This window comes from Neopelma chrysocephalum, unplaced genomic scaffold, assembly GCF_003984885.1.
Source record: "Neopelma chrysocephalum unplaced genomic scaffold, ASM398488v2 Primary Assembly neopelma1_22b, whole genome shotgun sequence".
NCBI lineage: Eukaryota > Metazoa > Chordata > Aves > Passeriformes > Pipridae > Neopelma > Neopelma chrysocephalum.
In genome coordinates, this window is record NW_020897690.1 from 3,809,500 (window position 1) to 3,881,588 (window position 72,089).

Genomic DNA, 72,089 nt, shown 5'->3' on the forward strand with positions numbered 1-72,089 from the left:
ATCACTATCTTATTGCAACATCAGAAGGCTCAAGATGTGATTCATCATGTCAACATCCCAAAAATAAATTAATCCCTTTGCTTTGCTTAGCAGAAGACGTAGATTTATTACATTTATTTATGAGCAAGTAACAATTAGGGCCATGCTTGTCTTGAATATTCCTTTTGTCCAGTCTTCTGCCTCCGCCTGTACTGTTTTGCACTGATACTATTTGATACCCACCCTATGTAAGCATAAAACAATGTAAGGTGCAAGGCAGTGGAGAAGCAAGTACTGTATCTTAAGGCACATTGAATTCTATGGGATATTTGTTCTCATGAAGAACAGTCCTATTCATGAACTTCCATGAACTAAAAAAGAAAATAATCATAACATAACCCAGAAAAATAGATTATTAAATGTTCTCTGAGAAAGCATCAGCTACTTACAATAAGTGTGTCTGTATCAGTATATATGCATAAATGTATTTTGTCCAAATCACTTGCTATTGTAATCTAGGCAAGTAGCTCTTCAGATGCTTGCTCTTAGATATTACAAACAGCTTGAAACATACTGGAAATTTAACAGCTTCAAATGAACAGTGGCAATCGCTATTCAATGCCAATAAGAAGAAAATCAAAGTTTGACAGGTGGGGAAAAATATTGACAGTTGAAATCAGTTTAAATCCTGGGGTATTGAATAAGGACTTCTCACAACTATTATATTTCACTACTCTCTAAGCTCACCCATGTTGTTTTATGTCATAATGGCAATAAAAGTCAGGCATGCAGGCAGGAACTTTTTAATGGAAGGAAAAACTGTCTGGGTTGCAGGAACACTGTCAGGAGGAACAGCAGCTGAACATATTAGTCTTTTGTGTATCATGGGGTGTTATAACCACAGCAGGACTAAATTACTCTTCAGAAACAAACCTCCTTGACCATCATTACTGTGATCACCAACTTGAAGCTATGTACTTTTACTGAGGATGCGAATATAAACCCTTATAGTCCATCTGAGCAGAAAAAGCCCAAAGTCTATAGTAAATCTATGCAAATTAAAAAGGCAGTGAAAAGTGTTTAGTTGAAAAGTGTTTTCTTATGAGAAACGCATTTAATATTAAGAGTATGTTTTGTCTCCCCTTTTTCAAAAGGTTTTAACAGCCAATTATGTGCATTGTCATTCCAAATAGCACAGAGTTGTGGGTTCATGATAGGTCAAAAGCCCTAAAACAGAAGTATGGTTATATTCTGTCAGATTAGCATTTTGACCAAAAAAAACATCCTGCTACTTGACAAAAAAAGCCATACAAGCATTACATGTTCGAACAAAGCTGTCATAGCACAACACTACTGAGAAAAGCAACCAACAATAACACAATAGCTGCTTAAAAAACAACCAATAGTTGTAACATGATGTACATTCTCTCAAGAAACCTGATATTGCTATACGTAGTACAGGATCTTCACTGAAAAGGATGAGTAGGATTATGCAATTAGGAAATTAATCCTCCATAAGGTTCCAGGAAGGGGTTGAGGTTTCTCATATATTTTGTGAAGAAATAAACTCCTGATCATAATCACACACTAATTAAATTATAAGGTGTAAATTAAGCTTTACTGCAATAGATTAGGTATTTCCAATACAAGACCCAGGTCACAGCTGTCCTAAATCCAAGGCTGATGAAAAAACTAAAATCAACTACAACAGCAGTAGCACTTCCCTTCCAGTCCCTCAGAGAACCAGAATCTACTGGGTAGCTCAAAGGATAAATATCCACAATGCTACATCCAGTTGCAACAGGCCTGTGTTCCCAGTTAAGGTTTGCCCCATCCCGTTTGAGGGCAGCAGCAGACCCAATCCCTTCATTACACACACACTTCCAGTTTTAAGATTAGTGCTACAGAAGAGACAAACACCATTGTGTTGATCCTCGCAGGAAGGCAAAGGAGATTGGAATGGATACAAGGCCTAATGCAATTGCAAAAGACATCAACAGCTTATCCACTGCATTAAACTCTGTGTAAACAGCCAATGTACTAAAAGCTGTTTTAACTTTCCTCAAATTCTCTGCACAATTGATCCACAATCATTTGAGTGCTCACTGAAGCTTAGCAGCCTATTTTTTTCCATTGACTGCAAATAGCCTGTTTGGTTCCCTAACCCGTGTTACAGCCAACACTGTGCTCAGTGGAAAAGGCTGTTGGCAGTGTCTAGCTATTCTAGAAACTGTAATACAATCACACACAGTATGCTGGTTCTCGGTCTAATTCCTCTGGGAGTACCCTTGTTGTTTTCTTTCAACCTTTGGGGGAATATATAAATGAAGAGTTTAAACTGAGCCCATGTCACAGGTTCCCAAGCATCTATGAGACAGCAGGAGAGCTTGAAAACTTATCTGAAACAAGATTGCTGAACTCACTCCAATTAAATCTCCATGTACAAGTGCCAATATCACAAAAATCATCATCAAACTTGGAATTAATTGGCAAATCAGCTGGAAGACTTGATAAAGAAGACAACTACCTTCTCCTCCAAACAGTGGTAAGGCTAGACACAGAGGTGGGTCATTGTGGAGAAATATACAACTGCCATCACTCCCCGTGTCCATGCTTCATTAACTACTTTCAAATACTTTTTTAAATACTTCAGCCAAACACTTTTTCTTTAGAAGGCAGAAAAATGGTAGGTGCAAATGAGCAATTCATATTCTGAAGATGAGCATACCCAGATAGGGGAAAAAAATTTAAGTCCTTCCAGTCCATATTTAATTTCAATTAATTTGCAAGGAAAAAGCAGGGCTATGTAATCCTGTTAGTGGTGATAAGGTAAAGAAACAGTTAAGGTAAATATTAGATCTGTCTGAACTAAAGCATTTGTTTGAAATATTTAAATCAACTGTGTTCTAGAGAGAAAAACATAGCTTAAAAAAAACCTATTTCTGTAAACAATAGCAACAGTTTCAATATATATTTTAAAACCCCTTCCACTGACATTTCTTTCCCCATAACAGTAAGCAAGTAAGCAGCTGTGTAGCCTCTGCAGTAAGGTTGTTATTTGTTTAAAAAAAAAATATTCAGTAACCATTAATTCCTCTCAAATAAGAGGTTTCAGGAAACAGGGATGTGTGCCATTTTCTTTACAGATAAGCCTAAACAAAGCCTGGCCAGAACTCACTGCCATCAATGTTGATCTTGGAAATATTTGAACACAAACTACTTAAGGTATAATTTGGATGTTACTTCAAATAAATAAACATAGCACCCCTAGAATGGCACTAATAATGAGAAAATCAAAAAATCACAGTCTAAAAAATTAATTGATTTAGATGGGTCTTTGGCAGCTAGAAAGTGCATTGTTACCTTGTATCTTCCCTACCAACTGCAGTGATCTGCAGGATAATGGATCCAAGTGAAAGATGGTTCATTTATTTCTTGACTAGCTAATGCACAGTTGCCTTGAGCTCAAGTAAAATAGTTTTCAAAGGAAAAAAAGTGGAACATATGTTAGTTGTTCTTATATTATTTCTAACAGAACGGCAATATGAAATTCTGAGTTTAATTAAGCTTAAAAAAACAAACCTGTCTTTAAAACAATGTACCCATATTTCTCATGCTTCCTTCCTCCACCTCGCTTTTTTTGTAAGGCTAAGAAAATCCTATGCTTAGAAAAGACAGGAAATCTGTAAATTATTGCTAATCTGTAAGTAAGATTATTTACAACTGCTTTCCAAATATACTACATTTTCTCTCTTTCTGCTTTTTGCAAGGAAGATTTCCATTTCGTTTAACCCTAATGATACATGGGGCCTGCATTTGGCACTATACAGGCGCCAGATTGCATCCACAACACCCTCCTAGAACCACTGAGCAGAAAGATTTAGGTTCCCATCCAGCCCTTCAGCAATGAGCATGCATGTAAACTTCAGAAAATGAGTAGTGCCATTAACAGACAGCCTGTGTGCTTAGCCATGGGTGCACATGTTGTCAAATCAGATCACTAGTAAACTCCTTTTTTTATATGTGCATATAAGCACTCTCACAGGGCAAAGACCAAAAAAACCCCTCAAACCACTGCAGTAGTGAATATAAAAATGGCACTTACTATTTAGAGTACATAACTTTGGAAGACTTCAGCACCAAAGAAATTCAGGTACCTGTTCGCCTTCCTAAATTAACATATTTTTGTCATTCTGTTTTCCTACAGAAACAGAATTAAGTTCACTAACTCAAAACAGGGTTCATTCTTCTTGAATTTGCAGACACAAGGTACACCTAGTATTTCAACCTTGCTCTACTTGCATATGGCACACAATTATATACTACAATAAAAAATGACAGAACATGAGCAGGATACTCTACTGTGCTGCACACACTGCATAATTCATTGTTTCATGGTTCATTGACTGTAAAGCTGTTTTTGAGAATGTTTATTGTTATCTCTTTCTTCTCATCCATTCATTGGCTCATGTACTGATATCAGAGGACTTACAGGGAGGCTTTAAATATCAGAGGTAATCAGGTTGGTGTCTTTTTCTTCAGAGAAGCCCTGAAATCAGAGGTGGTGGGAAGTACTGCTTGACCAATGACTCCCAGGTTGCACTGCAGTGAGAGACTCAAAGAAATCTGCAGCAGAAGGCACAATGATAGTAGATCCTCCACAGACAGTTCCCTGACAACAAAAAGAGCTATTAAATGAATAGAAACCAAATTCAGCTTTAGAAGTCCTACAGTGAAAATGGTTAATAGGTGGGAGAATGTTTTGTGAAATAATCAACACAGGCTTGCTCTAGCCTTCTGCTCTCCCCAAAGCTCACCCTTTTAGCCACTGTCAAGGGAAAAATAGAAGAAAAAAAAGTCTTCTCAACGATAACCTGCTGAAAAAGACTTGGACTGTAGCCAAACAATTCACTCCGTGACCACCACCCTAATGTCTTTAAATTCACATCTTCTTATTTTCATTTTCTTATTACCAGAAATTATGACTTTTAAAATAAATGCTGTGCAGGAATACAAATTCTGCCTTTGGCTGCTACATTCTAAGACATTAGACTTGTGCCTTAATTATCATGGTACAAATTCATTAAAAGAGTAACTTTGCTCAAAGAATTTGTTATTACAATTTAACAGGTACTATAGGAAAAGCTGAATGAATAGGGAACACTAGCACAGGATACATCAGTATTGCCTAATAAAATATTGTGATGCATGAACAAGACACTACTAATAAGATCAGGAAGTATGGATACTAGATAAAGGGGTTTTGCCTTGAGCTATTTAATAAAATATAAAACCCATGCTAGACTCTTTAGTTCAAGTTTACATAAGCTGATGGGGAAAAAAAAGCAAACTGAACAGGAAAGGAATAAAATCAAAAAGCAGCAATGCAGTTTATGAAGGCCTGAAAGAAATGAGCAGAAAATAAGTATTTACAGGCTCTAAGTACTATAGGCTCTAAAATAAGTATTTATGGGCTCTAAGATCAGGTCAGATTCAGACTAAAATTCAGCCCAAAGCAAGGTCTGGCAGGCAAGTTCTGTACTCCACTGGTGAGAACAGTTGAGAGCCTCACCTACAGCTTTATAAATGGTAACTTCCACCCCTGAAGGAAGTCATACCATACTGTCAAACAAACTTCAGAGCTATCTGCTTGTCTGCTTATATATTCCTTTCACTCCAATGGTCCTCCTGTATTTGAACGATGCTTGAGGACTCTACACCCAGCAGAAATGCTGCCACCACAGTGAGTACTTTACAAGGGCTGCAGGACGTAACGATTTAAGATATGCAAGGCCATTAACTGATTATTTTACATTTAGCTCTAGTAGGCAACTGCAGCTACATGTTGAGTCACAGCAGTTACTTTCCAAGCAAATACTTCCTTAACTGAATGCCCCTATACTTTCAAAAGTAATAATCTCTGGTTTTAATAATCTTTTAAAAGAAAAAATTGTTTCTTCTTTCAAAAACTATTTCCAACTGTGAGAATGTGACACGAATTATAAATTCACTAGTACAACTGCAGCACACAAACCATCCCATATAAATTCTTACCATTCATGTTTGAAAAATCTTTATTACCAGCTTCTCTGTAGGTGCCTTCCAACTTACGACCTGCTCTCCTGTCTCCTAGTACTAAAACAAAATCACAAGACAGATATTTTGTGCTATGGAAAAACTTCACCTTGCTTGTAAGTCTATTGTCTTTGCAGTTGTAAGTTACTATGTAAGCCTTCTCTTTGCAGTTCAGTAAGGGCTCACTGCAGTAGAACAGTATTTTTCTAATTCCTTTTATCTTATAAAAAGTGTAATACTACCTTCCTGCGACAAAAACCTTAGTAGATCAATACAGATCAAGTTTTCAACAAAAAAGCCCACATCCTCTAAGCTATTATTTTGACTTTCATTTTTTAAATCCAGCTTTGATAATTTTGAATATATCTCCCACAAAAAAATTCTTTGACTGAGCGCTCATGAAAGCCTGTGGCAAATGTGCATGTTGAGACTTTGGAAATAACAAAGGATGTAAATAGCACATTCCCATCACCTCTACATCTGCAGCATCCTGGCACACCCAATTTGCCACTCAGAACGCCTTCATTTTTAATTCATTTTACTCTGACACAAAGCAAGTCAAGATAACAGAAACTCAACTGGTCAAGTTCACATAAGAAAAATACACGCATGTCTAAGCAGCCTCCATAGTGCTGGGCACGTAGAATATTTCTGTTTTAGAAGTTTCAAATAAACTCTCGTAACAGCGTCTCCTGTGGGGAGAGCTGCTGCTTCCACATTCTTCATTCTTCATTTTATACTTGGTTGCTAATACAATGCATTTGATCTCCCTTGAAGGATGATTTTCTAGTTTACAGAAGAGCTGATCTGAAATCTCACAAATAAGACTTACCTGGGATTTAAAAAAAAGCTGTACGACAACCAGGCTCTGCAATGCCATGGAACTTGCAACTTTCCTACTTAATCAGGCTCTGTAAACAACAGGGTCCAGTCACAGCTGATACTATAGAAGCTACAGTTCTTTACTTCTCCCTTACTAGATAAGGTTCATTAACAAAGTTGGGGTGGGAAACAAACACAAAGTACCCTCATGAAAATACTGAACTTTACTCAGAAAAGTGGAAAGAACTTTGATTTTTAAATGGGAAAATTATAAGACCTAGGCTTTCTTACAGACTTCCTGTTTTTTTGAGGGGATATTGGGAAACAGGAATGGTTTCAACACTCAAAGTTTTAATTTAGTCTGTAGCTTAGTGGTGTAAGTAGGCTTATACTTAAAAGGTTTCCCTGAAATTTCAGGAGGTATTTTTGTGTAGCCTCTGTGAATCACTGAGTCAATACCATGAATTAATCAGGTCAACAAAAGCAAATTTTCTACTTTTGTATGAGAATGGGAAGTCTTCTTACTTTTCCCTAGGCAAATAGGGGAATACAAGCACTAAGACCCTTGTTTCACTTACAATGTACCACCCACCCCTTTATTACCTAACAATGTAAGTGACACGAGAGATAATAATTTTAGCATACAGACCTCAAACTCATGATCGTTTCAAAATACCTCTATAACAGAAGAAAAGAAGATTTGGAATCATGCTCCAAATTTTAAAGTCTTCCAAGTGAGATTTAAAAACTACAAATAAACCTGCAGTTCTTCAGAACAGCATTAGTGGTCATTTGAATCCGTATGTCCCACCAAAGAAGAACTGGCACAGCTTTTGTCAAGAGGGGTCACAGCTCGCAGATTTCTATGTTTGAGGAAAGAACCAAGAAGCAAATGGGCAAAGAAGATCCAGCTGAAAACAGTCTACTCCAATTGCTGAAGGCCCTTCAGAACAATCTGTATGGAAAACAAACAGTCATGAGAAGAATGGTTTAAATAAAGGTGGTAATAATAAATAATCATTAAATGCAAAAAGACCAAAAGAGCAGCCGTTTGCCTACTCTAATACCTCAGTGGAGGGAAGGACCTGGCAGTCCCATATATTCTTAATCAACCTAAGAAAAAACAGAAAAGGAGAGTCCAGGACCGTACACAACTGCTATATACTCCACTTTTGTCAAATTTTGTCCCATTGTTTATGAACATTTGAATTCTGAATAAGAGCGAGCACAGAAAAATTTGAGGAAGAAAGGACATTGTAGAAGGAGGACACACATGAGGAAAAAACCTCTTCCAAATGTTCAAGTGAAAAAAGTATCTGTGAAGGAAAGGTCTGGAACCAGGAAAAAAATGCAAAACAGAACTGGAAACAGTCCTCTGATCCTCACTGAAAAAGACACTCTTCCAGTGCTGAAATAAAAACAGAGACAGGAATCAAGATAGAAGGATGGGAGCACACAAAACAAGGGATAGAAAACTTGATACCGAACTAAAAGGAACACATATTATAAAAACCAAACAACAGAACACACCCACAAAAAACCCCAAAACTTTCCTTTAGCTCTCACATTCCTTAACTTCCCTTAAAATTGCAGTAGTCCCAATGCAAATCCCTATTGTATCCAAGAAAGCAACCAAAAAAGATAGGACAAGCCATTATACCTGAAAGATATGAAACTGTTGGAAACTACTACCAGGAGAGAGATGTATGAGCCTGAGGGAAGAGAGGGAAATTAAGCAAGGAGAAGAGCAACACAATACCAGGATCATCACAGCATTTTTCTTCATTCTGTAGACTCACGATAAACACAATAATGAATGTGCTCAGAAATCAAAACTTTCAAAATTAGCACAGCAGTTTTTGAGACTAAAATGCTGTTTTTCACAGGAAGAATTTGAGTCCTAAACTATAACAATTTTATTTTGTTTGCCTTTTTAAAGAGGTAACTTCAAGCAGATCTTCACTTCTTGTTGATACTTAGCAAGAAGGTTTTTTTGTTAAACATCAAAGTTTCTGTAGGTCTTGTTGGTATAAGTGAGCAAGAAAATATTATCAGAAATTTAAAGAACTGAAAAAAAAAAGCAGTCCCTACTAAAAATACTGAGGAAAAGTCTATTTGCATATAAATAAGATAAGACAGGAACATATATCAATATTGAGAACAAACTTCTAATTCTGCTGGAAGATTCTGCTGAAACAATAAGATCTGACAGAAAAGGTCAGACTTAATTAAATAATAAGGCCTCAAGATGGAAATAATAAATAATACACAGTTTTATACATTATTATGCAGTTTTGTACAATAAGGCACTTTGTAGGAGAATTGATTATGACACTACATGAGAAAGTCATAAGCCATCAATCTGGCACCAAAGTGAGAGATTATGATTTTAATAATTTCAGATGTCAGCCACATAAGCGTTCTGGGAAATGTAGTACAAAATATCCCTCAGCTAAAGTATTAATACTGAGGTGAAAGTCATGGAAGTCAGTCTGAAAAAAGTGAGTAATTGCCATAAAGAGGAAGAAGATTTGCACAACAACCTTTAATCTTTGCAGTTATTTCTAATATATTTGCATTCTAAAAGGCTTTGCACAAAATACTGGACTGAAATATGTAACTCTTATCAATGAGCACTTCCATAAGTTCACTCTTGCTTCTCAACTATTACAACATGATAATGACAAACAGAAGAATACATCTGTCACCTGTCTCTGTCAAAGCACTACTCCTGCAATTAGGTTATAAACCCACAAGTTATTAATCACTATGAGAATCTCTCTCAATACAAAGACTTTATTCCCTGCCACTGCTCAAATACTTATTTTAATTGGAGAGAATTTTCACAATAAAAAAACCCTTGGAGGGTCACAAAAACAAGCTGTAAGAAAAGATTTAGTTGAATTGATGTCATGTACATTGCACGAGACATAGATGATATCTTTTTTTTCCCCTCCAAGTCAGACTCCTTAGAATCTATTCATCTTACCAGAGCAGATTTTAACAGTTGAACTTTTTGAGAGCCTTAATTATGTTGATCTTCTCATATCAAAGTATCTCGCTATTCTGACCACCCACATTTTCAAAATGTCAAAAAGTACCTGCTTGACAGCAGCTTTCTCTTTTTTTTGGATGGGTGAAGGAGCAATTATTTCAGTCATTTTACTGTAAAGCACCTTGCAAAACCAAAAAGGCAGAGTTTAAAAATGTTAAACGAAACTGTAATATAAACATCTGTCTTAACATTTCAGAAAATGGCAAATTTTAAGAAGTGGCAACTATCACCATCAACTACTCTTTACAAAGCTATCTATTTGAAAGATTTAGGATAACTCAAGTGGTTTCTGTGAGGACACCAGAACATCTTGAAGGCATCAGCATCAGAAGCACAGTAATGCAGGAAGAGTTAGCGTTCAACAGAGCCTGGCCACTTCGGATCTAAACACTGAATCAGAATCTTGAACCAGTTGCCTTTTAGAATCATGCATTAATACTTTCTTAGAAGTTAACTTCAGATCAGCTCTTATAAAATAATTTCCAGACATCTCCAGCTTCTTTATCCCTCTCAAAGGGATCCTTTCCTCCCACAGATTCCAGAACAGAGGGCACAAATGCAAGGGGCAAAATGAAGAATTACCTGTATTCAAGATGTGAGATAACAGCACATCCACTATTATTTTAGAGGTAAACATTACTAAACACAGCTACCTAGGTAAAGAAAGCTGTACAAAAAGTGGAAATGGGATATTATTAGTTTAAAATAAGAAGGTAGTTCCTCTTCTCCTCTCTAGTTTTTGCTAGGTGGCGAAAAGACTACAAAGTACACTGAGGAAGACGGACTATGTATTCACATTCTAAAGAAACATCATGACTGCATTAGAGACATTATTAGACTAACTCCTTTGGAGCAGTAATTTTTCATTGACAGATGAAAAGACAAATTTCCATTAAGTCATCCCCCTATCTAATGCAGTTTTTTGTTCTCTGCAAATATACCTTTTCCCTGTCAGCCAAAGATAGTTTGCTTTGTGCTGCAGTTTTATCTTTATTCCCTACAATGCTAACAATGGGGGTTTGAGACAATATTCTTTACAATGTCTCATGTGGTGCAGATAATTATGAGTTTGCATGAGTCTGTGTTGTCCATATCTATCCATTTATTCAAATACATACCAAAATCAGTAGGGTGTACTAACAAGATCCAACTGAGCATATAAGAATGTTATTCTACCTCCCCTAGAATAAACATCTACTGCTGTGAACAATTCAGTCTTTAAATGCCATCAGCATGCAAGAAAATAGAAAATTACAAATCAATGCATACCATAGACTTAAGTGCATTTTCCAACTGCTAAAATAAATTATTCTTATATGCACAACAGAGAACATCTGAAACAAATTGTGCCATGCAAATGCCTGATTAAAACCATCTCCACTGAGTGTTCTCCACTAGAACATTGAATGTGTCATTTTTTTTGAAGCAGTGTGGCCAAACTATCATAATTTACTATTAATAATAGCAAAGTTTATAATCCATTCTGCAACCAGAGCATTTTCTGTAGCACTATAACGCATTATACTCAATTTTCCTTAATAAGATTCCATCTTATTAAAACTTTGCTGTTACAATGCACATCTTGCTTTTTAATTCAGAAAAGCATTTATTTCTTGCTACCTGCTAGAATCATCTTCCAGCTATCACTGGCATTGCATACTACTTAAGAATAATCTACTTACTGCAAATTACATCCACATGCCATATTATTGGGCTTCAACACATGCGGAACTATCTTTGTCCATCAGGTGTAAGAAATATTGTACAGTTGTGTCACATTACAGCTGTGTCTTATTTAACCTCATCACATACATAATAGACTGCTCTTGGCTACCTTCAGATGCTGTAAATCAATTTCAGAATCAGTGTAGCCTGTAGATTTTTTTTTTATTTTTTTTTTCATTCAGGAGGAGGACTTGCTAATAACTCAGAATGCTTACAGATTTTCAGCCTTGGGCTGCCTTTTTTTTTTTTTTAGTCAAATAATTTAACATTCTGTTGTGTGTTGTGCAGAATAATTCAGAATACCCAAGCTAACACTATGCCTCCATTCCTGAATTGTATCAACACAGTCCTATACAAACAAGTTAACTCTGTGTTGCCGTAGCTATACTTCTGTTTGAACCTGCACACAGTTCTACAAATCTACACTAAGGAACCACTTTGCCAAAGGTTGCACTGCCAAAAGCTTAACACAAATTATCAGACCTTCCAAATCATATAATAAAAATAATACTTTGGGTTACTCCTTAGAAACTTTGCCTTTTGAGGTTTTTAGGTAAAGCAGAACATTTTCAGAATCTATCCAGCTTCATGTCGTACAGAAAACTGAGCAGTTCTAAGAGAGAACTAGACAAAAACATTATTATGATATCAAGACAAATATATAAGTCATTTGCAGAGGAGGGGCTGTGAAGAATTTTAAAATCTATACAAATTGTTGATTCTTGGTTCACTGATAAAGATCTGCTGGCAAAAGAAACATTTCAAAGCAATCTCTTGCTTCAGCTTAGCCGAACAATTACATTTCAACCATACAAATTAACTGAGAGGAAGTAAAATACAAACCACTTTCTACGCAAACCTTAGCAGCAAAGTCCAACTCTGACTCCACTCACACATTTTACAGCAGAACCATTCTGACTCTTCCACCCAAAGAAAATTACTTCATATACCCTATAGAAGTTAACACAGGAGGATATAGAAACACTGGGATTGACTCAGGTACAGTGAAAACAAGGAGCCTGGAACAGAATTCACTGAGGAGACAGGAACTGCTAGTTGGGAGCTGGATTGCTACTGAACAAACAGTTGGTTAGAGCCTGGTGCTGGTAACACCAAGGTTTCAATCCCTGTTCAATCCCTTTAGGGGCCATTCACTTAAGACTTGGACTCAATGATCCTTGTAGATCCCTTCCAACTCAGAATATTCTGTGAAATCTGAGAAAACATTACTCAAGACAAAAAGTGCAGAAGCCCCAAGGTCAACAATGAGGATGAACTAGAACTGCACACTCGGTAAATAGCTCTTCAATGAGTGACTGTAGGGCAGTGATAACCAAGCACATATCAAATGAATCCTGACCTACAAACTAAAGATTGCTCATCAGTGCAACCCCATGGGGAGAGCAGATACTTGGAAAGGACATCTGCGTGACTATCCCTAGATTTACTGCTGCAGTTTCAAGATACATTGGCTGGAAAGGGGAAAAGGGAAAGGGCATGAACTTCACTTTGCTCAGCTAACCCAGCATAACTGGAGCAGCACTTCAGCTACTTTTAGAATTCCTTTCAGCATCCATTTCCAATCACTAATCTTCACTTCTTAGGTAAAGAAAAATCTGTTTTTCAGAGAAACCTTACAAAACTGTCTTTCTTACAGTAATCTGATTATGAAACATTACAAGAAGATGCAATTTACCATTCATTACATGACTGCAGGTGCTTCAACACAAGATCAGTGCCTCCAATGTAATGCTAGAAAGACAGAGAAAGAAATTTTTCAAAGAGCACAGGGATACACCTTCTCAAAAAGTCAATGAGGGGAATGAGAATACCAAGAAGTAAATTATGTATTGACTGAACTTTAGACATTTCAAATGTATGATCATGTTTAACTACGCTTATCACTTACGTCCTGCTGGGATCAAACCCTTTCCTGCAGATATGCTTCTGTCAATATTCTCACAGAAAAAGAATATGGAAGAAGTAGGTGGTGATTTTATTCACAAAACCCCAAACTAGATGTATGTACAGATACTCAAAGAGAGATTTTGTAGAAAGTACTTTCAAGTCACTGGTTAAAATTCAGTCAAAGAAATTCAACATAGCCTTCTTTCATTAACAGATAAGACATGCTACCTTATAGACTTCAAGGCAGCAGGATAAGATCAGCCACATAACTGAAAAGCAGGAACACAGACAGAAACTACTTGCATGTCAAAACCTATTTCTCCCCACAGTTAACTGAAGAAATGTGAAAGTAATGAAACTGCAGGTTTATGCTACAGCAACGTGGAATTTCTGGATGATGATGATGCTGCTAACATGCTGCATCATCCTTAGTATCTCTAGAGGAAGAAAAGCTGAAAGGACATCACTGTAGAGCTTTTTGCCTATGTCTGGAGGTGACATTCCCAGGGTGAAGTTGCTGATGCACCCTGCACCATTCTTGATCCACTTAGAATATCTCTGCCTAAAGGAAGTACTTTCCACAGCCTTAAATTCACTTAAAATGCTAACTAGGAAAAGCATCACCTGTAATATCAACAGGAGTTTTCTAAACCCAGTGAATAAGACTAACCAATTTCAGTGCAAATTCCTTTCAGCTTAAATTAACTCATTAAACTCACTTAGATGCTTTCATTAAATTCCCCTTTATGCTAACATTCTTTAGTGGCAGGAACACACACACACACAGAGACACGCAGAGGCCCAGAGAAGTTCTGGACCATTACCATGCATGACCACAAGCCCCAAAATCCTGCCAGGTCATACACGGCTGGAAAACCCCCTCGAGTGTGGTTTTCCCAGGAGCAGCAGGTCCTTCCCTTGGGGCTGGGATGTCATGCAAGGACAGTTCCTGGCACTGAGTGCCCTCAACCCTTCTCCTGGGGGACTGACTATTTTTCTCATGGATACCCTTGAGTCATCCTTCAACATTTTGGGTGAAGCAAACTGATCTTCCGGGTGTCCCTGAATGAGGGGGGTGGGGGGGTGTAGTTGTTTTTGGGTATTTCCATGACAATCAGTAAGCTGCCACAGAAGTTAAAACTGAGTACGTTCACAAAAAGACCCTCTCTTTTCCCCTCTCCCTATTTTACATCCTGAAAGTTCTGCTAGCTGAGACAAATCTCACATGCCTCTGTGACTTCTCTCACTGCCTCTCATAAAGTTATGGCAATGTAATGTGAAAATGAGCATTATTGAAAGTGGCAGGGGAAAAGTGTTGGTTTATGATTTATGTCCTTTAGAGAATAGATGACTAGAAAGTTCACTAAGTCCCTGTTGCCAGATTGTAGCTACCACACAAATTACTGCTTCTGTTCACATTTTCCTTACAAATGCCTAAAACTGTTCTATAACCTGTCCAATTCTGCTGGTAGTAAACTGATGCTACCTGAGTGACATACTCTGTATAACTTTGCTGGTTTATACATTTATATTATACTGCAATCTCCTGTCTCTCAGTTGCTGTAATCTATTGGGCAGACATGGTTGTTTTCAAGGCCATCACGAATTGACCCACAACTACATAAGACAGCCAGTTCCATACTGAGATCAAACAAGATTTGTGGTAGTCACTATGTGGCAAGACAATTTGTCTGACACTGATGAGGCTAAAAAAGCTAAGGCAGCTCCCAGCAGCAAACCTGCCAAATATTCAGCAGATAAATCAATCCCTCTATGATTCCCTCTATGAATACCACTTGGATTATGGTAAGACAAGGGCAGTAACTGATGGGAAGAAACAGGTAAAGAAGAAAAAGCAACAGAACAAAATAAGAAAAAGAGGCAGAGGTTGAAGCCTGAAGTCTGAAGTACAAAACTTTTTTCTACCTTCAACTGCAACCCTTGTATGTGCTGTTACCCACAGTGACCTGTATCTTGTGGTCTTCTGCTGTAGTTCCCAAGCTGCAAATAGCTACATTTGTTAGCTATATTTATTGTACCAGTCCTACACTGCATTTCCTGAACCCTCAATAGTGGTCCACAGCACAGGAGACTGATATTGTCAGTAACACAACTACAGCACAGAAGGGCTACTCCAAAAACTCCAGTAAATTACTGTTCAGTAAACTGCTCATCAGTAAATTTTGCATTCTGAAAGACATCCTGGAAATATAAGAAAATAACCTCTCCATAAGGATTACGATAAACCAGTGGGTTCCATGGGCCACCCAAAATTACTTTCTGCTTCCACCTGAACTTCATTGCTTTTCTGGGACTTGTCTCATGACAAGTTCTGTGATAAGCTCTTTACTCTACCTTGGTCTAAGAAAGTTCATGTCTAAGACCTTAGAGTTATCTCACCTGCTTCAGCAAGTTCCCAAAGGTAGGAATCCTGTTACTACAGTCATTTGCTACCTTCATGGGAAAGCTTGTACATGGGAAAGCATGTACATGCTTCCTTCGTTGTATATGAGGGAAGCCAAGGAGGGAGAAGCATTCATTTTCCTCCAAGACAGAAGAACTCCGGAACTTGAACTCTTCAGTTCAAGTCTTAGCCTGCCACATGGGAAACACTGGTAGCAACCTGTGCCTGAAAGTTATTAGTTGTTGCCTAACCCACACCCCCTTGGTAATAAAGAAGTTCTTTGCTTTCTCATATGAATACTTACAGGAAATAAATATACCAAGAAATTAATGGAGAGTGCAGGCAAGCATCTTCAAGACAAAATCATTCAATGGAAACAGATTACAAGGATGGCCAGACCACCAGCTATTTTGGTGTCTTGAGAAGCAGCATCCTAATGGTAGAAAAAATTAATGCTTAACTGCAGGTGACCTTGCAGAGTTGCCAGCTGCTGCCTGTGTCAGAACCAGACTGAACTGTCATGGGCCATTCTCTATGCGCAGGACTTTGTGTGCAAGTTAGTGTATGTTATATATAACTCTGAAGAAAGATAAAGGGAATGAAAGGAATGAGATATCTCTACATAGGAGCTGCCTGGAATGTCAAATGCCTGGTGCTTCCACACAACTAGAAAAAAAATCATTAAAGAAGTAAAATGAGAATTTGTCACAACGATGATGTGACATAAGCCTCTAGAGAGGAAGGAGGGGTAGGGAGGAGACACAGACATCTGGTGGCTTAAAATCACATCTGGGTTTTGAACAAAACAACTTCCAAAAAGTCAGTCCTTGGAAAAAGAATCAAATTGCAGATTTAAAGGAAATTATTCACAGAAAGAAAAACTTATGATAATCTGATAAGTTTATAAGTTTTCACAGATCAACACATATGCTCTACCTAGGTAAGTGTGTCTACACTACAAGTACGTAAGCATAACAGAAGCTTAACAAAAATATTACACAAATATAATTATTAATTAGGGGTAAATCAACTTCTGTTATTCTTATCTCTAAAAGGGAATAAATTATTTTTTCAAAGAAGATTGTGAGAGGAAGCTACAGTAGCTGCTACAACAGTCAAATGGTGTGCAATATTTTCAGTTAATTAAGCAGGCATAAATTTGGCGCAGTCTGATAATGTCTAAGGATTACTTTCTATATAAATTCTGGCACATAAAGCAAGAATCAAGACTGTTTTTATGCAACTACCCAAGCACTAGTTGGAAACAGGTCATTTGCTTAAATTGGACTTTTAATAGTCAAGACAAAACCATCAACACAAATCAGAAAATCTAAAGCTCCTTCTTCTTATTGAATGTAATTCTGTCCAGTTTCACTGCTAGATAATTTATTTCAGCTCTCACGGAGATATGAAATTATGGAGAACATCTACACTGGAAATCCTTACTGAATTAGTACGAATAAACATAAAGAGCTGAGCTAAAGCACCAACCAAAACTCCAGTTCTAATAAATCCTAGAATAAATGTCCCATGTAACACAAATATGGATGTGCAGTCTGATTTGCAGATGGGACTCTCTTTGGACTTCAAAATTTGCAGGCATTTTCCTCTTTGCACTGCAATATTACACTATACAATTTGCACAAAATTACTGCAGGTGCAAAATGAGGGACCAAGGCACAGCAGAAGAAATAAAAGAGTGCTCTGTGACAGTAAATTAAAATTCCACATGTAAGTGCACTGAGTAGCTTAAATGGAAGGCCCCATGTACCCCAGAGATTAGAGTGTACTTTCAAATAGTGGTTGTGGGGAGATGCCAGAAAAAAAGCCTCTGTCTCTCAAAAACTATAAATTTTGTGGGAGATTTTTTCCCAGTCTGGTTTGCTGGCTAATGAAAATAAGGCAATGCATGAATGTACTTATCAGGAATGGATACATTCTGAATTCATGCTTCTGAGAAAGAACCCAGTGAAGGTTGGATTTTAATAGAATAGAGCTGCATAGAACAATGGAAACGTTTTGATATGACTCTTGGAGATGGTCCTGTGCAGAGCCAGGAGTTGGACTCGACAGCTCTTGTTGGTCCCTTCCAACTTGGTATATTCTGTGATTCTGTGATATACAGTTCAACAACAAACAGGTTATTTAGCACTTCCATTTGAAAGAGTACCCTAAACAAACCCACATGTAGAGATCTCCAACTGCAACTAGGGCCCCAATCCTTGCCTTTTGATGCTTCAGGCATACTGAGTAAAAATGGGCAAGAATCTGTGATCTCCACAAATTCCTACACAGTTACAAAAATCAGTGAAAATTAAAGGCCAAAATAACTGCCCTCTACTCATACTTTGAAAATATAAGTTGTAAAACTGAAATGCTGAGATTAAAAAAAGTCAATTAGTTCTACTACTTCCACTACTTCCTAAAGACAATGTATTTCCAATCAGTCTTTACCATATGTCCTACAATATGTGAAAGTAGATGCAAAACTTCAAATTAAAAAATTAATAATTTAATTATTCCATTAACCGCTCATTAAACGTCTTTTCAGGAACAGCAGAACACCAGTGATACAAAGTTCTGTCTTTCCTCACACGCAAATATTCCACTAAGTACTGTACAATAGAATTAAAACTGCAAAGATTCTTATATACATATGTCATTAGAACAGAACATGGTGGACATGTGGCATAGTTACCATGATGAGGTTTTTTCTCAAAACATTCTTTTAGTTACCATGTCATACAGGTAGCAAACCTAGAATAAAATTATTTAGTGTCAGAGTATTTTTCCTCTTTCAAGGTTTATGTTAAACATTTTCACTAGGTAAACAAACACTCTTTGCACATTTCTATCAGAAAAGGTGAAGTTGTAAATCGAGGTGTTAAAAAACAAATAACAATGATAATCATGGATAAGAATACTTACTTAATTCATTCTTTCCAGACTTTTCCAAACATGGAGAGCTTTCAGTATACTTTCTAAGCTCCTGGGGTTTTTCTTAAATTTTTATTTCCAGATTCTTCTGAACATCAAGAGGGTTTTTGGCCCTATTTGTAAATATGTATTTTGTATCTTTGGTACAGAAGAGATACTTATGATATTGAACTCTGACATGCTAAGCATTTATGTTAGCTTGAGGGGCTTGGTGGTGGGTTTTCTTGTTTAATAGCTAAATACTTTACAATCCCTGCAGATTGAACTGATTTATAGTATTTCAGTGAATAAACAGGACATTACCTAGCTATTACATTCTTCCCTACCTTGCATTTTTTTGATAAGTTTACACCAAAACAGTTGCCTTTAACTTTATGCGTGACTGATTCAGGAGGGAAATAATCATTAACATGTAGTCTAAGTGGCCTTTATGCAGAACAAAAGTAATTCCACCTACCAACAGATGATCAGTGTCTGACTAATACATGCACTTCCCTTCAAAAGGAAAAATCTCTTCAAAGGAGATAAACAACTTAAACCCAGAAAGAGTACCTCCTACTTTAGCTGTCTTCAGTATGTTTAAAAGCCTTACAGTTTTCAACTTCATTATAAACACTTCTATAACTGAAGCAGCATTAATACTAAGTAGTATTACTCCTTTTTCACAAACATTTTAAGAGTCACAGCATGATAAATTCTCTTAAATGTCTTAGAATTTGAAGAAAGAACAGAATGAGCAATGCTTCGACATTCAATTTGATAAATTCCTCACCACATCCAACTCACTAGTTATCCTTGTTGCCCACCATTCACCTTTTTGATTTATGATGGATGCAAGAGATAGGAAATAAGGACAGGATTTAGCCTTTCATATTAATGTCCCTACAACTCACTAAACACAAGCAGAGATTAAAACCCATAGCTTGTTCTCATTTTAACTGTTTTATCTGTGCAGTTTCCAATACAGTTATGTTCGAGCTCAGATTCAGTTATCACAACTTAATTAGACAACATGTATCAGCTGAGCTGTACTAATATGTCAGAAAGGCAGAAGAGCAAATGCTGTTACCTAAATCTCCTTCTAATTGTTTGAATAAGTTGGAACATCTCATAAATACAAAGTGGGCTACCACATGATGGTTGCTGGACGGTAACTCATTAAGACATACTGAAGATATAAAACTTGATCACTTGTCTAGATTCTTAATCTGAAACAGTATTAATCCATTTCAGCTCATGATATCCTCATACTATACATATATTTTTAAGCACTCAATCACTAGTATCAAATAGCTACATAGCTGAATAAAAAAAAAAAGAAAAAATAAAAAAGGAAAACAGTCCTTGTTTCAAAAAGCAATCACAAGATAATGAGACCAGTTTGCCAGTTTCAACCAAATCAAGACCACACCTAAATATCTAATGGATGAATGCAAATCAAAACATACCTTCTAAATACACAGAGACCAGGCAGAGGAAAAAAATCTGTGATGAGGCTATACACCATACAACTGCTTACTGTATTAATCCCCACATATAAAAAGCACACTGGAACAGAAATGCATTATGAAAGCAAATGTTCTGTAATAGAGGTGGTTCCCTAACAGAAATCGCAAAAAGGGAAGAAAAACCAAAACAACTGAAAGGCCTGTTTGAAGAAAAATACTGTCATTACTCACCTACACTACAAAGACTTCAGAAATATATAGCTGCTATTAGCTCCCCACTAAAGTAAGCCAACTGCAGAATAGAGCAGTGATTCCAGGGTGGCAGTGTTAAAATTAAAGACAATTGTTCACATAACACAAACTAACACAGTTCCAGCTTATTATCAATGGAAGATCACATTAACTGTCCAAAAATATTAATCAATTGCCATTTATGACATTCTCCCTTTAGAAATACCTCTTAAAAAATAAAAATAAAGAACACAGAATATGGAAGCATTTAGGTACACCAGACATCTGGCAAAACAAGGATAAGTGGTAGGATTAACATTTACATGCAGTCCTATTAGAAAGACAACTCCTCCACTGTTGGAATAGTCTCATAAAAGCCCTTTCATTAAATCACTCTTTCATACTAACTGATTCCTTTTCAATGCAATTTAAGCTCATTATGTTAAATGAACACTATTATATTTGCAATAAAATAAACATAAGTTCTGTTTTTATGCTTGCCTACCAGGTAAATCACCCTTTAAAAATATTACAGTTCTATCTGTTGCAGACTGCTTAAACATACACATTTAGAAGTTGTTAGAGGCTGCTCTCCTTTTAACTGGATGAGTTGCTACCTGAAGCACACAAATACAAGTAAAACCTTTCATATTTTTTCCCACTTAGAAATGCTTATACTTCCTCTCACTGAGGCATTAAAGGAAAAATGTGTTGTAAGGCTTAGTGTCACAATCAGTTGTGTATTTTGATGATGAGATTTCAACTGGTGCCTCCACTTTTCGGGTTCGTCTTAATAATTGTCTTTTATACATAAGAATCTTTTATTGCAGAATGGGGCACGCAACTCATCTTACTGCCTTTTGCAATAGGTATATAAAAGGGGACTTAGAAGATTAGATGAAGATATTATCAAAATGTAGCTTTTTGGAACAGATACCTTCTTTCATGAAATGGGCCAGTGCAATTACCTAATGTAATCCCTTTTCTTTGTGGAGGTTTAGTGGATCTCCTTTCTTATATAAAGAAAGGAAGACGTTGAAGAAATGCCAGTTTGAGTGAAGGCACATGTAGCTTTCCAGATTTGATCATACAGGTGGTCATTACTGAGTTTACTTCTGCGTGTAAGTTAAAAACAACTGTCAGCTGAAATCAAAGGAATGTTCACATAGCATAAATACTAAAGCAGGTTTAGGTCCATCTAAGGCCTACCTCAAGACATAAATGGGGATTATTAGCCTTCATATCTTCAGAAAACACATGATTACAGTCCTTTCCTTCAGCAAAGATGTGTGAAAACAGCTCTGCAACAGTTGGGTCCATTTTTTAAGGTCTTGGAACAGTTTGCTTGGGTTTGCTGCACACATGTTGTTTATGAACAGCACAAGTTAGCCATAGTCAGGAAACTCTGCTATGCCTTGTATCACTTTTTAGGTAGACAGTGCTGCTAAAGACTTACCCTCTTCCTCATCAATTTAGTTAGTAAACTTTCAGGCTACTAAAGTGGCATATCAGGGATAGGGACAGTATTACTCTCCTGTTTTATTTCCAGCAGAGGCGCCAAAATTTTCTATAAAAGATTCAACTGTATAAAATCATCAATGCTTTAGAAACAGCAACTGCTTATTAAAAGAAAAGGAAGTACTTTAATTTTTAAAAAATCCAAACCCACAAACACTGGAAATGCAACAAAAATTCAGCTAGAATGAGCAGTGATAGATCTTTCACCATTTTATGGCTGCTGGGTGCCCACTGACTTTGGTAGCTTTACAGCAGGTCAGAGAATATACCTGCACATCTCAAAGGATCAGTGCAGCCAGAATAATTGTACATCTTTGTTTACAGGCTTAGCAGTGAGGCCAACGACTGAGAGCGACTGCACTCCCATTTCCTTGCAAAAGGTGGTACCTCAAAGTCTAACTTCAGCCAAAAAAAAATCTTGACTGGCCACTTCTCTGTTCAGATGAATTTCAGTGTCTGTTGTTCAGCATTCATCATGCCCAGTCCATTTGTTAAAACATTTATATCACTTCAAGGGATCACAGTCACCATCAGCAGTCAGTAAGAAAGGACACAAAATGCAGCTGATCATGCTTGTTAGATTGGCTAATGACCAAACACAGAAACATTTCCACTTCTTCTTCAGACAAGATTATACAAGGCGAACTAGAGTTGTATCAGCCTCAGCTTTATTATCTTGGAAAGTTACATTAAGAAACAACTTTATGGCAGTGGTATATATCTCCTGCTGTCTCTGCAGCATGGAACACAAGTACTTACATATGAACATTGCTTACACAAACCAATTAATACACGTAAGCAAATAAAGAAAAGAGCAACTTTTAGGAAATCACTACCATAACAAAAATCACAGCAGTCAACAATATAATTGTTCATTTTTCTTAATAGGATTCTGTGAAACTGAATTTTCTGTGGTTTATAACACGAGAGGTAATGACAATGGAATTCCAATATCATATAATTTTATTTTTTTTTAATACAGCAAGTAAAAAATTTGGTCCTAAAGTTACTTCAAGGAACCAGAAAGATCAGGCAGACACATTCAGTTTTTATATGTATTGTTAAACAAAGAGTATCAGATATGCGTTGTTTCCAAAAGAACTGAATGTTACATACATTCAGTACGAGCAAATATCAGCTCAGGTGAGCTGATAATTGGGATCCAGCCATAGGCCAATACATGAGGCAAGTACCTAGGCTCAAATTAGACAGAAGGTTAGAAAATGGGAAAAGAGAACAAACAGGAATTTAAAGAAATGTCATCATAGATATTACAAGTGATTTTCTGGACAAATGTCTTGACTGCCATATTGTTCAGATCTGTGACTTCCTGTCTACCTTTTCAGTCCTTTACTAGAATACATTTAAGTATTTTCGGGGGGGGGAAAGAAAAGGAAATATTTCTGCATTTAACAAAACCTATCATTTAGCAATAACACTCCAACGAACCTGAAGGCAACAAAACACATGCTGTTTTATTACTATGCATAAAAGTCAATGTTCTCAAAAACTGCATCTTACATCACATAAGGCATCTTCAAAGTATGGCTCTCAAAAGAAGCAGTTTTTTAACCACAGCAACAAGTGTCTATAAATATTCATAAAAATAATTTCAATATACCCAGTATCAGAAACAGATTAACCATGTGATGTTCAACAGAGTAGAAAAACTATCTTTTATATCAGTAGGTCTCTTCGATCTCTCCAATACCAATTAAACAAATTATGCAATTGCACTTTTTACTGAAAAACTTGCAGGAACAGTCTTGTACATTGGTATCAATGAGCATCAAAGGTTTAGTGTGTTTTTTGGTTTGGTTTGATTTTTAAAGCAATGAAATTAGTGACCCAATTAAGTCAGTAATTTGTTCCATACCACTTATTTACCTTTTCGGTGCTTACATAAAGCACCAAGCTGACTATAATATACTGCCTGGTTTCTTCCAGCCATACCAACTTAACGCAAACTTTACCCTCTGAATCTGCATAGTTTGTGGTATAGATATGACCCATGTAATCATATAGGCCAGATGTCTTGGAAGACAGTTCCATGCAGACTGGGGCACTGAAACACCAGAAGGGCTCTCCAATTTCATCAAAAAGAGTAAGATTCATCATGTAGCAGTCCTACAAACACAAGCAGAAGAGATTATTTCTCTATGCCATGGCACAGTAAGTAGATCTGTCCCTAATTTTAGGAGAAGTATCAAGGGTTCAGAGAGCAATTTTTTGTATGAAAGCTAAAAATTCAAAATATAATTGACAGTGCTCCACTGATTACTGCAAAGCAACAAACACCTATTTAGAGGTTTCCTACAGAAATCAAGATTGAAATGTACAGACACCAAAAGCTGTGCTACAGAAGGTAGCACTGCCAACCCAAACCAGACATTATTTCTAGAACAGTTTTAAGCCTTTAACATCTGTGTCTCTCAATTATTAGTAACCTTACCACGCAAACAAATGACAGTCCTTCCAATATGAGAAAGCAACTTAAGTATAAAATCAAGTTTAGAACTTGGGTGAATGTACCGATGTTTGCAGAGATACTCAGAGACCATACCGAGGAAGCGTACAGACACTATTACCCTTAACATGTCACCTGTAAAAGGAAGCTTTACAGCACTTTTTGTATGGCTCCAAGCTTCAGTTCCCAAAAAGGTAATACTAAGATATCTTTCTACCCTCCAAATAATTCCTCCTTTTACAAATTCTTGAAAATGTTTCTTTACAACGTTACACAATTACATCATTTTATAATGCTAATGTCAGGAAGCCAATTCTTCAGCACTTGCAAACCGATAGTTGCACATGTCCCTTAAAAGCACAGGAGTTGCGTGTCATTGTTAGTATCAGCTGTTACTTATTATCATGAGTTCTAAATCACTAAATGAATCAAACTATCTTAATTATGTAGTATATATACATTACTTCCAGGAGTAATGCTCCAAAAGTATAAACAAACCAACATCACATATTCCACACCAAGAAAAAAATAATTTGGAATGCTTTATTTCTCTGTACTACATAGCTGTGTTTCTGTTGCTTTAACACTGCTTTCACTATTACTTTACTTCAATCAAACAACAGAGAGCAGATGGCACAAATGCAAGGCAATATGATACATACAATTTTCCTAAGCTTTTTACTGTAGACTATGCTGAAAAAACAAAATTCAAATCAAACCTAATGATGATGAAATAAACTTACATGAGCTATAAAATCAGTTGAAACAAGAAAGAATTACTATTTTCTAGTCTGACAACTTGCATATATAAAAGGCCAATTACGAAAAGTAAAGCAGGGTGGTGTTGAGTGTTGGGATGTTTGGGTTCTTCCCATGTATTTCTGTCCTGATTCCAGCCAGGATAGGGTTAATTTCTGCAATAGCCAGGAAGGGCATGGCTAGGACCCGAAGGTTATTCTCTACCACCTCACACCATTTCCAGGGAGGGGGAAGGGCACACTTCCAGGTCAGGGCAGTTTGGCACAGTTGGGTCCCACGGTGAGCATTTCCACGGGAATCACTTGCCTCTCTCTTGTACACTATTGTTATTAATGCTGTTCATTTTCTTATCTCACTGCTGTTTCCAGTAAATTGTTCTTATCTCAACCCGTGATGTTTAGCTTTTGTGACTCCAGTTCTCCTCTCCAGCCACTGCAGGGGAGGGTAGGAGGACAGAGGAGGGATGAGTGGGGTGTGGTTTGAAGTGTTTGCAGTGGGAACACTAAATTTGAGAATACTATTCCTAAATCAGGACAATTTCTAACTATCTGTACTCCAGCAATTAATTTTTTATAAAAAATACCCAGAAGTGCAAAAAAAAAAAGCTTTTGGGGTTTGTTTCCTTTAGAGCATTGAGCAAAATTCAAATAAATTCAAAGTAGTGGCACATCCTGCTTCTGTGGCTGTTGTTATTTGGCCTCCACATGTTTTAATAATTTTAGAGGTTCATGTTAAAAACCACACTGAATTCTATCCACAGCTTTATGTTGACATGTTCAATCTCTCACCACAAAATGAGGGGTTTAAAAAAAATCTTGTATTCTTTATTTTTCCTAGAAACAAATATTCAGTATAACTTATGCTGTAAGCACACAGGACAGAGACTAAAACTAAAAAACTCTGTTTAGCTCTGACAGTTAACTTCCCAAATTCTTTTGTGCTACTCATGAAAAAAAAAATTCTGCCAAGCAGCTGTTAATCCCACAGAACGGTTTGGGTTGGAAGACACCTTTAAGAATCACCTAGTTCCACCTCTACTGCTATGGGCAGGGACACCTTCCACTAGACCAGGTAGCTCCCAGACCCATCCAGCCTAGCCTTGAACTTTCACAGGGATGGGGTATCCACAGCTTCTCTGGGCAATCTGATCCTGTGCCTCACCACCCTCAGCGTAAAAAAAAAAACAAAAAATCTTTCTGATGTCCACAGTGTAAATCTATGCTCTTTCAGTTTAAAAACATTGTCCCTTGTTCTGTCTCTACAGGCCTTGGTAAAAAAGTCTCCCTCAACTATGTTATCAAACAATGTTCCTCTCCACATTTATGCAGGATTAACAGAAACAACAGTTTTATTAATTTTTAGGGTTTTTTTCAAAGCAAGTGCCAAAATCAAAACCAAGTGTTGAACTAGATAATATTTCAGTAGTGCTTACATTACATTTATCAGAATTTTTGTAACGTCTGAAATATTCATGCATCTGAAGTACATTTAAAAATAAGTGCCTTCGCCACTACTGCAAAATCTAAAGAACTACTCTCAAACTTTCTTTGAAATAATGCTCTTAAGAATTTTATCCAATAGAATGAGTGAGCATTCCTCTAAAATACAAAGAGTTAAACCAGCTGACTGATGCACACGACTCGAGCTAGGTGCTGACTGTGTGACTGTGGACTGTAACTTTCTGCATGTGTCCATTGGCATTTTAACATTCTCCAGCATTTCCTAACTTCCACTGCATATATGTACTAGCATAGAACTGCATAGTATTTCCCCAGGGGTTCAAGGCTTATTGCTTGCAAAAAAACTCCAAACAAGCAAACAAACAAAAAAATCACCAAACCAACCAAACAAATCCACAAAAAGTACATCTGCATTACAGTTTTTTTATCCAGCATTTCCAAGCAGGGCTGGTCAGTCACAGCACCTTGCTGAGTGGAAACCACTGGAGTCATCACATATGCACAATGGTTCTGTAATGGAACCTAGACTACAAGAGAGAAAGGATAAAACTTTTTTTTCAAAATTTACATATTTTTTGCAATATTTGAATGGAGGTCTTTTTCTAGTTAAAGACACCTTCTACAGACAAAAACATTGTTTTAAAAATTAGCATACTTAGGATATACAAATTTAATTCTGTTTTGAGATAAGCGTTTCCAGAAACAAAAAATATTTCTGACCTTTACATTGCCTTTAAACACATCTGTTTCCCAGGATAAGCCAAGTGTCCCAATAAGAGGCAAGTGCTTCCTATTATCCTTTAAGCTTACAACTGTGAGCCTCAAGTATCCATTTGCAATGTCACCTGAAAATATAAACAATATATAACATTATACCAGAACAAATCAAATACACTGTAAATGTTCTCTTATTTTCTCTCCATGTCTATTTTCTTCCCACTCACCAATAAGCAACCCTGACATACTTCAACAGCTAGATATCAAGCACATTACAGAGAAATTCAGTTGCAGTTCAGGGCTTCAATTCTGCGATCCACAGTAGAAGCAGCAGCTAAATGGTCTTTTGTATTTTTTAGTATAAAAATATGAATGGCAACTAAAGAACTCACACAAGGATGCAACATTTCATTTTCATGCCACCAGTGCCTCCACCACTGCCCACTCCCCAAAAGCAAAGCTCAACACATAACATATGAAACAAATTACGATACTTTCCCTGCCCTTTTTTTAAAATTATTTAAATCTCTCAACTCTTGACTGGTAACTCAAATAACACAATGCAACAGGGTATAAGGATAACTATCAATCCTCCTTGGAAAGGATATTGCATCATTTAAATTGACATGCAGTATGCCTTGATTTAAACCAAGTTTTTAAATTATGGATTTGTTCATTTTTTAAACAGCTTTCCAAAGGCTCACTTTCTTTTTTTTTTTGACAGAATTATTATGATTAATGATTTTTTTATTACTACATATAACCATATTTCTTTGGTATCTCTTCCTCTCTTTTCAGAAGAGATCGACTGTTTTTAATTGTTCTTTTTCCCTTGCTATTGGAGAAGGAAAGTTAACAAGACAGTCCAATGGTCTAATTATAACTTGGGGTACATCATAATGAACATGATCTCTGACCACAAAAAAATTAAAAATAAAAGCATCACATCATGACACAAGCACATTTTGTAGTAGGACATCCCTCAAACAAGTTTCCTTGAACAAGAGAGACTCCCTTAAAAGAGCAAACAGAAGCACTAGAAACTTCAATATAAAGAAAGGAAGTAAGTGTCTAGCACTTGCAGGAGATATAGAAAGGAATTCCCAGGAACATACTGCTTGTTCGGGATCCAGTAGCAGGCCCTGGATGTTACGATAATAACTGAAGGGGCTTGAAGGGCCTAGAGAAAGTGACAAAAGTGAAAAAAGAGAAGCGTTTTGCCTGTGATTCTCCTTCAATCAAGCCCAAGTAACAGCACAAGGCTGCAGACAGAAGAAGCAACACCAGAAAGGCTGACTGTGAGTTAAACAACTGTAGCCTGTGTGTAGTGGCAGCAAAACCTTTGCTTGGTGGCTGCTTTAAGCAGACAGCTGGAGGCAGTGACGGAGAAAGAAAGCCCACAGTCTACCAGAGAAGCCAGAAACTCCTCTGTATTGGTACTGTGGGGCCAAGCAACTCCAGAGAGATGCCTGGCCACAAACCAATGCTGGAAAGGCATCACTAACAAGTGGGGAGTTCAAGGAATACTTACTCTGGGGAGAAAGTAGCCCAGCATGACAGAGGACAGAAGCTGCAGGTTTTCAGGTATAGGCACTATCAGGAATAGGAGCATGAATATAGCAAAACCAACATGACTTTGTCCAGGAGATATTTTGTATTGTTAAAAGAATACGCAATGCTCCAGACAGTGACACCCACTGTCCTTGCAGTGAAGTCTCCAAGAACTCAGTGAGAAAAACATAAGGAGAATTTATTTCCAGGATCTAGCTCAAAGTGCAAAAAAGATGTTGATACCTACCCAAATGGTTCAATTCCAAACCTCAATAAATCAAATCCAATTACTTGATTTCATTCAAGGTAAAAATATTTTAAATAAACAATTTACTGAGTGAACACTAAAAGTTCACATTTAAAATTAGGCTTTTATACAAGAGACTTGAAAACATCGGTCAACAAGCATTTTTTTCAAAGTTATCTGCAATTCTGATTTGAATGGAAACAGCTATTTCTCTTATTCGAAACAAATTAAAATTTGAATGGAATAAAAGCAGGTTGTAAAATGCATACTACTAATAAATTCATGAAGCCTAGGACATCACTACTATACCATGGCATTAATACAGTATTGCTAGATGGGTCACCTGGCTAAGGTTATAAACCTCCTACTGAAGTTACTTCTTAATTTTAGCCAGAACAGAAATAGGCAACAGATCAGGAATCTGAAGGCTAATTAGTCATGGGTTAGTTAATCCAATCTTTATATATATATTTTTTTAAATATAAAAGCTCCGTTGCAATCCTCATAACCAGAAAAAAAGGAAAAGTCTGCCTAGAAATGAGTAAGAAGCTGAAGGCTAAGTACTAAAATCTCCCCTTCCTCACCACAGTCAGACGAGAAAAAGAAATTAAGGGGCAGAACAAGCTATGTTAAACATACCAAGACAAACACAGGAGAAGCAAATTGGACAGGGCTTTCTTCAGCCAGATCTATACTTTGTTTCATTGCCCCCTTGTAATACCTACAGTCCAGAGTTTATGCAAGACATATATAGCAGCAAAGCAGCAGAATAAGCAACAGGGAACAAAAATTTTCAGATAAAGGTAATACCAATAAAAAGAACATGTATCATGTAGACAAACCTCAGGGGAAAGAAACAGCCAAATAGTTCCAATGCACTTATTTTAGCTAAAAGCCAAGGAAGTTGTTTTGCTAACCAAGCCTTCAGTGCAAGTTGTAATATGATTGGCATTTTCAGAGGAAAGGCTGTGCTTAACACTACTTCTGGTGCCAACAACCAGCCTTACCACACTGCAATGGTCATTTAAACTTGCAAATCAATCTCCAAGGTCAAGCAAAACATTTCAAATACATGATATGAAATTTTACAAACAAATCTTAACAGCTCTCTAAACAAACAAAAATCATCCCTTATATTTTGCAAGCACAACACATCAATTTACATCAACAAGAAATAACACTGAAAAGCCAAAGCTTAAACTACCATGTGGCTACAAAGCTTTTCTTAAAGGTTGAAAACCTAGTGAAATACATTTCAAGAATGTTTATTAAGAAGCTAGATTCATGGCCCATCATATGAAAAGCCTGTCATAGCTTCCTGAAAACAAAGGAAGTTTTCTATATATTTTCAATTCAATTTTAAAGTATTTAGCATATTCGCTCTACAGTATCTGTTAAAAAGACCATATTACCAATGCTGTTTACATAAAAGGGAGCATAAAATAAAATGCTAAAACCTAACCAAAACAAAGTGACAAAACAGCTAGTTACTGCAATGCAAGTTAATAACAGAAAAAAATCTGAAGCCATATATACTCTATCTGCTTGGTTTAATGAAGTGTGATATAACTTTTTATATTTAATAGTAAGAATTCTGAAAAAAGAACTGAAAATAGAGCAGAAAAATGAAGCACAACATTAATAAGCACTAACAAAAAGCAGACAAAATTAAAACTAAGTTCAAACAAATAAATCAGTTATTTTGCAGAATACAAATGGGTATTCTCTGGTAACCTAGGAATGTACAGATTCCTAATGGAAACCAATAAAAAGGAAAACTCCAGTATAATACCTGACAACTGTGTCTCACGTTGTGGAAACTGCCATTGGCATGTCACATCCATAATTTAAAATAAATCTGGAGTGGGTAGAGAATTTTAAGAAATAGCAAGACTTCTCAGTATGCCTGAGACCTCCATGCTTCAGAGTCTTCCCAGAGAATGGGACAAAGGGTATTATTAGAATGGAGCCTACAAACATAGCACAAATCCTCAAATACAACCAGCTTGGACTAACCTACACTGTCAGCCACATTCAGAAACACCATGTTTACCAGAAAGAGCAAAATGAACAACAAATCACAATGAAAATATGTGAAAGCAGACAGCCCTAAGCCTCATGACATTTTTGTAGAAAGTCAAGCATTTTTCAAAAGTAATTATTGTGCAAGCACAGGGAAGGGACTAGATGACAAATGAGCTTTTTGTCTGCAGAACCACGGTTCAGATGTCTGATGTCCTATAAGACCAGAATCTAGTGGCTGTCACACTGCTAAAGGTCACAAAACCAAAACAATTCAGAAAACACTAGTGATCATAAAACAGATTCTGTAACATGCAAAGTGAGATGGCATCAAAAGTGTAGCTCATAGACATTTGCTACAATTTGCATAAACATCAGCATAATCTTTTAAAGAAGTAGATTCTAAGCAGCAAAAAAGTGAAGTGTGCCACAATACTGCTTCTTTTCGTGCAACTGTATTGCCAGGAGCACAAAATTTTAATTTGAGAAAACAAAACATGATATTTGCCTCAAAAATTAAAACCAGAAACCCCAACCACCTGGCCAATTTAGAAAAGAATTTTCTTTTGAGGGTATAAAGAGGACTCCTGTAATGCACAACACTTCAGGTGAGATTTCTTCTATATGGATAGACTTTCACTGAAGTTTTAGCCTTTAGAAGTATTCCTTTATTTCAAGCTTGAAACTTTTATGGAATTTGAAAACATACATATTTCAGATTCAAGGACTACAACACTCCACACTGTGCACAAGGTTGAAATCTAAATGATAGGTTTTGGAGTGACCAAATACAAAAGGAAAAAAAAAACAAACCAAAAACTAATCACAAGAAATTTGTTGTAACCCCGTAAATGCACTGGAGCCCGACAACATCGCCCTCTACCGTCTGCAAAACTAGCATTTTCTGAAATTCACAGGAGGTTCAGTAGTGCCGTTATCACAAAAAATACTGGGGAGCAATAATTAAGTTACAGTATTTAATTTTAATTGCTCAATTTTAATATTTTAATCTGTATCTGCTGACAGAAACACAGCCGTGTAGCGTAGGAAGGACTGTGCTGAAGTTCAGTCAAAGGAGAAATCGTCCATATATGTGCAAAACCATAGCACAATTATGAAGTTGAGCTGTACAAAAACAACACAGATGATCCATTGTGTCTTATGAAAGGAAATGCTGAAAACCAAAAGAAGTACCAAAGTTAAAAACAATCACTGAAATTGTTTACTACACAAGAAAAGGATGTCAGAAAAATCTGAACAACCTTAAACTGAATGAGATAAAAAAAACCTAAGTATTAAGAATTCACAGTAACTTCTACAAACATATTTAAATATTTAATCTGTCAATGCACCTAAAGTATACTTGAGCCGAATTCTACAGAAACAGGCCTCCAAAATGTATGAGGAAAACTGTCTCTCCTTTATAGTATCCGAGATGAAGGAACATCAACCTGCACCAAAAGCTGTGCCACTGCATTATTAACGCAGCACTGAACCAAATGAAAACACCCTGACAATCTGCAGAACTTGTGTCTCAGGCCTGACACCATGTCAGTGTTAACAGCAGGCAGAGTTCACACAGAGCAGGCTTACTTATGATGCCACACAACACCCCACGCAGATATAAAGAAATCACAAAACGAACAGAAAGACAGCTTTCTCTTAAAAATCCATTTCAGTTTCTGCCCTTGAAACAGAGACACTGGATACAAGAAGGAAAGACATAACAGGGATTATTTTAAAACCAGACATTACTGTTCTGTCAACTATACCTTTTCTGCAGAAGACGTTCCTGAATGTTCCACGCAGGTAGGTGCAGCTTCTACCATGCATTTCCAGATGCAGACGGTAGTCATGTAGTCCATATTCTGGGTCAATATCATCCAATACAGGTTTATTAGGTGGAGGGGCATATTGACTTTAAAAAATAATAATAATGTGATTAAGCAGGGGGAGATGACTTAATAAAAAGAGATATAAACACACAGCCCTACTCTTAGACTATCGTCTTCAGAGAGTTTTGAAATCAAACATCTCTAGTTTATCACACTTCTTTTAAGCTACCTTCTACAGTATATAGTACTTCTAATCAGCTGTTCAGCAAAGGCAGAAAATAATGGCAGTCAGCTTTAACAGGTGCATCTGTTAAACTCCAAAATATGGACATGTTGCCAAAAAAGAAAAAAAAGCATCAGCTTAAGTACAAATCTAAAAGCCCACTAACCTAGAGACTTCTCTGAAATAGCAATTACTGGAATAATTTTGTCTGTGCCTAACCAAAAGAAAAACTACTGCACACAAATGACCTGAAGAGATCAAATGCCAGAGGCAACTGAGCAGCTTCTACTTAGGATTCTATTTGGTACTACGGGAGATGGTGTTAAATCTTACCTTCTGTGCTAAAAAGAGCCACACTAAGTTATAGTGGGCACATAAGACTACCAGTAGATACAACAGTATCTGAATAGAAAGCTGAGGGGAAAATAAATTTCACAAATATTGTTGTAAAGCTAACAAACTCCATCCTTTTAAACAGTTTACAGTGTATAAACAGGTATTGTATCATATGCTGCAATACACACATATATACAAATACCTCATAAGAAATCCAGCTAATTTCCCAATAGGACAGAAAGATTAATGCAGGCACCTTACCAGTTTATCAGAATTTTTTTCTCCGCTCTTACACAGCTAAAGATTACTTTCCTACTTCCTAAAATGGCTCTCTCTTTTCTGTGTCTTTCAGATTGGAAGAGGGAATAGAAAGACTGCTTGTGAAAAGGGAGGAAGTATTGGCATTGTATTTCTAACCTTCTCAATGCAGCAAGTACTAGCACACTTGTAAAACTAAATTATCTCCTCAGCAGCATAACAATTGCAACATTTTAGTATGAAAATGCTTCTACAGTGTTGTATATCGTTACTGTAACTTGTTTATATTAAACAAGAATAGTTAAATACTGCCTAAATATAAACCAGCAGCCAATTTTAACTGTAAAACTCAAGAGCTTTATTCAAAAGGTTATCTTTATTAACCACAAAGAAACCAAACTTACACAGTAGCAGAACCCAGAATGCTTCTCTCAAGAAGTTGATGATAATGAAGACTCACCATAACAAAAGCAATTTCATTTTTCTCCTGAAAAGTTAATTAAAGTAGATGTATTTTCATCTGCAAATGCTTTTTTTCCCCACAAAGTCTTTCTGAATATTAAAATTCATAGATAAATGCTGCTGCTTATTACTCTGCCCTTTACTGTAATAATGTTAATAACGGCTTGCTTTAACACTTGGACTCCTACAACTGCTAGTGTCTTTTCACAAGAGCACAGAATATATGTTAAAGATTACAGCATTTCTATATTGGGGGGGAAGAGAGGGAAACTAGCTATATTAGGGCAAAAGTTATCAGAGAAAACCATGAATTGTACTGCTCTAGCCTCTACTTACCACTTTAAAATAGATACCTAAACAGAATCAAACAGGACTTATCCCCAGCTACTGAATAGCTAAGCATCAAGTTTATTTTCATATGTAAGGAATTATTTGCAAAGAGGGCTAACATCACTGAGGAATACAGAACTATTCAATAGAAATGGTAAATTTCAAAGTAAAACCTCAGGTGTCTTCACTAGATTACATACTCCTGGGAAAACGTTAAGACATAACTCTCTATTGGCCTAACACAGCTCAAAGAAAACATCAGAGCTCAATGTGAGAGCTAAATACAGACAAAGGTATCTATTTACTCCAAGAATACAGAATGCTAGGATTTCAGCTCTTTTTTTTTTTTTAAATGCATTTTTTAAGTTCTATGTTTGCAAACACATAAATCAATAGCAAAACTATTCAGAGCAAGCAGCCTATTACTGTCCGGAAATGTGGGCAACTATTATTTTTATCTCTGGGTTACCAAAAAATGACATCGTCTGTTTGAACTTTTGGGTTCTTAACTACTCCTGTACTTTCGTAGTGCAAAATTACAGCTCTAAAAGATATAACAACAGAGATTTAACAATCACAGAGTCTCTCACTCTTTCTCCATCCAAATATCAGAAGGCCCACACAACCTGTCCTTGGTTGCCAAAACTACCAGCATCAACAGTTTCTGCCATGCAGCTGAGCTATGTGTAAAATGCCAAGACGTGTGACATTTGCAATTCCTACACCCATCTACAGTTAACTGCCTACACAGAGAATATGAACTGCCACTCAGAAAAGCTCCTACAGTGAGGCACTTGATGCTTAACAACTGTGTGGAACTTGGTTATGATTGAACCATTTCCAGGTGCTGAAAGAGTTGTCTTTCCAAGCATGGGAGGGGGCAGTGCACTAGCAAGACTACAGCGCCAACAACACAGGGACAACAACCTAGTAAAGTTCTGAAGACACAAAAGAAATTGTTGTTCATTTATCGGAGCTCTTCATAGATTAAGACAACCTGTAATAGGCTTATGCAGGTCAGCCAGTCTCAAGTTTTCTAGGAAATGGACTTTCACTCTTATTTTTAAGTAAAAGAAATATTCCTTCTGTGGTTTTAAATGCCTCTGGAGATTGTGCACATTTGAGGTAGCACAATTCTAGCTGGAAATGAGACACAGCTTTGAGCAACTGCTCACAGGCTCCCTGAAGGAAGTTTCTTGCCAGTGCCAAGTAACGTAAGTCTATATCAGTAATATGGCTGAGGGAGGAAGAAAGGGCTGCCACCTCTGAAATCAGACCACGAGCAGAACCCCTGAGATAGGCTTTCACAGCACCTAGACCAATGTAACTTCAGACAGTCACTAAGGTCCCAGAGTGTTCTCTGCAGAGATACAGATTCCTTTCGTGTATAAGTCTACTTCAGATGTTCTGCACTGCTCCCTGAAGACATTAATCTCTACACACAGCCTACAGAGACTAACTGCTTAAATTAGACCCTTAATACCAAGAATTTAATACCCCCAAAAGGGCATGATTTACAGCATTCCTACTGCTGGCGCAGGATACGGCTACCTGTTGATGTAGATTAAAGCTAAGTTGCCTTGTGGGGACTCATCACTTTGAGTGATGTGGACAGGACATGGCATGAAGCAGGGGAAGAAGCACATCTCTCCTCAAACCACTCTATTTAAAATAACTCCATGATATCAAACTTTGGCATGTGAAGACTGCAAAATAAATAAAACTGAACACAGTATATAATAATGCATGATACATAACTGATCTTTTAATTAGAGGTGGATTTTTTTTAAAAGTACAGATATTTCTGCAACAGCTTTTAGAATACAATAAGTCATCAACTAGCTGTCCCTACCTGCATTTTGTTGTTACTAGGTTAGACAAGATCTTCCAAAATCCAAAGGAAAAAAAAAAAATTAAAAAACCCTCGAAATGTCCCCAGATCCCAAACTACAAGGCAAAAAAACATGTTCCTTCAAGTCATAATAAAATACTGAAACAACATGTAATGTTATCTTACCTTCCAAATTCCTATTAAGAGTCCTGGATTCAGACTGAAGAGCTGAACAAGCCCATCAGCACCAACTGCTGCACTGCTTTCAGTCAGGTTAGCAAGATGGTATTCAGCAATTAAGGAAAGTCGGCGAGGTCTTTGAACAGAACATAAATGTAGCAAAAAGGCTATGTCTCCTTATTTATGTTACAGTTCAGCCTAATTTCATTTTTAACTCTGAAATCTGACCAACAGCATGTTGGAAACAGTTTCAGCACACACAGTCATAAACTATATGTTTGAACAACTACAGTGTATTAGCAGGATCTCAACCCCTAACAAGAAAAGAAACAAAAACACCATAAGAAGTTCTACTATACTCTTAAAAATGAAGAAAAACTTATGTGCTTGCCCAGTTTTTCAAAATACCCACAGAATTACTTTATAATTTGTTTTTAATACTATGATGGTACTAAATAGAATCACTGAAGTTTTGTCAGTATGAAGCAAGCTGCTAATGCAAATTCTTCCTCCACAGAAGCAAAATTCAAAGGAGAGAATCAAACTGTACATATAATAAACTAAAAGCTTCTGTTAGAGCAAGCTTTTCTTTTTAAGCAAATTTTTCTACATTTTTCCTGTAATTAAAGATATTTTACATATCTTTGTATGTCTTCATTTCATATAAAATCCATAACACCCTTTAACTAAAGTTCAGACTTCACAGACATTGTTATTAAGTAATAATGCACTAAAAAAAAGACCAGAAAGCAGAGTCTGTGTTACCTATTCAGAATGGAGAGAGAAGTCTTTCTAAAACCCTTTGCAGACTTGGGCTCTTATTACATTCAAAACAGTTCTACATTTGCCAATAGAATCACTGTAGTATCACCTACCACACACTGCTGGGAAGACAGCAACCAAGAAGAACTTCATCACATTACTTTGAACTGTAATGTGTGCGGCAGTGACAGGACATCACAGAATCACAGACAGAATGTTAAGGTGTTGGAATGGTCCTTAAAGATCATCTAGTCCCAAGCCCTCTGCCATGGGCAAGGACACCTCCCACTAGACCAGGTCACTCAAGGCCTTATTCAGCCTGGCTTTGAACACTGCCAGGGTTGGGGCATCCAGAACCTCCCTGGGCAATTTCTTCCAGTGTCTCACCACCCTCACAGTAAAGAATTTCTTCCTAATCAACATCAGCATTTTCCATCTCTAAGTCAATCAGGCTCATATCAATACAGGAACATTTCCAAAGTCCCTGCAATAGCTCCTTATAGTCTTAACACTGACATTCTGATATTGGTGAAACCATTATATTCATGTATATTCACAAGCTCCAAAAACTTATTCTGTGAAATAAATACACCAACTGCCTGCAAGTTTTCTTTTACTATTTTCTACATATGAATCATCATATCGGTAAATCAACTATATTTCCCACATAATTTGACTGCAAGACTTGTTCAGCTGACTTTATACAAAAGGCTTCTCTTGATTTATTTATTTCTTAAGCAAATACTTTGCTTCTGCTTGAGGAACCAGGTTGTTTTGTAGGTGAACAATTCTCTCTTTTCAGAACTCATATGGCTAAGGGCTTTGCGTAAGAAGCATGTAGCTGATACTGCACATACAATATACACAGACCCAGACACGTGCAAAACTCCTTGACAGCAAGCAAATACCTCAAATAGACACTTTTCATTTAAATATCTTTTCTCAGAATATAATTTCAGAAAAACATTGTACAGCTCAAGTTACAAAATAACAGATAAGCTGTGGACTGTTTTTTTAAATGCATGTACTTAGATTGTACTCACAGTTACACACCAAATTCCCTAAATTCACATACTTATCAGACAGAAAATAAATGTTAACAACATATATTACCTGACTGTAGCCATATAAATACTGACGAACTGTTCCAAGCTAAACGTCTCACATTAAATTCTCCTAGATTTATATGTTTCTTTCACACCCATTTGTATCTATGCCTTAGATTCAGCTTTCCAAGGTAGGAGCTATCAGTCTGTATATCACATGCCAGTAGCTACATTAACCTATGAATTAATGTCATAGCTTGTTAGATTATAATGTTTCTTGTTAAAAAGCTCTACTAATGAAGAGAAGAACATAGGCTTTGGAAGAAACACTACAGACAGGCTTTCTAACAAAGAACTTGTTGAGTCAAACCAAGATCGGCTCCTACAAATACATTATCAATCAGTTACACCAAAAAACACCTCAAAAATCCTATGTTAAAACTCACCCCTTTTTGTTGGGAGGTATGCTTTGGTCAAGAAACAACGGCATAACTCCAAATAGTTTTAGGGTTGACACGATGTCTAAGCACGGCCAGTTTGTACTATACCAAAGTATGGTAACAGATGTGTGCTTAAATGACAGATTTGCCTTCTCCATTACATGTTCTTTTCCATTTTTGTCCTTTAGAACAATTATCCAACTCAAGCCAGAGAGTCTGTTATTTAGGAATTGAGAGGGGAGAGGGATATTAAAAAAAAAAAAAAAAAAAAAAAAACGCAAAATTTACAAACTATGCTTGCAAGAGAATTTTCAAATTTCTACTAGCTGCTACTTATGCTTCTCAGGTTCAGTCATTTATAGGCTATCATATCTTCTCATTATGATACTCATGTTATAACTCTATTTCCATACCCCCTCCCCAGCATTTCCAAAGCCATTAATATTCTGTACACTCTTCTTGAGTAAACCACTTCTGTGACAAGGAATTGCTTACTTCATAGCTACTTCGTTTTTACACGGAAGACCTGTATAAGGATCTAGAGGTTTAGCAAGTCGCATTACTCTAGTTTTGACAGCAGCTGTTTGTTTCAAGATGTATTCTTTCTTCCAGTACCCAGGGTTTTTATCATGTAGAGCAGCACAGCCCAAGGGAACAGCTTCTGTTTGTTCAGACTTCATTTTCCAAATTGTCCTTTTTGGCTGCAAACAACTGGAATAGATTTTCAGCCAAAGTCCACTGAAAATAAAAATAGAATAAAGAGGAAAACCACATAAATTTCAAGAATAGTCAATTTTTTGTACTCACATTTCAGCTATGCTTGAGCATAATGTTAGCAAAAAAATATGAAGTCTCAGATTACTAGCAAACTATATTTGATCTAAATCTAAGTTTCTAGAAGAGCAGAAACTGGAGCCTCCCAGCTATGAGTTAAGAAAATATAAGAGCACGGTTGCACATTTTTCCCCATTTTGACCTTCCAAAAGCCCACATAAGGTCAGTTTCTGTGGTGCAAACATGAAGGCTCAGGAATCCAAGGATGCTAGATGTCACCATTTCTCATGGGCTTACAAGGCTATCTAAAAGACTGTGGAATCTCAGAACACATTTCTAGATTATACATACCAAATGAAATCCACTTAAAACTTTCTGCTTTACCATAGGGGAAAAAAATAAAAAGTTATTCAGTTAAGTCTTACGATACTTCAATCAGGTTGATAAACATCTCAACTACATACACAGAAAACGTTTGACTAGTGCTCTAGAAAGTAGACTAATTGGATATTAAGAACTTCCCACTGTTTTATATCTCTCAATAGCACACCAGAGCATGTGGTTTTTAAAAAGCTTTCCTTCCCCTTATGCTGCTACTTCCTTCACAGATACTCACTGAGTAGATTTAAAAATAAAAAAAAATGATAATGCAAACAACAACAAAACAAACAGATCTGAGATAAAGCTATCATAAGGAAACTATGAAAAGGTAAGTCTTGTCTGTTTTCCTGAAAATATGGGATCCAGGACGAAGCTCAGACTCAGCAACTGAAGTGAGAACTGATAAGGGTTAAGCAGTTACTTTTGAAAATTCCTCCCCAAAACGATGCATCCTTCTCACACAAAATCAGTTAGTGGAAAAAGTGGTTTAATACCTCTTACTCAACAAAGATAACCTGTACCCCTCAAGTTTCTCACACAACTGAAAGGGGGTGGAGGAGGACGATTAGAATCACCTATGTTTGGTGGTACCAGTGTCACTTCGATCCCTTCTGCACTTTCTTTGGAAAACCTGACAGAAGACATGACCTTCTGAAGACAAAGAAACGTGATAGGAATAATGGCTTCAGCTCTTCCATGTCAGGAAAACTATGACATCACATTTCCACCTCTCATATCCCAGTTCGTTCATGGAATATTGAGTACAAGAAGTTACAAGAATTTAAACAACAATCTTTGAATAAAGGTTTCCAGTAAGTTTTCTAAGTCTGAAGTACTAGACACACAGCTTACATAACTGCACTAAAGAAAATTAATAGCAAGAGAAACAAATTCTCAAGAGACATTTTCCACCATTTATCAGCAAGATTACCTTTACCAGTCCTCACTTATCCCCAGGCAAACTTACATTAACGTGGTTTGTAATGCATTTTCCCTCTCCTTAAAGCATTAAAGCATTCAAGGACTGAATCCATCCCACACTGCCTCCTACCCATCAAAACCATTCTCAATTCATCAGCTGCTAAGAATAAGCCCCTACATGCTGAGAGGGAGGCTCTGGTTATTGATGCAACATAAGGAATTTTGAAAAAACCTTCCAGCCTGCTGCTGTACAGATATATGCAGAATGCTCCACTGTCATTTTTTGAGACAAAGCTGTTTAAAACACACAGACCAATGAGCTTCCATGACTGGTAAAGGTGGGTTCACAGTTAACATGACCATCTGACTTTTGTTTCTACGAAATCGGGGCAGGGGAACATAAAGAACAATTCCACAGGTAAAACAAAGATTTAAGATACTTCTATTTTAAGACCAGAAAAAGCAACCAGGTTATCATATAATATAAAATATTTCCAATAGAGGGAGAAAATTTTTATTTAATTCCAAAGCAGTTTAGAATTGTGGGGTAATGAAAACAGAGGAGAGATGTCCTTGACATATCATCATTAGGGGAAACTGAGCTGTGTATCATCTGACTGGTCTTAATCAGTCTAAATAGTCCAGTAAGATATCCTTATAACACTCTCCTATTAACTAGGAACCCCTTCCCAAGAGAGACATCCTTTCTTTCATGGGGAGAGATACTCCACATCTGACTGCATGATGCTGAAAAGATGGGACTTAGTAGTAGGCATTTCCTGCATTTTGAAGGTTCAGGCTCAGGCAATATAGGTGACAGAAGACAGATTTGCCACCAATACCTAGCAGACTTGTCCTCACTCTCAGCTACATGTTGCTTCTTCCTTTTCCAAATAAGCGTTGTGCAAGCAGATGAGAAATCAGTTCAAGAAGCTCAAAAATTCAGTTAGGGCAGGGAGGCAGAGGAAAAAAAGAAGGACTTGGAATCACGAGTGTTTAGGAAGGTATCACTGCCCCTTCATCCTCAACTTCTGAAGAAGTCAGGGCAGATAAATCAAAAAGGTATCCAACCAGGAAGCACAGGTTTGCCTCTTCCACAGCAGAATACATGCACTTTTTGCCTCAAAATGTGAACTTAATCTCAAGGCCTCCTATTGGATGTTACTACAAGCCAAACAAAGCTCTTACTGCTAATTCAAATGCCAGAATCAGACACAGTTCATCATCAATCATCACCTGACCACAGGAGCAAAAAGATTCTTCCTCCATGCTCTCACTTCTCGCTTCCTCTTACGCATGCACAATCAGCAGGTGATGAAAATCCTCAGGCTTTCAGACAGACCATCTATGCGAGCTTCCCACACGGCATGACAAGAAGGCTGGAACAACAACATATGGGGCAAGGAGAGTGCAGAAAGGGGGCTCAGAAACATTTCCTTGTCTTCAACAGTTATACTGGAAGTCATCAATGCCAAGGAACCGTTCAAGCACAGACATAATTTGAAGAGCCCAAAGACAAAGCACTGCATTAGGCAGCACAGACACATCATAATGAAAAACTGATGGTCCTGTTGCACCAAGGACAGCACCCTGTACATCCAGGACAGAAGAAAAAACCTAAAATAGATACTCTGCCTAAAACACAAGATCAGATTTGTCAGAGAAATATGCAGGGACTTCAATTAAAACTTCTGGTAATTCAAAACAAGATTTGGGGTCTCAAGGAGGTCCATGAAAATCCAGCAGGAAAATGACCTGGTCCCACTGAACCAGCCAATCTCCTAGATAAAGGAAGTAGGTCTTCCCCAAATCCCATTTGTGCACATACAGTAATCTCTGTCGAGATCAGAAAATGGAAAGAGACATTGTTGAGACGGAGACAGATGAATCATCCTTCCCTGTAGAGCCACAATGATTTTATCCTATATTACTACCCTGAAGTGGAAAACACATACTAAGATACATAATTTGTCAACTATGCAATTTTTATCTACACTTACCTACTCACAGCTTCAAAACATAAATCGAGATTACAGTCTTCCCTTTAGATTAATCAGTTCTAAAGGTGTCAATGCCAATGTAAACCAACTCACTGCACAAGTTTCAGCAAATAAGGGAGAAATGGATTCATACTAGACACAGCAACTTCCTATACAGGAAGACATTTTCTCATTTAAACAACACTAATGCAGCAGAATCCTAGAAAAAAAAGGATACCCAGACATCCCAATTATCATGTACCACCCAAGTCTCTCCACTTTATCCTTTCACAAAATTATCATGATACTGGTAGGAGCCATTCATGAATTCTGTATAAGCAATTGCTTACAAAAAATGTGTCGGTATTTATGTTCGTCTCTTTTGTTTTCATGTAGAAGTCACTAAAATTTGACAGAGAGCAACAGATAAAACCTACTAGTGGATCATTTGATTAAATCAATCCCTTTGCAAAAACCTGATGAAAGACCTAGTAAGTAGGACTTCAAAATTATGAAAGCCACTGGCTACACATCATTAAGGACTGCCCGGTCCAAAAAGCTTGTGCAGGTGCATGTGAATACAAAGAAATACATGCAAATTTTGCAACAAAACAAATGCAAATAGCAACATTTCAAAGCACTGTATTTAGTTTTCACTTCATAACTCCCATTAAACAACAGGGCTTGCACAGCTAGAATTCCATACAATACATTGTACTGTGGGCTATGAAGTATATTTGCAGCAGAGTAATTGCTCATAGGTTCATGCATCTCTGCTCTGGCATCAGAGAAACTAAATTAAAAAGACTCATAACTCAGGTGAACTCAACAGCTGCCTGACTGAGACCAGCACTTATACCCTCCCTCTTCCTTACTTGTCATTAGCCAGATCATAGAAGAGTTTATTCACACAACCGACAGACAATAGGGACACAGCATCCAAATACGAAAATATCTTCAGCAGCATTTCTGATGGCATGCTGGAAAACAGGAGAAAGAAGAACACTGTTAGCCTTGCCTGCAAATTCCAGAAATTACACAAGCAAAGAATTTTAAATTCAAACCAGAGCAAAACAAAAGAGGTGGAAACTATCAGCTTGTAAACACACAAATCAAAAATCACCTGAAGAGTTAACCCAGAGTTTGGGTACTGATTTCACTCTCTGACATATAGCATTTGCGTAAAACAATTCATCACAACTTTTTGAAGTGGCACAGAACAATTACAAGAAAAGTTACTGGTTTGCATTTTCACTTTGTTAACTTTAACCCAGTTTGACGTGACACTACCTCATTCAATCTCAGTTTCTTACTGCTTGTACCACGATTTTAACATTTAGTCCATAACCACCAGCATTTGCCAAAACTGCAGATATCTTTCCTCCTACTGTGGCATCAGCTCTCAGGATGCAACAGGACAGAAATGTCTTAGTCAAACAGTAAGATCATGCTCAACTTCATCAAAATCTTCAAACTGCATGTGCTCAGGGCTCTCACGCAGTTTTCAACAGAAAAACATGAACTTTCACATAAGAGCCAAGTGGCATCTTGAGATCATTAAGGTTTCTGTGCATCTGGAAGGCTGCCTGAAATGCAAGTGCCAGTCTAAGCATGATAAGCCCAAGATACCCTGGAGATAAGCCACCATGATTTTATCATTAACAGACAGAAACCTCATACCCTTCAAGTAGCACCTCATAACTGCACAGAGTTTAAATAGATGCATTTTATACTCTAATTTTTTGGAGCATAGAGTATGGTCACATCAAAATCACCACTGAAAATACAAGGTGCTGTGAAAGTCAGTGGCCCAGCTGTGCCTCATCCTTTTACTACTGTGTCATTTACAACAGTTGTTGATTTATAATACTTTATTCCAAAAGCACAGGGCTGTCAAGGGTAGCATGATAATGCCAATACTCCAATGTTTGTATTAAAACTCAGAATCTTAGCTGTAATAACATTGAGGCAATGTGCCAAAACTTGCAACATGCCAAAATTTGCATGGTTATTATGCAAAATAACCCATAAACTGAAAGCCCAAAGTAGTTAGTGCATATATTCCAGAAAGAATTTAGAAGTGATCCCTTAAAAATATGCAAATTAAATAAAATAATACACTTGATCGAAAATTCTCAACAGCAGTTTTCACAACCATATTATTTTTTCTTTGAAGGAAGCTGAAAGGATTTTTTTTCCTTTTTTCTCTCATCTTTCACACCAGACTAACAGCATAAAGGTATTGAACAGGCCATCCAATGCAAAACACAGAAATCATTACACAGGAAAGTACCAAATTAATAAAACAAGGAAAATGAATTAATCTTTCAGATTAATTAATATTCTTAGATGGGGTACTTTGTAAAAATGTAACTAATTTTCAAAAAGAAAATTCAGGATTATATTGAAAGTGCCCTTTCATTGTCAAACAGGAAGGGAAACATTTACCTTTCAGCAAATATGCAACAGTTCCTTATTCCTCCCCCCTCATCCCACTCCACATCCTCAGCCTCTCTATACAAAATAAAAACCAAAAATCAAGAGAAAAATACAAAGTTTAATTCCAAACTGGCTTTTATTGAAGTAATAAAATAACAATTTTTATTCTCAAAGAACAACACTGCCCACGACATGCAAAGGAGTTGCTGAAGGCTTCACGTGACTTGGAAAAGCTACATACTTCATATGAACTTAGAAAAGAAGGCAAAGGACAACCATTACAGTAAACATTAGAAGGTGAATACAGGATCACGAAGCAGGCCAGGAAAGCAAATCTTTTTAACTCAGAACATCTGACACAGAAATCTTCAAAATATGAACGTAATTACTGTAAGCAGTCAAAAGACAGCTTAGAGTCTGCAAGGGGTCTTCCACTCTTACTCCTAAACTAAAGACATACTCACCTTTCAATGCACACCCTTGGTTTCCATTTTACAGCAGGCGTCAAATACAGACTTTTAATTCCAGCATTTACAGCTTCAGAACATTCCCCAGGCCTGGCAGCAAATGTCCTTACCCTATTTCTAAGAAAGAAAAGCCATTAGGAGTCACATCTTCACAAAATGAAGAAATATGCATATTGTGCGCACCTAGACACAACATTTCAATCGAGGCAGGATTCAGGGAATACATCACATGGCAACTCATTATTATCTGCTCACAGATTTGAACAATTATCACCATGTTAAAATACCTGACACCAGGAAGATGTCAGATTTAAACTCATAGCTGTCTCTCCTGTGATTAATCTCTCACAGTACTCAGAAGGGAGTAGTGTCACTCCATCAAACCAGTTTGAATCCAGTAGAGATTTATTAGGGTTATACAGCTGCATGACTGTGGTCACCACAACCAAGCCCCACAGAAGTCTCTGCAGTGAGTCGAACTCACTGATTAATCTTGTTTTGCAACATGACTCCAGAGACATTTTTGAGCCATCCAACTTTGCTAAGCTATTAAAAGATACCACATAAAACAATATCTTGAACCTTTCTCGAAAACTTCTGAGGTTCAAAAATAATTTCTTTGAACATACAACAGAATCATATTTGAAACAAAGTTATAGTCTCATTTCAGACTTTCTCCTGCTAAAATATTCACAAATCTGAGAGATAAGTGGTAGTTCAACAGGCAAGATGTTTTTACAGCTCGTTAGCACATCACAATTTGAATAGAAATTACTTTCTTTTATTCAAGAAAGCAAATACGTATATTTTTTTCACAAACAAATTCTTAAAATCCAACTGGCCACGTATTTTTCCAAGTTTTCTGATAGCAAGGACTTTGTGAGCTGTAATTATAAATACTATCATTAAATCACATAGAAATATTGAGATTGAAACTCTATCATGCCTAGGCTTCGGGAACGAAGATTTGGGAATTGAAACTCAATCAAATCCTTGCACTTCATACCCACTAATGCCACCAAGCAGGCAGAGCTCCCCATTCACTGCATTAGTAATGTTTTAAATTCCCAGATGACTTTACACCATGTCGTAAAACCAGCTCTGGGTTTCTAGGCAACCAATCGATATTGGGGAAAAAAAGTTTGAAGTATATGGGTACCATGTACATTTAACACATGTTGTTCCTGATTTAGGATTGGTTTATGCTCAAAGAAAAATAAAAATAGAAAGCAAAGAACAACTCTGCTCTACACTGTCAACTGGGCTATGTGAAAAAAAATATCCAAGACATTTTACTGAGACAGGCACATTTTAGCTTGGGTGCCAATTACTAACAGACCAACTAAACTAACTACTATAAAGAAATAAGCAGGTAACAAATACAACCTGGAGGTCAAGCAAATGTTTTACCCATGTATCAGGATCAAGAAACACACTCAGATGATAAGGCACTAACAAACTTCATTTTTAAAGAGCCATTTAAAGGCATTTAGGGACAAAAGTCATGTTCAACAGCAGTAGAGCTATCACTTCTGTATGTTCCAGGACAGCATGGCCCAAGCTATTCTGCCCTGAATCCATGCTGAAAGCATGGAGATAACTAGTTTAGGTATACTCTACAGAGACATAACTTCATAAACTCCAGGTACAGGAGTAATTCAGATAAGAAGCTGGGTCCTGGATTTTAAAACACACTTTACCTTGTACAAGCATAACCTGCATTGCCTCTATTCAGTCCTTCCTGCTCATTTTAGCCACTCCTTGCATCCCCCTCTTCTTCACCTCAGGAAGGAATATCTGAGGTAAGAGAAATGTTACCTACATATTCCTTGAAAACGTCAATGTAATATATACCCCTTTTGTAAGCTTCAATTAAAAAAAAAAGTGAACTTTTGCATCTTCCGAAACAAAAATACTCTTAAGGTGTGAACAACAGCAAATCCAATCCACAAACTATTTTTCAAGTACTGTGTGTGCTTAGATTTTAAATTAGTATTGACAAAATACTTTTACACCACACTGACAAAGCTTGGGCAGATAAGCACAAATCAATGACAGCTGTTACGTCCCCTCTTTAGAGAATTCAAGAACAGCTGAAATGCTCTGAGAGGCACAATAACTTCAACCGCTTTTTCATTAGCTTTCAACTTGTGGGACTCAGTTTTGTACCAGTATTTTCACTTTCATACCCTATAGTACTTGCAATGTGATTTGTTTTTTTGATGGTCAGCAAACAAGTCTCTTTCAAGTAATATATTTCAAATAATGTATATTAAAAGTACTGAAAGAAACCTGTCTCCTTTTCCAAATTTTAAAGCATTCCTGGGGATAAACAGAAATTACAGTAATGCTTTGAAATTTTTTTTCATCTAACAATTCCAAAGTCTTTTTACAAGGTGGATATTATCCCACTCCATTTACAGATTAAAAAGAAAAAAAATAAACGGGGAATAAAACTGCGTACATGACCACAGCCCTTGCCGTGGCAATTTCAGAGCTAGAAACCAGAGCCGTGGGACAGGTGGAAGGGGCTTCTCAGAGGAGCAATCGGTGTTGAGGGAAAAACAACAAACCACTCTGGCCGGGCAAGGTGAAGGAGGCCAAGCAGGCAGCCCTGGGCCGGCAGAGCCCCGCTCGACACGCCCCTCGTTACCTGCCCCGGTCCGTCGCCATGGCCGCTGAGCCGCCCCAAAGCGTCGGCTTCGCGCCGCCAGCAGGGAGGGAGGCAGGGAGAGAGGGCGCTGTCTCCTCCCGCGGGCCGCCGGGGGGCGGGACGGCGCTAGCCCGAAGAAGGCGGAGCCCGGGAGCGCGGCCTCGGGGGAGGCGGCGCTGGTTTCCGGAGCAGTCCCGCAGGGGGCACACGGAAAGCGTTAAAGCCCTGGGAGGCGCAGCGCCTGCCGCTATGTCACCGCTCCCTCCCCACGCCCCACAGTGCGCTCCGCGCCCGTCCCGAGAAGCCGGAGCGCGGTGTTCTCGGCGCTCAGAATCACAGAATCAGTCGATTCCAACCTATGACCAAACACCACCATGTCAACTAGACCATGGCACTAAGTGCAACGTCCAGTCTTTTCTTGAAGACTTGCAGGGACGATGACTCCACCACCTCCCTGGGTAGCCCACTTCAATGTCTAATCATCCTTTCTGTGAAGAAATTCTTCCTGATGTCCAATCTAAACGTCCTCTTGCACAGCTGGAGACTATGTCCTCTTGTCCTATCACTGGTTGCCCGTGGAGGAAGAGGCCAACTCCACCTGGCTACAACCTCCTTTCAGGTAGTTGTGGAGAGCAATAAGGTTCCCCCTGAGCCTCCTCTTCTTCAGACTAAACTACCCAGCTCCCTCATAGAACATGTGCTCCAGACCCTTCACCAGCTCTGTTGCCCTTCTCTGGACACACTCCAGCACCTCAATGTCCTTCCTGAACTGGGGGGCCCAGAACTGGACACAGTATTCGACGTGAGCCTCATGGGTGCCAACTACAGAGGGGGAAAATAATTTCCCTAGTCCTGCTGGCTGCACTATTTCTGATTCAAGCCAGGATGGTATTGACTTTCTTGGCCACATGGCACACTGTTGGCTCTTTTCAGTCGCCTGTTGACCAGCAACCTCAAATCATTTTCCGCTGGGCCACTTTCCAGCCACCCTGCCCTCAGCCTCTAGCCCTGCCTGGGGTTGTTGTGGCCCGGGCACTTGTTGTAGGACCCGGCACTTGGTCTTGTTGAACCACATAACTTTGGTCTCTTCCGGTCTCCATTCGTGCAAACGTCAACTGCAGCGCTTTTACACAGCTGTGTGTGCCAGACCAAGAAAAACATACATAAAAAGAAGGCTCCGAGCGGCCTCCCCGAGCTCCCTTAAGCGAGACGGCGGCTCCCCGCCCCTAAGTGTGGTTGTGCTGTGGCTGCGGCGGCGCTGGGCATGGCGGGCGCTGTAGTGACCTCGCTGGGAGCCGCTCCCGGCGGCGGGCGGGAGAGGGAGCCCGCCCAAACTACCGCTCCCAGAGCTCGCCGCTGCCGCTCGCCGTCCCAAACATTTCCGCCGGGGCAATGGCGAGCGGCGGCTGTCGGCGGTAAAGGGTCTGTGGGGCTGCCGACCTGCTGCTCGGGGCGGGAGGCTGCCCTGGCTCTTCCCCGAGGGTCCCTTAGGAGAGCGTGGCGAGCGGCAGGAACTTTCCTTTCGGCTGGGCTGCCCCCACCGTACCGCCGTGAAGCCGGCTGGGAGCCGTGCCCGGGATGCTGCCCGCCTCCCTCGGGCGGACATGCCTGGGGAGGTGGCTGCTCGCCCCCCGCGGATGGGCGCTGCTGGGGACGGGGACCGGGGCGGGGACGGGAACTGGGTCCTGCCTGAGGTGGCGGCACCAGCCACCGCTGCTGCTCCGGCCCGCCCGGCAGAGTATCGGGACGCAGGCGGGAGGGCTGAGAACTGAGAAACCTGGCGAAAATAGCAAAGATGTGTCCGTGCAAAGGGCGCGGAACGAGGAAACGCTGCTGTCGGCTGCTCAGAAAGGTAAGGCGGGCAGCAGTCACAGTGAGGAGGGTGCTGTGCGCTGCTCAGAGAGGCTGTTGCGGAGACAAGTTCGTGCTGCAACTCTGGTTTTGTAGTCCCAAAACACAAGTATTTGAAAAAAACCCACAACACACCGAATCTCTGAAAACTACCAAGCCGGTTTCTTTTCACATCGTACTGTTTGAGCAGTTGGTACCTTTCAGTGTATGCATAGCGCAACCAGAACAAACTCTGTGGCTTCTTCCAAACAGCCTATTGATTTAGTGTTCAGGTCACATCAGGGACGAGGTGAAGTAGCCTCTCGTTTTCTTTTTCAAAAGGGAAACCTGTCACATACAGCCTATCTCACAGCTGCTGAAACAAGTTCACCTCCAGCAAAAATGTCGAAGCTGTATCTGTGATACCGGTTTCTTTATGGGGTTGCTGTCAAAGCTCTATGTGTGATACTAGTTTCTTTATTGGATTGCCGTCACTTTGGGTGGTGTCATTCACTTCAGTGAAAAGTGATTACTACATAATTAGACTCAGAAATCCTAAGTGCTTTGAAATGGTTTATGAAAAATGCCTTCATCTGAGTAGGAGACTGCAGGAGAAATGGTTATTAAAGTTTCCTCGGTAACTTGTGCTTAACTGAAAGGCAGACTTTATCACTTTAAAAGATTAGTAATCTCTTTTCAAGTTCTCAAAAATATTTTGAAACAGAGAATCTCTTGTGACTTTTTTTGGAGTGTATACTTACAATTTTACTAATACTTTAGATCAAACCTGATAGATAAAAACTAATCAGATAAACAGTAGTTAAAGATGTTAATAAATAAAACACATATTTTGGTCTAATATTCCTCCTTTTTATTGTTCTCTTGATTAGTAATTCATAAAATCAGTTATTTTCAGTGTGTGCAATTTATAAGCTTTTGTATTTGTACTTTTCCTATTCTGTGCATAAGAATTGCAATGATTGTGGATTTAGGTACTAAATACCTCATTATTTCTTTAAAAAATCTAGCTCTCATGTACCCAAAAAAATAGCAATAAGTGGTTTTTTTGGATCTTGAAATCATCTAGTAGGAAAAAAGAAAATAATAAGGCTTAACACAGAGATATAAACATGTCCTGTACAATATAAGAGATGTTCCATGGTCTCTTGCTTATAGTGATGAGACATTATGGAAACTGTTACTGGAATTTTTTCTCCCGCCAAAATGTTATTTGAGCTGCAGACTAATAGAAGAGCATTTACATAAGAAAGCTATGCAGGTTTTATTATCCAAGGTTGTAACTTCTGTGTTGTTTTCTGTCTTATTTCAGTGAAAGAAGCTGGAAGAGACTTTACCTATTTTATTGTGGTGCTTGTTGGAATTGGTGTTACAGGTTATTTTTTATGATTACTTTCTTTATCAGAAGACACTTTTTATAAATTCCGTTAGGTTTGGTAAGTTTTCATTCCATTTACTGTTATTTCTGTTACAGGTGGTTTGTTCTACGTGATTTTTAAAGAGCTATTTTCTTCTTCTAGTCCAAATAAGATCTATGGAGCTGCCTTGGAGAAATGCAGATCTCATCCTCAGGTTGGTTTTTGGACTTGAGTCATAAGTTTATGTTTCTCAGTAGTTACTGTCTCTTTTCAAGTCAAAAGTTTGTGCAAGGAATCTCACAAGCCAAGCTATGGGAAAAGCCATGTGGTGCTTAGAAGATCTGCTGGTGCTTTTACCTGGTCAGAGGTGGGTCAGCTTCAAACTGGAGCCTGTGTTAGGACAGGTCAGTGCAAGCATTGAGCCTGTGTGAGTTAGCCAAGTGAGTGTGCCACAGCACAAAAACTGATGCAAATACAGTCTGCCTTTCAGAGCATATACAGAAAGTCTTACAGACATACCTGAGTGCCTGCTACATGTAGTACTTAAGGAGTTCTGCAGGCCAGAGAGGCAACTGGTCCCTCTTAAGTTCTGTGAATCTAGCCTGCTGCCTTTTCTCAGCACAGTTATTCTGTTGTGACACTTCACTACGGTTCTGTCATTCTGTGAAACACTGAATAGAGAGATACCCAGAAATGTAAACTCTTCCTCTGGTTAGCCTTCCTGTGGCTAAGAGGAAAAGAGATGCAGAACAGTCATGGGATCACACAGTCATCATAGCTAGGTGTAAACAAAAATCAATCTAAAACTAGATTCTAAAATAAACCACTACTTCGCGCAAAACAAGAAATGCATGCAATAGCTTTCAAACAAGGTTGCTTCAGATGCCACTGAGGATAACCTAGAAATGAAGTGACAAGTTGTCACTAGAAAAAAAATGATGACTACTTTGGAACAAGTTTGTAGAATTAAAACTTCTCGACAGTGCTTGCACAGTAAAACCTACCCTCCCTTTCTAACCAACTTAAAAGTAAGTTTAAAACTAGGTTAATCTGCTCTGGCACTATAGGTTTGAAAAAAACCCTGGATTTCTTCAACAGTAGTGTTTTTTAGATAATGTGAAGGGGAATGCATTTGCATTTTAAACTTTGAAATATTCTCTTGGAGTAGACATGAACAAATATTTCATGCTTTTTTTTCCTTTTTACACAAAATGTCGGTTTACACATCTTCATCTCAGAGGACAGCAAAAGATTAGCTCAGTTGCTTAGAGCACGGTGCTGATAACACCAAGGTCACGGATTCGATACCCATAATGGGCCATTCACTTAAGAATTGGACTGAATGATCCTCGTGGGTCCCTTTCAACTCAGAATATTCTGTGAAATGGAAGATATTAGTAGGATTTATTTTAAATGTCTAATATTTGACTGTAAAGAAAAGGACTGGAATATAGAGGAATTTTCCATAACACTGTTTTCTTTCATAAACTCTTCTAGACTCAGAAAGGGCATTTTGTTAAAAGAAAATGGATTCCCAGCAGGGGTGTGAGCTCATACTGGAATATCTGTTTGTATGTGATACCTTCTGACAATTCTAACCTCTTCTTTTGTAGATAATTGGCGCTTTTGGTGACTCTATTAAAGGTTATGGGGAGGCAACAAGAAGAGGAAGACGACAGCATGTCAGGTACCCTTTGGTGTTTGCCCATACAGACAGTAGTTTTTGCACAGTAAAGACGTTTTGGGTCACAAATTAGATCTAGATTGAAGAACTGTATGTGACATACCCTGTCACTTCTGAGTGAACATACAAGTTTTTTGCAGTACCTCTTGTGTGGCATATACCAGTAAGTACAATAAAATGCCAATTCTGAGTTCCTCAAAACAAGCAATGGTCATCATGGCAAACGCAGAGCTGGTCTCTCCAAAAACCAAGATGAGTCTGAAGAGAGTAGTAAAGAGGCCTAGACATGCATGTGGAGAACAGGAATCTGACTGAAGTTTACGGTCTGAAACTGTTCTGAGCTGATACTTAGAACTGGCTGCCCATTTCTTATATTGCTTTTTTGTTCTTGAGGCCACATCTCTATTGTGTATTTAACAGAACATCTCTCACCTAAAGCTTTCATCAGTGTGTCTATTTATTACTTTCCTTTTGAGAAAAACAACTACTATTTCTTACAAAGCATAAATTCTCTGTGCTTTGCCTTTATTGGGTTCTTTGACTGGAATATATTCAATGAGGTTTCATATAAGATGCAACACATAACCCCCAATACACAACTTGAACCATGAAATTGAGGTTGGGTTTTTTTCGACTTTTACTAGTTGAAGTTTTATCTCTTCACCAGCCTCTGTGAAAAAGTGTTTAAAGCAGAGCTGCTAAATGAAATGAATATGCACAGACATTTTAAGCACCACTCTGTAAAATGAACTATGTAGATAAGTAAATGTATTATGAATCAGCTTTCCTGATATTTCATTTCCATCATTTTGAATGTCTAGTATTTTAAATAATTTTTTGAGCTGAGAACTCTGTAAGATTGTAGAGTTTGCACCAGCAGTATAAGGATGACCTTCAGTGTCTCAAAAATGTACAGGGTTTTTTTTTGTGTATGAACACCTTAAATGTGAACTTACCACAGTAAGGCTCTTCATTCATCTTTGTTCTCCCTAACATATCATGTCACCTTAAACTGAATTCACCGTGTATGGTGAATGACTGGGTATGACTGATGGAAATAAGAGCTTGGTAGAATGCAGCAGTTAGTAATTTCAGTAGGAAACATAAATTGGCACCAGAACTCTCATTTGACCATTAGTTTCTGAAAATGGTCACGTGGAAAGGAATGGGACCTTTCTATTTTTCTAATACATGCACATAAACCAACTCCAGTCTAAATATCAGCATTTAGGTTGTAGATCTGATATCGGTGCCAAAGTTATACAACTTCAACAGAATAAAATTATTGCCAAAGTAAGTAAAGCACATAATTAACTGTTTTGATATGATTTAATCAGCCCAGTAATTAAGTTGACAAAGCATGCTTTGTGTGTTTTGGCTTGTTAACTTAGTTTAAGTACCTAAAAAAAACCCCTGGTAGTCTTGGTGATGTGGGCATCCCTTTCTAGGGGATGGCTCCGAATCTCAGGGTTCTTTAGAAGAAATACAAGGAAATTCCAGAGTCTTCAGCTATTGGATTGCTTTTGAGTTCTTAGGGGAGGATTGGGGTGAGAACATTTAAGCATTTCGTCTCTTAATCCTCAACAGCTAATTAGCTCTTCTAACTCCGCTAGTCCTTAGGCACTCACAGTAAAGCTTTGGAAGAGCAGTAGAGAAGGAACCCATGGTAGCATAAGGACTCCATCGGAATACACTTTCTTACAAAATGAGTAAGCAACCCCTCTAAGTAAGTTTAAATTTGAAGTCTTAACTGGCATATAATATGTATCCTTGCTGGGTGGTTGGGGTTTTGTTTTGTTTTGCTGTTTTTAGTCACATTGAATACGTAAAGGACGGATTGAAACATATGCGTTTGAAGTTCTATATTGAGGGCACTGAATCAGGGAAACAGGGAACGGTCCATGTGGAAGTCAAAGAGGTATGTACAATTCCTAGATATAGCTGACAAGCTTAATCTTGAACTTAAACTGCCAAAGAGAAAAAAACAGCCTGAAATCATTTTCCTTACAGAATCCTGAATCAGGAAGATATGAGGTCCGCTACATAATTGTGGACGTTGACACCTATCCGAGAAGAACCATTGTCATAGAAGACAACAGATAGCCAACAATCAAAGCTGCTGCCTTGTCTCATTGAGTGTTGGATAATACTGGTGTAGCCAGTCTACAGCGTGAATTGTTTGGTGTTCTCGATTGTGTCTCCCAGCTTTGGGATTGTGTTACAGGAAGTAGCCTCTCAGGGCATCCATTAAGGACTTTTGATAATAACAGATACAGGATTTAAAGTGAAACCAATGAAATATAGTAAAGCTATCATTTTTGGCAGATAGTCTTGACATAGGAAAGCAATGGCTCATAATAAATTAATGCTGGATAATACTTCTGCACACCCAAATACTGAGTCTTCCAAGTTTTTAGGTTTGGATGGGAAGTTTTTTGTTTTCCTTTGCTTGGATTTCCCACTACCACTGCAATAAAGAAAGTGGTATTTTAACTGTAGACAAACTCTACTGTTTTCATTCTGGATGCCTTTGTAGGTAAGAAGATAAAATAAGAATGTTAGTGATGCAAAACAGATCTAGGCCAAAAGCATGTAAGGGTAGGAGGAGTGGAGGCACACAGCCATGACAAACAGCTGAAGATATTGACTGTAGTGTTCATGTCTTCTAAATAAATTAACACCACACAGAACATCAGCACTGTCTGCTCCTTCCGGTGTTTTCCATGCTGTTCCACGTGGTTGTAGCAAGGTGATGGTCAGCCTCTTCTCCCAGGCAAGTAGTGACAGGACAAGAGGAAATGGCCTCAAGCCGTACCAGGGGAGGTTTGAGTTGGACATCAGGAAAAATTTCTTCACTGAAAGGGTGCTCAGGCATTGGAATGGACTGCCCAGGGAGGTAGTGGAGCCACTGTCCCTGGAAGTCTTCAGGAAATAACTGGATGTGGCACTTGGTGCTGTGGTTTAGTTGACACAGTGGTGTTGGATCAAAGGTGTGATCAATGATCTTGGGGGTATTTTCCAATCTAATGATTCTGTGATTCAGTGAACATAGCAAGTCACTCAGTCTACCCCCTCGTGGGAAGGGGTGCAGAGCCCTTTCAGAGTGCCCTCAGTCGTCCCTCTTTGCTGAATTTGCATTACAAACCTTGTCGTGGTTGTCTAAAAGTCAGTCGTAGACAAGGAGAACTGTAGTACTTGACAGTTGCTTTTCCTCTTGGCCACCTCCCTCAAGATCGTCACCCCCACAGAGAAAAGAGAGAAAGACCCCAGTATCTATAATTAACTTCTGATATTTACATATTTAAAATTGGTGACATGGGCTGTGCCCCTGGATGAATTGTATAATACAGATGGTCTTTTTACCATGTAGTGCTCATTACTCTCCTGTTGGCAATAAGCCCCAAGACACTTCTATCTCTGAAAGTGTTCTCTTGTAGTTTCAGAACATTTGGTATTTGCTATAAAGCTGCCTTTTCTATAGAGTAACTAATGTGTTCGGGAAGTAGTGTACTTCACCATACTTTGTTTTCAAGCCCTGACACCAAAATGCAACAGTAAGAGATAGGGACATACACATACAAAATGTTCATGAAGCTAAATAGTAGTTAATATATCCACTGGTGTCTCTTTAAGAAAACTATCAAGCTCTGAATACTGTTACCTTCAAAATGTTTTGAAAAACACAACATTCCATTTAAACTTCTCTCTTTCCCACCTTGTCTATGTCTAGAAGTGTTATTTATCAGGGAGTGTTCTTCGTTCATAAGATGCTGCTCATGATTTTCTTTTACTGCCTACATCACCTCACTAGCTAAGCAGATATACCAGGATGCTTTTCTTCTTATCTCTTGGATGGAGGACATGACTGTAAAGGACATCACTTCTCCTGCGTTATGAAAAAGCTGACAATATACTTGATAAAATGAAGACAAAAGTAGCAGAAGAAATCCACCTTTACCCAAGCTTAGATATATTAGTGTTCTTAATTTGAACAAATGACAAATACCAGGCTTAAATGCTTTCCTATCTCAGTGAAGGAAAGCTTTTGCTAATCCTTTTTCTAGGAACATCTCTTCAGTGAAGGAAAAAAAGAACTTCATAGCTCCATTTATCATTCTCCTCCTAGCTAGATACCTATCACCAGCAAGATTATTTAAGCCCCATGAGATTTTCAAGAGTATTAAAGTTTTATACTTGTGTAGTTTGGCTGCAGAAAAAGAAGTTAAACAGTTTTTGCTAACAGAAATCTTGTGGGAACTAGTTACTTCTTTCCATATTCCTTCTGAGTCTGAAGTTCTGTTGGTCTCTATGGACCAGGCTGGCTTAAAAATTTCCCTAAATCCTGTTTCATGCAAGCAAATATATGGAAACACCATAATCAAAATTAGGTTAAGATGAGTCCAGCAAGACATCTGGAATACAGAACATTGATCTTTTCTGCAGTACCAATTTACCTGGTAGTTTCCACTGGAGAGGAACAGCTGCATTCACTGGGTTTAAACATAATGTTTTAGAACACCCCTGTCCTAATTCTCAAAACAGCCTCAATTGTTCCTTATAAAGCTGCCTCTGCTTCAGTGTATTGCTGTGCTACCAGTAAGCCATGCAGAGATCCTTCTGTATGGTAAGCAGGTCACCATCCTCTCACTGGATGATGGATCAGGAGACAGCAAAGTAACTGGAAGGTTCACCTTCACTTGTCAGTAAACACAAGCAGTAACCATTTCAGTGTTTCCTTTTTAAAGGTCTTTCTTCTTTTTCTCTGGGAAAACACAAAATTACAGCGTATGCCAGTTATTTCTGATGTAGAAGTGTCATGTTATTGTTACTAAAGTGGTGGGGAAAAAAAAATCACTGCCGGTAAGTCAGAGCCAAAACAGTGACATTTTCATGGAAATTAAACACATTTTCCAGAGTTCAGTTTTGATTGTTGCAGAATTAATAAAAATGTATGTGCTTAAAACCCCCTTCTCCTTTAGGAAATGAAGATTTGTCACTCACCAGTGAAATGTTGTTTTTTCAGAAACTTGTGGCAGACTACTCAAAATGTATTTAAGGCATATGTACAATTTGGTCTTAACTTTCCTGTCTCTGCACTCATTTTTGTGGATGCCAAAACTTGTATATATAGTGTAGGCAGCCAACATCCTTAGAGCTGGTTAGTGGGAATAATAATATTACAATGTCATTTTTGTGACCTCTGTTTGAGTCTAGGTCCTGTGTATACCTGCTGTATAGTGACAAAAAGAAATATTCCTTCAGGAAATTATTTTAATGAAAACTTTAAAATATCAAAAATGATTACTCTTTCACTAAGCTTCAGTAAACAGAAGATCTTGCAAAGAAAACGTAATCTTAGACTGGGAAGGAAAAGTGGTGTTGTGCATGACTGAGTTTAAAAATGACCTGGATACTGAAATATTTCCAGCATGGAATTCAAGTTAAACGATTGATTTAGGCAATAGAGTCATGATCTTGGAAATGGTTTCAAATAAATGCATGTCTGATAACAAGAAACTTGAAAAAACTCACTTAACAAGCAGAGAAGACAGGAATGTGAGTAAGACAATTATTGTATTGCATGCCAACTGCAAAAATAAAAAGCCAGAGAATGCTGGGGGTTTTCACAATTCATTTCAGTGTACTCTCAGTCTCATTCACTATCACAAGGGGTGCTATCCATTCGAATACTCGTGGGATTGTTGCAATGCATAAATTATCAGCAACCTAACCTGTTACAGATTACACCTAAAACACATTGAAGACATACTGAGTCAAAGCCCACTTTTAAGATTCATTGTGGCCTGTAAGCTGATGGAAATACATAAGGCAAGTGCAGAGATTGGGGAAAAAGTGTAAAGGGAAAAAAGTTTGAAGGAGCAACCTTAGAGATGACAGTAAGGGCTCATCACTGGCCTCTGTATATCGGGTTGTGAAGTCTGCTTGGAGATCTGAAATACAGTTGGCACTGGAAAAACAGGAATTTGAAAACAAAAAGATCTTCCCCCTCTTTTTCAGGGGAAAAAAAAAAAAAAGCTTAGTCCCTAGAGAGATGTTCACTTGCTTAGAATGCAGAATAATAGAACACTAGTAGAAATTCTCTTTAGGCAGCTGAGAATGGATATCATTATGATATACAGTGATTTGAAACTGTACTATAAATAATTAAACAGGGTAAGTATTTGATAGTTGTTCTTATGAAATTTTCAGGGAGTTTTATTCTGTATGGAGCAGATCATCCTAAGAGCAATCACACAGGACTTACAGGATGGACAAGGGATCAGACCCCAGCACGGGTTTAGGAAGGGCAGGTCCTGTCTGACCAACCTGATCTACTTTTATGATCAGGTGACTCGCCTGGTGGATGAGGGGAAGGCTGTGGATGTGTCTACCTGGACGTCAGCAAAGCCTTTGATACCGTCTCCCACAGCACACTCCTGAAAAAGGTGGCAGCCCACAGCTTGGACAGGCGCACTCTGTGCTGTGTTAGGAACTGGCTGGAGGGCCGGGCCCAGAGAGTGGTGGTGAACGGTGCTGCATCCAGTTGGTGGCTGGTCACTAGTGGCATCCCCCAGGGATGAGTGTTGGGCCCAGTTCTGTTTAATATCTTTATCGATGATTTAGGTGAGTGGATTGAGTCCACCATCAGCAAATTTGCAGATGACACTAAGCTGGGGGGGAGTGTTGATCAGCTGGAAGGCAGGAGGGCTCTGCAGAGGGACCTGGACAGGCTGGAGTGTTGGGCTGATTCCAATGGGATGAGGTTCAACAAGGCCAAGTGCCGGGTCCTGCACTTTGACCACAACAACCCCCTGCAGCTCTACAGGCTGGGCACAGAGTGGCTGGACAGCAGCCAGGCAGAAAGGGACCTGGGAGTTTGGATTGCCAGGAAGCTGAACATGAGCCAGCAGTGGCCCAGATGGCCAAGAGGGCCAATGGCATCCTGGCCTGGATCAGGAACAGTGTGGCCAGCAGGTCCAGGGAAGTGATTCTTCCCCCGTAATCAGCGCTGGTGAGGCCACACCTGGAGTACTGTGTCCAGCTCTGGGCCCCTCAGTTCAGGAAGGATATTGAGGTGCTGGAGAAGGTCCAGAGAAGAGCAACGAGGCTGGTGAAGGGACTTGAGCACAAATCCTATGAGGAGAGGCTGAGGGAGCTGGGGTTGTTCAGCCTGGAGAAGAGGAGGCTCAGGGGAGACCTCATCACTCTCTACAACTCCCTGAAAGGAGGCTGTAGCCAGGTGGGGGTTGGTCTCTTCTCCCAGGCAGCTATCAGTAAGACAAGAGGACATGATCTTAAGCTGTACCAGGGAAGGTTTAGGTCAGATATTAGGAAGAAATTCTTTACAGAGAGGGTAATCAGGCATTGGAATGGGCTGCCCAAGGAAGTGGTGGATTCTCCGTCCCTGGCTGTTTTTAAGACGAGACTGGATGTGGCACTTAGTGCCATGGTCTAGTAACCACAATGGTAGTGGATCAAGTGTTGCACTTGATGATCTCAGAGGTCCCTTCCAACCCAGCTGATTCTATGATTCTATGATTCTATGATTCTATGTGTTATGTAAAGTAATCTATAGGAATTATAGAAAAATGTGAATTAATACCTGTGTTCAAATTCAGTATATTTTCTTAATGATATTTAATTAAAAGTTTTTGCTGCACTTGAAAATGTGGCAAAAATATTTTGCAATTAAAAGGAAACGCAAAAAAAAAGCTTTTTTGAAAGTCTTGTGGTTGTCCTAGGAGGAATATATGATTCCCTTCATCTCCTATACGTTATTGTGGAACGTTTTTAACTCAGCAAAGAAAAATATTAAGCACATATAACTGTTTCAGTAAAACAGTTCAGTGTGGAAAGCCTCTGTTTGCCTCTTAGTGTTCAGTATCAAAGTACTGCATTTCATTTTAATATCCATGTAAAAAATAATATCAGGTATGGAAAAAACATAGTAAGTTAACTTATAATTATCTGCGTAAAGGACATGATGCAGTACACCTCAAAGAAAGTATCGGGTAATTTAAACTAATAGAAAATGTCAGTTTTAGATGCCATATGTGGCAACTACAAACAAACTACAAACTACAAACCCATCTATATTAAAGTTTGCTTTATGTACTTTGGTACAGGCTTGTGCCTGAGGTGGCAGTGTGAGGAGAGCACACACACCCCTTTCCCTGTGCTTGAGGGAGGGATGCACCCAGAGCCACCCTGTGGTAGGTTAGCCTTGACCAGCACCCAGAGCTGCTCCTCCCTCAGGAGGATGTGCGTGGAAATGGGGAACAGCAGGAATGAGAAATCTTTGGGTTTGAGATGAAGACAGGGAGATCACTTGGCGTTTACAGTCACAAGTGGAATAAACTTCAAAATTAACCCAAATTCTTGCCTCTTGCTGCCGTTGTTGCCCAGTGCAGCAGCATGGGCGGTGTGCCGCAGTGGTGGAGCACCCACTGGGGCTGGCAGCACTGATGTCTCTACTTCCAGATCATGTGCAGGCTTCTGCCTCCGCATCTTAAAACCTCCCGGTACTGTCCTGGGAAACCTTTCCAGGATAATCGTGTTTATCCAACCTCTATTTAATTACAATTCCCCTTTATCAGAATCACAATTGCATTCTCTGGCATGTTGCTGCCTTGTATCACTCCCCACAATTAACTCTATTAACCTTTTATCTAAGCGCGTTTTCACTCTTTATAGGAACAGAGTTGTTTTTCAATTTCAATCCTAATTCTTTTTTTCCATTAAAAACATAACAATCTCAGCCATAACAACATTTTATTCCAGTTATATGCATACTAAATCATGACTATATTCCCTGAGATGTGATTTGCTTCATTAGTACTACAACCTTTGTAGAGGAGCTGGAAGTGAATTGCTGTATTGTACTCTGTCTGGGGCCATGCATTATCCTGTGTTTTAATAACATGAAGTCAAATCCCAGTGTTGGAGGGCAGATTTCCAGAATGCCACCAGTTGCTTTTAGTCTGATACCTGGCGAGCTCTAGATAGTCTCTCCTCCTCTGTCTGGCTGCAGAGCTACCATATTCAGGGGTCTGATACTGCTAAGGATAATGGTGGAGAAAAATAGCTGAGACATCTCAATATTTAAAACAACAGATTTCTATCAATTGCCTTGAGCATAAAAGCCTTGTAGTAAGCCACAACTATTTTTGCCTGAAAACATCCATGAAAAATGTCCTACTGTGCTGATTTTTTGTATTCTTCACACCTGTTTTCCCTGAATGTGTCTTAACACCTTTTGGGGGAGGAGTGCCGCTAGAATCTGCATATATTTCTCTTTTCCTTCAAAATATTAGGTCTAACTTCCATGTCTGCATGTCTCTTCTTTACCCATATTTATTTTGCAGAATAAAAGTTAAACTCCCACAATCCCTTATCTTTTCTAGGCCTCTCACCATCTTCATTGCCCTTATACATATATATGCCTATGCATAAGAACACTGTAAATATATTAAGTAGAGCATATATGTTGTATATTATGTATACATTATTATATCTATCTACGTACTTCACCGTGAAAACTTTTCACATGACATCAAAATAAACCAGCTTCTGGGGCCATTCAAAAGCAGACACCTATCATTACTGACCAAGTCATGTTGCAGAGCTGGTCTCCAGTGATGTTCCTGAAATCTCTGTGATCCACATAAGCCACATGGAATTAACAAGTGTTGAATTCTGGGTAGTGGGCCCATTTGACACCTTTTTAACTGATATCCAGCACCCCATCCAAACCTTCAATGACTGACAGGTACAAAAGCTCCAGATATCTCTCAGTGGCAAATATTTCAAGGTGAATTAAGAAGAAATCAGATAAGCAAAAGGATGTGACTTGTGCTAAGATTAGAGCCAGTCAACTCTAATCTCTTCTGTATTGAGTGAATCATAATGGCAGTTTCTTCTTGATAATCCATTGCTCCATCCTGCACTGCAATGGTAAAGGCCAGAAAAATAATGGTGCATTCGCTGGTGGTTGTCAGCCTTTGGGATGGAATTGAAAGTGGAAGTATATGAATATGGGGTTTGTGGTTTTGTAAAAACATGCATTTTTCATGTTGAAAGCATTAATTCTAAACCAACTGCCGATGTTACAGTCAGCCCCATTTACCCATAGGCTGGCCATCATGCTGTACCACCCACATGAGGGATGTGACAGAGTGACTTCCTCTTCCTGAAAGACTGGCTCCATGCTTCCTAAGCAAAGTGTTCCTACATGACATCTCCAAAATAATTATTCACCACAACATAAATATCAACACATACACACACAAAATCAAAGAAAAACGAATAGTCTAAAAAATGAAGCCGTCATAATGTCGAGAAAATTAGTATGTATTCCATGGACTGAAGTCAATGCTTTTAGATTTAGCATACTTCTATGAACATTGGCAGGTAGTGCTATAACCAGTGAGCAGTCTTGCTGTGTGAGAGCATTAAATTGTTTTGCTGTGTGCCCAATCTTATGTAGTTACATTGCTGTACCTTGTGATAGAGTTCAGAAGCAACCAGCACATAGATATCCATGTTGAGGTCATTGTGATGACTTATAAAGGGTTCTGCTGCTGTGCCTGCTTGTGTAGTACTCACAAGAGTCTCCACCTTTCAAATGCAGACATCTGATGGCTTTCTAAAAATACGTTCTACTCAGTCTTAGAGCCCCAGGGAAGGTTTCTGTCTCCAAATCAAGGGTCATTCATCCCTTCCCTGGGAATAAGAGGCTGTTTGCTGGAGGCCAGCTGCAGGCAGGTCTTTTAGACCTCTGCATACCACACATGTTCCTCAGGCTGTGCTTTCTGCGGCAACTCCGTGCAGATCTCACTGGGATTTTAAAGACAAGAAAAATACATGGGTATTTTTGGAACTGCCTGTACATCACTGCCACATTGTACAGGGTTACATGAAAAGCATACTTTCCCACTGAAATAATACTTAGTAGAAGTAAGGACATGTTAGTAATGGTACAGATATTTTCTTTATCACAAAAACGGGTAACGAGCACAGAGCTGGGATTCAGGAAATACTGATTCTGTGATAAATTCTATCACCATTCTCTTCTCTGGACCTGGAGTGAGTATTTTTGTCTTTCTCTTTTACTGTCATAATCACCTGTCCCAAATGAATGTTGTGAGAATCAGATAAGGAACTGAAGCTGCAGACAGCCTTGGCAGGTAGGCAGGAGCCCTCAGAACAAAAAAGTTTGTGGAACCCAGAGTGCTGGATTTTCAGAAACCCTTGGGCACATTTCCTAAATGCGTTTCAAATCAGTACTCAAAAGCATTTTTCCAGGAAGAAGATTTTATCACTTCTGTCTATGAAAGTGATGAGTAAAGAAATTATTACATAATATGTCACGACAGTAAAGAAACAAACATTATTAACCTTTCTCTCAGGCCATTCCTCAAATCCACGATTATACAGAAAGTTTCATAGGAAACTCATAATATTAGCGCTGATAAAGAAGGGTCAAAGTATCCAGTAGCCCAAGGCTCGTATTCCTAGATATCCCACATGCCTGCACTGCAATTAATTTCTGGTATTAGTGAAAAGCTCTTCAGACTTGAAAAAGAATGTGCCAAGAAGCAGTAGCTCTCTTTTAAGCTCAGATTAAAAAACAACAAACCAAAGAGTTTTATGCATAGCAGAACAAAACCTGTCCCCTGAGGACAGTATGAAATATTTATGCATACAAAGAATAAAATACATTTCTCTGAGCTGGATGCAGCTTTTTATGATGCAAACAGCAGCCATAGCACCGTGTGAACACACACATCACTCCACAGTATAGTAGGCTGTGTGGCTAAAAGCCACAAAGTGTAGAGCAGATCTTGATTCTCCTCACATGACAAAAGTAAGAGATGATACACAAAGGATTGAGCTTTCCTAACACTGAACTGGGAACTTTATCAGGAGATGATAAATAATATTATCCTAAACCTATTCATTATCTTTTTTGACTGCCTACAGCATTCCTTCTAAAGTCTTTGTGGATTTTAAGAAAAGGTGACAACCATCAGCAAGTCCTTTAGCTGCAGCACACTCCCGAAGCTTTTGCCATAGTTTGTAGTTTAGCACCACCTTCCTAGACAACAAAGAATGGCAGCTTTGCACTGCCAGAACGTTTGGCTTGAAAGCCTTCGAACAAAAAGGAAACTGCAAAGAAAGGTGATTATTTCCCTATCTGTTTTAATTACTAGACATTTTTAATAAAAAGATAGCATTCTCTGTCCTCAGCAATTTTTCCCTCTCATCAGTTTTCAGAAACTATCCCACAGACTAGTGCTCCCTGTAGCACTTCAGTTACAGCTCTATAGTTGTGGATCTGTGCTGTCACAGTTTCAGGACCCATTGCCTGTGTTTCCAAGTCGTGAAAACTGAAGTTTCTAATGTAAACTGTATTTTATGCTGAATATAATGAATTTTAGTATTTTAAAAGGACCTTGTGAATGCCTGATATGAGCATAGTACTTTTACTCTACATTCGTAGGCAACAAATTTCAAACTAGTTTCTGCACTTCATCTTAAAAGTTTCAGCTCCTTGTTGAGAAACAAACAGAATTGGCAATGGTAGCCGGTACCCTCATAGTCATAAAAATAAATATATTCTTTCATAATCCAAGGAATTGGTAAGAAAAATAGTAAAGGTGACAGATGTATGGGTAATTGACCTACATTAGTATCAGAGTAACCCATACCTCAAAGAAAATTCAAGTGAAGCATGTAGATTTTTTTAATTAATTCTTCCTTTGTTCCCTTCTGTTTGTTCCCCAGCATGCCCTCACTTGTATGGGGCCTGTCCAGGATCAGCTACCCAAGAATAAGCTTAATCACAAAATTACCTTACAGTCACCCTCTGCAAAACATCCATCCAGGCTGAGCTCCTTATCTTGTGACCCAGAAGCTGCAAATAACCCCCATGACATGACCTCTTTTACAAAATTCTCACAAGTTGATACCTGAAAAAACCAAAGAGATCTGTGTACTTGGTGCTTGGCTTGGTGCTTCCCATCAACACTGTATGAGGGAGTCCCAGGAGAGGCTCCATAAGATGTGGTCACAAAACTGTGTGACACGTGGCCATCCTGCCTGTGTTTCTTATGACAATCTGGTGGCTAAGCCGCTCACTGCCATGTTGGATACTGAAGCTGCATCCCCTCTTAAGTCTTTGCTTCCTTCTTTGGTTGTAAAATTATTCTCCAGAGTAGAAGACACTTTTAATATGGGGGAAACCTCTTAGGCATTTTGTTCCTTAATTTCTTTGCCTATGAAATTACTCAAGTGTAGTCTGACTGCAAATGTAAAACAACCCATCATTTTTGTCTCTTTGGGGGAAGAAAAAAAAAGTTATATTGCATACTAAGCAACCATTTTATTTTCCCTGCTGGATACCCACCCTTCTATCATATACTTAATTCCCCCAAATCAGTACCTCAGTGGCAAATGACACCCGTTTTAGTTATGGCAGTGAGTTGAGGAATAGACACACCTTTACATCTGCTGACTCTGGGCAGCAACACAGAGAGAAAAGAAGGTGATGAAAAAAAGAGAAAAGGAGCTGTATGTGTCTGCCTTTAAAATCTTCCCTGAATTCCACATGTGAATTAGGCATGGTTTCTGGAGGCAGCCTCAAGCAAATGCATGTGAATAAGTTCTTTTAGGGTGTATATTTAATTTCTTTACACTTTTGTCTGAATATTTTCATTCAGAATTTAAAAAACTAAAGTTGCCTTAATTTAATTTATTTAATTTCCAAAGAGAACTAAAGCAGATTGAATTAAGGACACTGACATTCTGGCTAAGAGTGTCCACATAATACTGTTTAATGCAGTTAAGTCGTTGCCTTTTCAGTTCACATCTTTAGGTTTTTAGGGCTGCCCTGAGATGGCAAATACCAAATGCATTACTGTTTGAAAAATGTCATGATAGTGTGCAATGCTGAACAAATACATATTATTTTCTGGTCCTAGTTAATCGATCATGCACATATTTCCATAGATATTGCTACTCAACAAAGGCAACTGTGTGCTCACATGGCACATATTTTTGATACTTCTGTTAAAATTTGAATTTTACTAAAATTGCACCTGGAGTTTTCATGGAAAACTTATTATATCAGAGCATTCTTTCAACTGTATATGATATTTACCATTGCAGAAATTACAAACATGCCCAATGTAAACAGATTAGCTCCTATTTAACAGGAGATGTCTGTACTTCCTTGGCTTTCCAGACCTTCTCAGACACCAATCGTTATCTTTAAAACCCCTCTGAGATTCCCCAGTATCAAAGCCAGACCAGCCACAGCGTAGGACAGGTAACTTAGTCAGAAAAGCCATGGTGAGGCCTCAAGCACCATGGCATTTTCCAGTTATAATGTTTATATCCCCAGTTCATTAAATTGATTTTGGTAGGCTCTTATTTCTCCTTGTAAAACATTAGCCCTGTAAGTGAGCCAGCCTCAGAGGTGTTAGTACTGGATTGCAAGCCCCTTACAGATGTGGTCCATCAAAAGCTGCAGTGCTGGCAAGCACAGCCTGCTAAGCAGGCAGCTGCCCTGGGCTGGCAGTATTTCTCTATCTCCGTCCCCATCACCCATGGCATTGCTGGCAGTGGCAGTGGCAGAGGCCACACAACAGCAGTACCTGGGGATCCTGGGGTATTATGAAAGAGGAGCCTGTGGTCTGCCCATGAGCAGGAGTTATGGATTCAAGTTAGTTCATTTTGATGCTTTTCTGCAGTGTAATCCATCTTCCCTCATGAATGACAGATGAGTAAGTCAAAGTATTGTGGACAGTGAGATATTTCCACCTCAAATGTACTGGCCTGGTGAAGACAAGTAGTTTTCAATCTTTCAGGTAAGTGAACTTCACAATTAGCTCCTGAACATGGTATTTGCATTAAAATCATTCCATTAACGACATTCTCTTTGTCTCCAGATGCTGCACTTCAAATTCGATGGCATTGCTGTGTTGTTAGAAATTTGAACAGAACAAAGAGCATACAGAGAGAACAGAAGGCACACAGAATTAGCAATTATTGTTTGATGAATACACAGTGATAGCACCAGCTATAAAAGCTGAAAAAGTTCTGCTTACAGTTCTTTAACAACTTGGAATTAAATTTTACACAATTAGCATCTGTTATCAGTTGATTTCCCCCTCGCCACTCCTTCACCAAAAGCTTCAGTCAAGACAGTTTGCCCATTTCTGGGGCCAAGTCTGAACAAAAAACGCCTGCGGTTATTCCACAGCAAGTGGGACAGGGCAGCCATGAAATGCCTTGGGATGCCCAAGCCCAGGCAGCCATGACTGGAACATATCCATGTGGGCACCCCTCTGGGCAGCAGGAGATCCCCTGGAGCCTTGCAAAGAGCCTTTTCCCAGCATCTCACTCTTTCCTACAGCATTTATAGCAAGGAACGGGGAATAGCTTTCTTGTGAAACTTTTTCGTCATATTTTTAAAAGCTAACATCTTACTTATTGGGCATCCAAGGGATGACTCCTGATTAAGCAGAGCTGTGAGATTCTGCTAATAGGGAAGAATACCGATAACTGAAAAAAAAACCCCACAAAACCTTATTTAGAAAATTAATCTGCCATGGATTTGTTCTTTTTTGTCGTCCTATGTTGAGGGCACCAGCCACTTACTGTCCATATTTACAGCAGCCCTAGCAGATGTCCCTGGAAGGGGCAGGGACTGACAGATCCTGGTTTAATTAACACATCTCACCTCACTCTGGGGACCAGTGGCTCCTCTAGCTACCATGTCTCAGTTACACCCTGTCATATCCATAAGTCCTTAAGTTTTTCCTATTGCCATAGGAAAGACGATAAGCAGAGGCTGGAGCAGAGGACTGTAGAAATGCAAGAGGATGTTTTTCCCGGGGCATTTAGCAACACGTCATATCGAATGTTTGCAAACAACCATGCACTGTTGATTGAAAAGCTGAAAAAATTATCATATTGTCCTAGGTCACCTCCATAAACAGTTTAATTTCTACAAACTTCACTCTGTTGGTATGCTGGGGAGGAGGCTGCCCGTAGACAGCAGTGAGGACCCACTGGCATCCATCATCTCTTCCCTTGATACACTTGGGTCAGGAAAGGATTTATTTCCATGGGCTACCGACTGAAACTTCTTCCTTTTAAGCCCAGCTCAGACTCATTAAATCCACTCTTGATGCCTTTAACAAGTCTTTCTTTACACTTCAGAGTTCCCAATGTGGTAGCTGGATTAATCTGTGTTTACACAGAGCTTTGTGATGGAAAGTCTTGGTAAAATGTGTTCTGTAGATTTAACACTTTTCAGACTACAGATTCAAAAATATGCAGTAGAAAGTTATGTCAGGGTCCCCATTTAGCAAAATACTTAAAAGCTTTTTTAAAGCTAAATATTTGTTTTAAGAACTCCACTACTTTCAAGTCTAACTTTCTTAATATCTTACACAAAAGGAGCAGTTTTCCGTGTTGGTAGGTATGCCATATTTCAATGACGTTTTATTTAAAGGTGTAAGCAAATCACATTTTTGTCAGACATCTATAAATCCTACTGAAAATTTATCTGAGTTATTTTGCATAAATAATTTACAAGTGTATATTGGGAGATTTTAAGTGTTCAGAGACAGATGCCTCTTCTACATCCCTGAAGAAAAATTGAGAATAAAAGTGCCTTGAATGTTTAGAGCAGATTGTAGGGCCATAAAAGTGCTAAACAGCTATAAAGCAAGCATCAGAAAATTACATACTTCAGAGAGGACCTGGTAGCAGTAAGATGCTGGAGACAAGCTCTTTGTCTCTCCTGGTCTGTCACAACAAAATCTGTGTGGCTTTGAGTCGTTCCCTCAAGCTGTGAAAAGCATTATAGGCATCTTCTGACGTGTGGTGAGTGGTGGCAGAAAGTAGGATTATACTGTGGCTACTTTGGACTAAACATTCGTTTCAGAGTGATTCTAGGGACAGAATTAAGATGCCACAATATTTCTAGGATATCTGACTAGACCTGATTCTTGCCTTAGTGTCAGCTTTAACTCCATAACATTCTGTGTCCGCAGCAATTAGAGACAACATACGAATATTGCAAGATATACAATATCCCTTTCCCCAAAGTGGAGCTAAGTAAAGAAGAGAAGAACCCAAGGAATGCTATGTCTGTTTGGCTGCAGAGGACCCCAAAGGACCCACAATAATCCATTTCCCCTCAGTGAATGACTCCTTCAAGGAATCCAAGGAACCAGGTAAGTTCAGTCACCAGAACTACACTCTGTGCTCTACCCTGGTATGTTTCCACTGATGGCAGGCAGAAGAGCAACTTCCCTACTCCTAATGGTCATTCTCCACTTCCAAAGTATGCAGAATACAGTCTGGGGCAGCTCCCTGCCACACAGTGTTGGAAAGCATTGCCTAGAGTGGATGAGTCTTTGGTTTTGGGGAACAAAAAAAACCCAACCCCTGGAAAGCACCTGAATTTTTTTTGAAGGCAAGCTCACCTCAGCACTCTGCCAATGCACTCCCTGGCTGCAGCTGCATGGCCAGCCAGGTGCTGGGACTCCTCTCTGAGCCTGGTGCTGTGGCAGTGGTGAGACAAGGGAACCGTGTACTCCTTGTAGTAGTTGCCCACTCGCAGAGAGCACAGGAGCAGGTGGAAAGACTGCTTGCAGAGTTGGCACATGGCGCTCTCTCTGGCCCAGCACTCCATGCAGGCAGAGAAGAATCCGTGGAAGCAGAAGAGCTTCCTTGACATCCCCCAGGCAGATGGGTCATTGCGCTGCCTCCTCCCGCCCTGCCTGTGCAGCTGGCTCATGCCGCTGTCCTTTGCATCAGAGCCGCTCTCCTGGACATCAGGCTCGATGGTGCCCAATGCCATGTCCTGCCAAGAGAGACTTGCAAAGTGCTGGAGCTTTTCTGGCACTGGGAGGGGAAGAGCAGGGAAAGGCCCAGAGAGCTGTGGGAGCGGGAAGATAAGGACGTCCTGAAGGATCTGCTGATGGGCTGGAAAGCAGCAGCAGGAGTGGGCCTGTGGGCTGGCCAGCCCCAGGTTGTGCCCTGTACCCCTGCCTTCCCCAGGCAGGCTGCACCTTGGAGAGGTGCTGAAGGAAGCTTCTGTCCAGGCCTCAGGGGAAGGCAGGGTTGGGCATAGGGCCCTGGGCAGGGGCAGCATATGTGGCCATGGTGGGAGAGGCTTCCTGTGGTGTTTGGCAGGATCTGGGGCAGAGCAGAGAGATTTGGGGCCAGCCCAGGTTGTGCAGCTCTCTCTGTACCCCCTTGGAGGTGGGCTCCAGGGAGGGAGGGATGGAGAGAAGGAAGGGAAGCCCACCCAGATCTTCCCAGCACCTCCCCAGTGTTCAGGCTGTCTGGGATGAGCTCTGGTGAGGTGTAGGGGTGCCCTGGGGGAAGAGCTGGAGTGCCTGATGCCCCAAAACACACGTGATCTTTGCCGGACAGCAGCTGGGATAGCACAGGGCACCTGCCTTCAGGAGGTGGTCAGGAACCCTGGGCAATGTTGGGTCTGGTCTCAGGACAGTCACTGAGGGTTTTTTGCAGCC

The 72,089-nt window shown here is 38.9% G+C and overlaps 2 protein-coding genes across 8 annotated transcripts; one reads left to right on the forward strand and one right to left on the reverse strand.

The window, feature by feature from the left end:
• Nucleotides 1-22,748: 22,748 nt before the first annotated feature.
• On the reverse strand, nt 22,749-49,914 carry FBXO15 (F-box protein 15). Of its 7 annotated transcripts, none has more exons than XM_027678231.1 (10): nt 49,806-49,914; nt 45,987-46,106; nt 43,959-44,063; nt 39,524-39,766; nt 39,035-39,244; nt 36,787-36,916; nt 34,382-34,464; nt 33,098-33,243; nt 27,509-27,633; nt 22,749-24,229 (listed from the first exon to the last, which is right to left on the reverse strand). In XM_027678231.1, exons 3-10 carry the CDS (start codon nt 44,060-44,062, stop codon nt 23,960-23,962), a joined length of 1,311 nt encoding a protein of 436 aa, XP_027534032.1. In that variant the 5' UTR covers nt 44,063; nt 45,987-46,106; nt 49,806-49,914; the 3' UTR covers nt 22,749-23,959. The 7 variants fall into 7 exon arrangements, with proteins under 7 accessions (XP_027534032.1, XP_027534043.1, XP_027534053.1 ...); XM_027678242.1 differs by lacking the exon at nt 49,806-49,914 and adding an exon at nt 49,655-49,675; XM_027678252.1 differs by lacking the exon at nt 49,806-49,914 and adding an exon at nt 49,160-49,179.
• Nucleotides 49,915-50,007: 93 nt separating this feature from the next.
• Nucleotides 50,008-56,030, forward strand: TIMM21 (translocase of inner mitochondrial membrane 21). Its single transcript, XM_027678266.1, has 6 exons — nt 50,008-50,494; nt 51,803-51,865; nt 51,965-52,062; nt 53,462-53,535; nt 55,345-55,450; nt 55,543-56,030. The coding sequence occupies exons 1-6, from the start codon at nt 50,221-50,223 to the stop codon at nt 55,633-55,635; spliced, it is 708 nt and encodes a 235-aa protein (XP_027534067.1). The 5' UTR covers nt 50,008-50,220; the 3' UTR covers nt 55,636-56,030.
• Nucleotides 56,031-72,089: the final 16,059 nt, after the last annotated feature.

Bases quoted from the DNA above. Each gene is read 5' to 3' on its own strand.
- TIMM21 (XM_027678266.1), top strand. From the start codon at position 50,221: ATGCTGCCCGCCTCCCTCGGGCGGACATGCCTGGGGAGGTGGCTGCTC. The intron at 50,495-51,802 runs GTAAGGCGGGCA...GTCTTATTTCAG, and splicing joins GCTGTCGGCTGCTCAGAAAG to TGAAAGAAGCTGGAAGAGAC. The intron at 51,866-51,964 runs GTTATTTTTTAT...TTTCTGTTACAG, and splicing joins TGTTGGAATTGGTGTTACAG to GTGGTTTGTTCTACGTGATT.
- FBXO15 (XM_027678200.1), bottom strand. From the start codon at position 48,662: ATGGCGACGGACCGGGGCAG. The intron at 46,107-48,642 runs GTAACGAGGGGC...TTTCTTTCTTAG, and splicing joins ATGGCGACGGACCGGGGCAG to AAATAGGGTAAGGACATTTG. The intron at 39,767-43,958 runs GTAAGGAAGAGG...TTTTATTTTCAG, and splicing joins TATGATCTGGCTAATGACAA to TGGACTTTGGCTGAAAATCT.